General features: G+C 42.6%; 1 protein-coding gene across 3 annotated transcripts; it reads left to right on the top strand.

Moving 5' to 3' along the window:
- Positions 1–5,074: 5,074 nt before the first annotated feature.
- On the top strand, positions 5,075–57,688 carry Masp1 (mannan-binding lectin serine peptidase 1 (C4/C2 activating component of Ra-reactive factor)). 3 transcript variants are annotated; one of them, XM_013034778.1, is made up of 11 exons: positions 5,075–5,464; positions 12,950–13,181; positions 35,768–35,945; positions 37,710–37,841; positions 40,507–40,703; positions 41,613–41,760; positions 42,939–43,057; positions 43,926–44,004; positions 50,493–50,630; positions 51,999–52,073; positions 56,509–57,688. In XM_013034778.1, exons 1-11 carry the CDS (start codon positions 5,460–5,462, stop codon positions 57,390–57,392), a joined length of 2,187 nt encoding a protein of 728 aa, XP_012890232.1. In that variant the 5' UTR covers positions 5,075–5,459; the 3' UTR covers positions 57,393–57,688. The 3 variants fall into 3 exon arrangements, with proteins under 3 accessions (XP_012890232.1, XP_012890233.1, XP_012890230.1); XM_013034776.1 differs by lacking the exon at positions 5,075–5,464 and having other exon boundaries at positions 12,939–13,181; positions 56,509–57,468; XM_013034779.1 differs by lacking the exons at positions 50,493–50,630; positions 51,999–52,073; positions 56,509–57,688 and adding an exon at positions 46,457–46,768 and having other exon boundaries at positions 5,385–5,464.
- Positions 57,689–65,476: the final 7,788 nt, after the last annotated feature.

Raw genomic sequence — 65,476 nt, 5'->3', positions numbered from 1 at the left:
GTGGGGCCTGAACTCTGGGCCTGGGCGCTGTCCCTCAGCTCTTCAGCTCAAGGCTAGCACTCTACCACTTGAGCCACAGTGCCACTTCTGGCGTTATTTCTTTTTGCTTATGTGGTGCTGAGGAATCGAACCCAGGGCCTCAGGCATGCAAGGCAAGTGCTCTACCACTGAGCCACCTTCCCAGCCCTGCCTCTGTTAAATTTTAAGGGTTTTTTTGTTCCCATGATTTGCTGAACTGTTAGCACAAGAAGTCCAGGTGCAGCATCTCCACTGTGTCCCACTTGGGGCCTTAGTAGATCCTTTCAGTCTGAGATTTTAGGGTTGTTTTAATTTTTGGAAAAGCAAAACCAATATTTCTTCATCAATGAGGTACTGAGAGCCCCAAGCCATCCAGAGCATCAGGAGGAACAAAGGAGAGACAGACAAACATTGGTTACAGGTACCTGCATTGGTGCCTCTTATTGGAGGAGAGAAGTAGGTGACCATGACAGAAGGGAGGAGAAGCGAAGGAATAGCCCAAGTGAGAAAAGGGCAGGGAGCTTGGAAAGAGGGGGTGGTAGTTAAGAAACAGTCGTGGGTCATTAGTGAAGCATGGGCCCCAGCTTCTACCTGACCAGAATTCTGTCTCCCACACAATATGACCTGGTCTGAATGCCTGCTTCCTGCAGCCTCCTTCCTCCTGCCCTGGGGAAAACCCTCTTGGCCAAGTGGCTTAGCATCTGAGAACTTCTGGGAGGCAGCACTATCAGTAGGCATTACTGTAATTGGTATGATTGGTATAGAATGGACATAGATGTACAAAGGTAAGGAAAGTGTAAACATATGTTATTTGTTCAGGATGTTGTAATATCACAGACTTTGACTGGGGCAAGTGTGTGTTTAAACCACAGAAATCTGTTCTCATGTAGTTCTAGGTAGTGGAAGTCCAAGATCAAAGTTCTGGTAAGTTTTGTTTCTTTAGAAGAGTCCATCCGGGATCTGCAGATGTCTGTTTTTTCCCTGTGTCTCCATGTGATCTCCCCTTCATGTCTGTGTCTTCACTTGCTTTTATAAAGATGCTCATCATATTAAACTGGAGCCCATGCCAAACACCACATTTTAACTGAGTCACCTCTTCAAAAGACAAATATATGGCCAGAGAATAAACGGAACTAGAGCTTGTTATGTGAGGTGAAATATGCCAAATGGAGTAAGACCACTATCTATTCCAGGTTCTCTCTCAGATGTAGAATTTAGTCGTTAAAAATGAATGACAAGAATGTAAAACTAGGACAGCAGGAGGGATGATAAAAGGAAGAGGGCAAAAGTAAAAGGGTGGAGGGTGAATATGGTCCAAGTACTTTACATACATGTATGAAAATAGAATAATGAAGCCTGTTTAAATTATATTTAAAAGGGGACAGAGTGAAAAAGAGTACTAGAAGCAGAGAACTTGATCAAAAGATGAGGTATGCACATATGGAAATACAATGAAACCTCTTTGTGCAACTAGTATATGCTAATAAAAATATAAAAAGAATTAAAAAGCCCAATATTTATATGCTGAGATACTAGGAGCTAAAAGTTCGGTATTTGATTGGAGGAGAGCATAAAAAATTCAACCTGCATTGTTGCCAAATAGCTTACTTCTTTAATATAAGTGGCTTTTTCCTTTGTGTGTGTGTGGGGAGGGGGAATCTTGTAGTCACATGATGCCATGGCTCATGAATATTCAAAGTCTACTGGAAGAATCAGAAGTTTGCTGATGAGAGCAATGAGAAGGATTTGAGCTTTAGTTCACATAATCATGCCAGGGAGATTTCAAAATTATAAGTTCAAGTGCCCTACCTGGATTCATTGAGTTGAATTTTCTGGGATGAAGCTCAGGGAATTATTATTTTTTAATATCATACATTATTCTGAAAATCTGATAAACTCAGCAACTGTAGCTTCCAAGATCCTAGTTATTAGTAAATGGAGCTCTTTATCAGTTTCTTAAATATTCATTAGCAAGCCTGGATTTGAGGTCTTGCTAAAATAAAATAAAGAAAAATACCACTGATGGAATTCTTGGCATTTTCTGACACATTCACAGAGTTCCAGACACTCTCACTCAGGAGTTGTAAACTAAATGCTGTGAGAGAACATGTAAACCAAAGTGCTCCAGTGACAGAAAAGCTGTAGCATCTCTCCACTTGATAGCTAGAGTTACTGTGGCTTTTGTAACTATTATCCGGGAATGAGGAGCCCACCTGGGTCTTTCCACACTTTGATGATTCTAAATAACCTATTACTCCCTCCTATGAATTTCCAGCCATTTTTGCTGAACTTGTGAGTCCTTTTCTTCTAAATATTACTTTTGTGTATATCTACGACTGAATTATGAACAAGGATGACACTAAGGACAAAAAAGCAAGTGTCGAGATTTTAAGGGACTCTCTCACCTCCTTGGCTCTTCACAGATCTGGCAAGGCAACCCATCTGCCTGTCTTCTCTGTATTTCCCCTCATTCTTCTCATCCCGCTTAATATGCTTAGGGAACTCAAAAGAGCCCATCTTCATATTTTACAAAATAATCAACCGATTCCTGCCCCCCAGAAAAGCCTGGCTTGCTGGGGAGGGGGAGGGGGGTGTCTTGTACACTCTGGAGCCCAGTGACCCTCTTTCCAGATCAGCACCCTCTCCCCATCCTTCCCAGACCCTGGGCTATATTAACAAAGCACAGGATAATGTCACCAATGTCTGCCTTTGTGAATCAACCCAAAGGGAAACTGTCCCTGAGCGCAGATTGTTCGGGAAGGGAGCAGGAGCTGCAACTGTTACTGTTTTCATGCATATTTGTCTGAGCTTTGGCTGAGGCCCAGGGAAACCGCACATCCCAGATCTGCTGTATATTGGCAGAACTTTGGCTTAAAACATATTTCACATGCCTCCCATCGAACATTGGCAGCCTTGAGAAAACATGGCTAGGAAATTATTCCAGGAGGTCTAATTGCTCTGTGACACTTTACAAGAGAAGCTGATGGCTGTCTCTCTCCCAAGCTCTTCCCCACTGCTCCCAGAGCCAGGACAAAGGACGCACTTCCTAGTGTGAGCCCAAAATCTAGGGAGAACTCAGAGGCTGTGGGAATCTAGGGGACATCTCCACCAGGCAGGGCTGTGTGTGCACAGTGCTGTGTGCATTTTGCCAAGTTCTTTTCTCCTTTGGTTTTAAAACCCTTGAGTATTGCAGGAGAAATGTAGTCCATGTGTTTCTGATTCGTTTACACTTAAATCATTAAAATGTTGTTTTGCCAGACTTATTTGATGTCTGAGGAGCCTAAGAATCTTCTTAATGGGAATTTTAAAGGCTTTTCCTCTGACCCTGCTTGAAACACAAAGCAACATTTTGCTGAAGTGATGCTTTGGTTCAAATATTAAGTTCTCATCTCAGACACTGGCACCCACATTGTTAACCAACAGTAAGGTCAACTAACAATGCAACTAACAATGCAAACTGACCTTCATAATCTTAAGCTTCCAGTCTGCAAAATGAGGATCAGAGATGTTAAGTTTTGTACCCAAAGTACATAGCCAACTTGTGTAGAAAGGAATGGTTATAGCTATGTTCTGACTGTGAATCTCAAGCTCTTTTCAAAATGATTCAAACTGAATTTCAATGGGGTGTTGTGGTGTGGTGTGAAATTCCACATGCATTAGGATATATTAGTAAGAGGCAATGTCATAAAATGCCTAAGAGCTCAAAAACAAAAGAGAAAAAAAGGTCATGGCTAAGTTGCTTAACCTCTCTGGGCAGTTTCCTCATCTAGAGACCAAATAGAGATGATGTTACTACCACTTAGACAAGCTAGAAAGGTGTTGAAGATAATTAATATGCAAAGTGGCTGCCCAGGTAACTTAGCAGGGAGTAATAAATAAATAGCTAGTGTTTGTATGCTTCAATTTCTTCATTTATAAAAGAAAAATAGCAGTAAGTCCTTAGAAAGTGCACAAAAGTAGGACTGGGAAGGTGGTCCAGTGGTAGAGTGCTTGCCTTGTATGCATGAGGCCCTGGGTTCGATTCCTCAGCACCACATAAGCGGAACAAACAAGAAGTGGCACGTTGGCTCAAGCTGTAGAGCTTTAGCCTTAGGCTGAAGAGCTAAGGGACAGTGCCCAGGCCCAGAGTTCAGGCCCCATGAATGACAAAAAAAAAAAAAGTATAGTATTATTTAACCATAAAGAATGAAATAATGTCATTGAAAATGGGAAGCATGTTGAGTGAAATATGCCAAGCTCAAAAAGCCAAATATGATATGGGTGGTGTGGGGGGGGTGATAATGAAACCCACCAAATACTGTTTGAAAAACAGAAGAGAGGAGGAGCCTAAGGAAATATAGTGGAGGAGGTGAACTTGTTTAAAGTACATTGCATGCCTCTGTGGAATTAGCACAATGAAGCCCCATTATACTATTAATTCAAAAAAGTTTGGGAAAACTATTTAGATGGCATTTATACCTAGTACGGTGTCTAACTCTGCAAGAACAAAGTGCTCAGTAAAACACATTTCTAAACTCAGATGGGTTTCTCCCTATTCTGTGTGGGCCACCCAGGGGAGAAGGGATTAGGGTTCAGCCTGATCCAATGTTGATTCTCCATAAACCATGTGCATTGACACAGGCACAAAGCTCATGTCTTATGAGACCAGGTGGCTCCTGGTCTTCTGGCTGCAACAGCCCCTTTCTAGGCTGGCTTGGATCTCTATGTACTGAACTGATAAACAGAGTCACAAGTCTTGGTTCTAAGTAGAAACAAAAATCTACAGATCTCAAGGTTCCCTCACTGTGGGGGCCAGCAGCATTGTTCGCAGGAAAATATGTAGCTGTCTACAGTTAGAATGAGGTCTTAAAATTTCCATCTTTTCCCCCTCCAAGGATAGTTGTTAGAATTGCCTTCTTACTTAGTTGTTTCTGTTTAAAGGGTGTTCTTTTTCTGGTGCTCTGAAGGAGAGCAAAAATTATAACCCATCAGGCAAAATAGACTTTGCCTGCCTTCTTTCCCCCCATCCCACTTTCCTCTCTCTCCCCCTACAACACACACACACACACACACACACACACACACAGATACAAATACCTATATGCTATGGAGCCTCTCTGGTATTTTCTCTCAGGACTGTATTCTCTCCCAGAGAGGGAACTGGTGAGCAGAGCAGATCTTCCAAGGAAGGAGACAGATTTTGTTCTGTCAGGTCCCTCTGAGCTTGTGGAAGAGCAGTCAGAGAGGAGAGAGGAAAAGCCAGAGGCTGAGAGGGGGAGAGGGGATCCGTTGCAGGCAGGGGAAGGCGTGACCTGAATGGAGAATGCCAGCCAATTCCAGAGACACACAGGGACCTCAGAACAAAGATAAGGCTTTGCCGACACACCGAGGGACCAGCTCCCAGACAAGTCAGACAGAGGGGATCAGAGGCCAGGCACCCAGGCACAAGCAGAGGCAGGAAAATGAGGTGAGTGTCAGGGCAGGAGAGGGCACTGTGCCCTTTTTTTGGGGGGGTGGGGTGGGGTGGGAATCAAGTGTCAACCAGTCCGGAGAGTCTGACCTTGTGTCTGGGTAGACTCACCTGCTTGTCCTGGAAGAGGCTGTGGGTTCAGGGGCTTTGGGGGGGGTCTCATGGACCTTTGGAATCTGCAAAGGGAGCCCTGGACATTGGTGGGTGGACGTCTTTCCTGCGGAGACTTGCAACTTAAAACGGGAGTTTGTGCCAACCTTCCTCCAGGCTGCCAGGCGCTGTGGGAGCTCAGATTTCTCCCTCTGCCAGGGCAGGGTGCTGCCCACTGGCCAATGTGACTCTTCCTCTTGCCCACAAAGCTGATTTTTTTTCCCTTTTTCTCTTCATCCATGAGCAGTGATTTCTTTCCCTCCCGCCCTCTCTCTCTCCCCCCCTCTCTCAGCACTTTTGAGAGTTAGATATGTGTTTGTGTGTTTATTTGTTCTAACTGGAAAAGAAACCAGTTTTCCCCCCTCTCCCCCCACCCCCAGCCCCATAGCTCTGCATTGTGGTTTTTGACATCTTTAGAAGTTTGCCAGTTAAACCTCAATTTAGAAAACTAAAAACCTGTCCCCATTTTACAGTTCCCTATAAATTCTGTGTCGCTCACTGAAATCAGAGGCAGCTGGTGACATGAGTCAGGCTATGAATTGCATCAAATGGCTCTTAAAGAGATAGCACATTTTTTAAGGGGCGTTTGGAATTCTAGGGAGTTTAAATTCTGCTTGGACTGATGCTCATCAATCTTTCCTATTTCTCATCCTGCTTCAATGTTCTGACTAGAAATTCCTTACCAGGTTTATTTTGGCAGTTCTGAAAACTCAACCACTCTGATTATTTTTGTTACTTGTAAGTGTGAACACTGCTAAAAACTCTCTCACATACACAAAAGGTGAAAAACACGTGCTACAGATGTGTTAAGTTCTGCATACCTTTTCCCCCATTGTTTTTCCTTAAAATCAGGAATGTTTCTATTTGTGTCTTTTCTACAAAGTCACTAAGAACTTTGCTTTGTGAAGCCAGCTAGGGGCTTTTAGCCAAGTGACTCATTGATTTTCTATTACCTATGGCTCCAAAGGGATACCAAAGGGATAACCAAGTCCTTAAAGTGTTAATTCAATCAATCTTTTCCTTTAAATTCATTGCTTTTTAAAAATTGTTGTTTTGTTTCGTTTGTTGAGACAGCCTGTCAGCTATGTAGTCCAGGCTATCCTCCAACTCAAGATCCTCCTTCCTCAGCCTGGGTGGGGAAGGTGGGGGAGGTGGGTAGAAATTACGATGTGTGTGTGTGTGAGAGAGAGAGAGAGAGAGAAAGAGAGAGAGAGAGAGAATATGTGTCTGTGTGTATGTGTTTGTCACCACTCCAGGCTTTGTTGTCATTTTGAGCCTGTCATCAAACTTCATTTTCCTTCCTCCTAAGAAAGCAGAATGATATCTCACCCAATACCTCACTCAATACCTCAACTGTGTAACTGAGTGATGGTCATGTGTCTTTACCTAGGCTTATCTTCAATGTGGAACAGCCCTTCCACTTATTTTCCACTTAGATGACCAGATTATTTGAGCAGGATCAAATGTCACTTCCTCTTCCCCAGTGGGAGATTGCATCTCCTCCTTTGTGCTTCAGAGGGACACCTCTTTCTTTAGACTAACTCCTTCATTAAAGGTCCACCTGTTTTTACAAGGTATGTGATCGAAGTCCTCTTCTTTGTATAATGACTTCATCGTTGATCCACCAGTAGCTAATATAATGCCTGTTTTCTGCTGGGTATTGATCAACACTTGTTCCATTGAATTGAATTCCTGAATAGCAAAGTGACTACAAGACAAAAATTTCACTAGAAATGTTACCAGTGGGTCTGGCTTCATCTATACAGGGCACTTAAGAGTTACAAAGCCCTTTCCTTGGCATTGTCTTGTCTAATTTTCATGTTTGGGATGAAGTAAGGATTAATGGATACATGAGGATAAAAGCAGTTGAGAACTTGTTCAATGTTTGAAAAAGCCCAAACCTAAAAGTTGGGTGTTTGGATTCCAATACCAGCATACACACACACACACACACACACACACACACACACACACACTATAATCTGCTAGACTCAATCTGAGCTGCACATTAGAATGGCTTCTGGTACTCAAAAAAAAAAAAAAATGACAATGCCCAGGCCTCACCCCAGACCAATTAAGCCAGAATCTCATGGGGACCAGCTCAGGCATTAGTGAGGGTTGTTTTTTGTTTTTTGTTTTTGGGGTTTTTTTTGATGTCCACATGAAGCCATGGGTTTTTAAATTATTTTTCACAGGATTAATTACTTTGGCCATATGCCTGGGCATGATATGGGCATAGTCCCAATTTTTTTTTCTGTGAGCTTTTGTTATTTCCTTCTTCTGTTGAAGTTAATTCAACATATGGTCTCAGACATGATGTGACATCTCTTGGGGGTCTCCTTTTTATCATCTGTTAAATGACTGTGGTGTGTAAAAGACCTTTACAGTCGATTCCAACTCTTAAACCAAACATGGAGTCTTGGCATTGTGTAGGTTGAAATGAGGAGAGTGAATGGAGAGGCTCAAAAGTGCTATTCATTCCAGAACCAAAGATACAGCAGAATCCTTCATGCATCTCCCACAGACTGCTTCACTGAAGCCTGGAAGATCCCAGCTTTCCTTATAACTTTTGACAGTTTAAACAAAAGAAGTTCAACTTTTTTGATTAATGGGTGTCAGGAATTGTACAGCCGGTGCCTGGGTAGATAAGAAGCCAAAAAGAATCAGAGAGTGTGACAGGGAATGAAAGCTGCCACTTAGATTCTTTGCTTCATAGCCTTTAAGGCAAACCAGTAAGCATATGCTCAGGCCCATTTCGTGAGCAGAGATATTTGCTTCATATGTTTCCAGCTGCCTCAAGATGCGCAAGAGAACAGATCACGTCACAGGCTTTCCTCCCACGCTCATCAGTTGCCTTCCACACATGGCCCTGGGTCCCGGGGCGACCTGGGTTGATGAGCTGCCAGCCCTTGACAGAACTGAACTGAGGAGACTCAGTTTCCTCCATGTGATCTGGATAAAGCAGACATGGGAAAAAGTCGACCTTTCAGCCTTACAAAATCTGGTTGTCACTATTGCTGGAATGCTGAGTGTGGGAGTCAAAGCTCATGGCTGATACCTGTTTTTCGGGAAGCGGTGTGATGGAGTCATCACTGATAATGTTTGCACAGGGCTGGACACTTAACAAAGTACTTTCCAATCTTCCCGTGGATAGCAGGAGTGTGATCGTGTAAGAGATGAAGAAGTGAATGAAAAACTTCCATCACTTTCCTAAAATGAGGGAGGCAGACAAAGTCAAGGCCTGGGAGTTGAGTGTGCTCTCCTCCTCAGTAAAACTGAACCTAAGCAGGGAGCCAGTGGCTCCTCTCTGTAACCCTAGCTACTCAGCAGATACATTTGAGGATCATGGTTGAAAGCCAGCTCAGGCAGGAAAGTCCAATGAGACTCTTATTCCTAAATTAACCATCAAAAAGCCAGAAGTGGAGCTGTGACTCAAGTTGTAGAACACTAGCTTTGAGGGGGGAAAAATGCTCAGGCATAGCACAAGCAACTGGTAGCAAGCCCAGAATCAGAAAGGAAAAAAAATTGAACCCCAGCCTTGGTAATAACAATTCATTTCCTCCCTTTGACATGGGGGTACCTGGACCCTTTAAATTTGAGTTTCTGAACTCCATTTTCCTCCTCATTGACTGGACATCTTGAATCCAAGCCTTCCTTCCCTTTGTCCTTTGTCTTCATAAATTTTTAATTATTAAGGAGTTGTACAAAAGGGTTCCAATTCCATGAGTCAGGGTATGAGTACAATGCTCCTTGGGCATTTCCATCCCTTCCTTTGCTTTCCCCATTTTCCCCCTTCCCATCCCTACCCACAGTTACATAGTTAGTTTTTTACATAGGGTATATTGAGTACAATGACTACAATGATTGCTCACCCTTCTGCCCTCCATTCCTGTGCCCCTTTTGCCCACCTCCAAGAAAAGAAAAGCAAAATAAATTAAAACAAAAAACAATCCCTCCCACGTTTCCATTGCCTGAAATTCATTTTGATGAATAGTACTTTAGATGGTCAGAGGAGTTACACCTTTGGGTTCCTCCCCTTCATAGGCCCTCCTTTAGTCAGTTTGTTGTGTGTAAATGCATAAAGCCCCAGGTAAGTGACCATATTTAGTTTTATTTTAGATCTCGCTTCCACATATAAGAGAAAACATGTGTCCTTTATTTCTCTGAGCTTGGCTTACTTCACTTAACGTGATTTGTTCTCTTTGCCCTTTCTTGACAGATTGATTTAGAAAAATATTGACATTACCAATTGGATTAAAACATTTTTGTTTTTCTTAATATCATCCCACAACTTACTATTGTAGAACCCTTGGAAAAAACAAATAACCATGTTTTCCTTTTAATTGAAAAACTGTATGTGTCTTTTTAGACCAATTTTAGCTTTTTTAAAATTTTTGGTCAGTTATAGGGCTTGAATTTAGGTGCTGTCCCTGAGATTTTTCACTCAAGGCTAGCATTTTTTATCACTTTGAACCACAGCTCCACTTCTGGTTTTCTGGTGGTTAATTGAAATAAGAGTCTCACAGACTTTCTTACCTGGGCTGGCTTCAAACCTTAATCCTCAGACCTCAGACTCCTGAGTAGGGGTTACAGGTATAAGCTACCAGCACCCAGCTAAATATGTGTGTGTGTGTGTTTAAACTAAATACAATCATGGTCCCATTTCACAGACAACCTCTGTTAATGCCTTTGTGTCTAGCCTTCAAGATTTTTTAGATTGCTTTATTCACCTTTTTTGTAAAGATTATATAAAACAGCCAAAGTATGTATGCATGTAGCTCTCTGGCTGTATTTACACACCCCAAAACTCATGTATATGCACATATAGACCTGAATACATGAGAAGAAGAATTTTCAGAGAAACAACTTCCTGATTGGTGAAGACATGGATGTTAATCCCAAAGTCTGGTATCATTTTCCAGCTTTGACTTTGTAGGCTAAGACTCTGGCCTCAACTTCTTTCTTTCTTTTATTTATTCATTCATAATGTATTATATACCATGATCTGTACTTGGTCCTTGACATATATTTTCTCTAATGCTCATATGATCCCCATAAATTAGGGTTTATAGTCCTATTTTTTTTTTTTTTGGTTGGTCGTGTGGCCTGAACTCTGGGCCTGGGTGCTGTCCCTCAGCTCTTCAGCTCAAGGCTAGCACTGTACCACTTGAGCCATAGCGCCACTTCTGGCTTTTTCTGCTTATGTGGTACTGAGGAATCAAACCCAGGGCCTCATGCTTGCAAGGCAAGCGCTCTACCACTGAGCCACCTTCCCAGCCCTATAGTCCTAATTTTATATAAAAGCTATATGGAGAAGGAGACTGTTGCCAGGAAAACTAGTTTCCTAAGTTTATATATACGTATATATAATATATATATGCATGTATGTGTATATATATATATGTATATGTATATATACGTATATATGTATACGTATATATATATATATATATATATATAGAATATGAAGAACAGGGATATGAACTTAGGTACCTTGCACTTCAAAGGCTAGTCCTGAAGCAGGGATAGAGGCATACACCAGGAGCTGTGGAATTTGGAGAAAAGAAGAAATAGTTTGTAGTCTGGGAATAAACTGGATAGCAGAGATCTACATGTCAATAGTCAGCAGTGGGTGGGGCAGCTACAATGGGGCTGAACCATGGGAAGGAATGGCCTGCATAGCACTGACAGGGAGGTAGACAGGATGAAACAAAAAGGGCCTTATGGGACATCCTAAGGCCAGGGGTGTGTTTTGCTGCTGGTATAGTGGAGAAACAAGGTCCTACTTGTGCTTAGAAATCAAGAAGATTGCTATAATGGTATAAAATGGAGCATGGGACAGGAAGGTCCATTAGTATGCTATAACAATAGTCCAGGTAAGAGGGCTGTGAAATTAAGTAATTGGCTAGAAAGGAAGATAGATGAATTCCCCAAACATAAAAAGCCAAATCAGTAAACTGGTGACTATTTCGTGTTGTATAAAGGGAAAGAGAAATGGTAACATTTCAGATTTGGGGACTATTAAAGGAAATCAGCAATACGAACAAGTGTTTTGGGGAGACTGCGACCTGAATGCAGCGCCTTAGACCGCTCGGCCATCCTGACGGCGCTAGAGCAAGTGTTTTGGAAGAGAGAAGCTGGTAGGCAGAGTTTGGGACATTTGAGTTCCAGGACCCTGGAGTTCGCACAAGAAAAGTGATCTGCTCCACAGGTACCTGGCCTGGTGTGTGTACTGACCAGTAGGGCTTTGTCAACATTGGTTATTCTGCACATTCTTGCATCATCCCCAGTTGGTGTGCTCTGGACATTTTAGCAGGCTTTCCTTGCCCATGCTTGCAGCACTGTTTAACAGTTTGTTAGCTCTTATTCCTACAGAAACCATTTATAGACCTCTGTGTGTATGTGCACGTGTGTGTATGTGTGTGTGTGTGTGTGTGTATGCCGGTATTGGGGCTTGAACCCAGGGCCTTGAACTCTCACTTGGCTATTCTCCTCAAGGCTGGTATTCTACACCCACTTATGCCACACCTCTACTTCTAGCTTTGTGCTGATTAATTGAAGATAAGAGCCTCACAGACTTTGCTGCTCAGATTGGCTTTGAATCAGATCCTCAGATTCAGACTCTTGAGTAGCTAGAATTAGAGACATGAGCCACTCTATAGGCATTTGACCTTTGTATTAGAACACTTACCAAGAGGAAGAAGAAACACCTTTATTCTGTCTTAATTCAAAACACAGCATACCTTATTTGATTTTTGTGGTTGAAATGTTTCTATCAACTTGTTTGAAGTCTGCAGATTTCTTCTCTGAATAATACTCTCATCCTAATATTGCCATGTTCTTATTACTTATGTCATAGAAAAATGCACACAATTATGATTCTTAACTGAAGCTGAAGTGAGGAAATAATACCAGTGATAGTTATGTCCTTTTTTTTTTTTTCGGTTGGTTGTGGGACTTGAACTCTGGGCTTGGGCGCTCCCTCAGCTCTTCAGCGCAAGGCGAGCACTCTACTGCTTGAGCCACAGTGCCACTTCCTACCAATGATAGTTATGAAAGCAATTTTTGAGAGTAAAAGAATGTATCTACGAGGCCCAAATATAATACTTTCTGGAAAAGTTAATGCTCATAGCTAATTCTACAATGTGCAAAACTCAAACAAATCCTTAGAAGACATCCAGCTATTTCCTTCCCTATTGCAGACTGGATGGCATGGCCAAATGGGTACAGCGTTACAGCACGAATCCTGACTCTAATTATATGACTGCCAATTCAGTTCAGTATTAAGCACCTGTGTCCATTAATGTAAACAGAATCATTCATGTCTTTCAGGTGGCTTCTTTTCTACCATGCCCTGTGCCTCTCCCTGTTGAAGGCTTCTACCCACGTCGTAGAGCTAAATGATATGTTTGGCCAGATCCAATCACCTGGCTATCCAGACTCCTATCCAAGTGACTCAGAAGTGACTTGGAATATCACTGTCCCAGAGGGGTTTCGGATCAAGCTTTACTTCATGCACTTCAACTTGGAATCTTCCTACCTTTGTGAATACGACTACGTGAAGGTGAGGACTCCCCCACAACCCAAAGTTTCCTAACAGGGATGTGTGTTCTCTGCTAGTAGTGCAAGATAGTTCCATGAATATATACCAGCTGATGAGTTAAATACTGCTTTACCCTCCCTCCTAGAGTTACTTTCACCTCAAGAGGGAAATACACAAGGTGACAATGCAACGAATGAAAGCCAGGGGGCGCTATGCCAAGGTTAAACCGAAGTAGGATGATGAGCGTACAGGCTGATGGGATGTGTCTTAGCCAAACACATTGTTATTATTATTATTATTATTTTCACTTATTAAAGGCTATAATGTGTCCACTAACCTTTGCTCCAAGATTTCCAAGCAGAGTAAGCAGTAATCATCCAGAAACAAAGCAGTAATTATGTCCAAAGTTGAGGTATAAGAAAGTATTGCCTAACTCCCCCAAATAATGATCATGCACTTGCAAGCATTGTAAGATGTGAGGTTGGAAGGGAGATGAGGGTGCAATGCTGAATGGAGTGGAATGACATGCTAAGAAGTTTGCACTTTGTCAGCAACGGGAATAGGGCCCAAAGGGGAGTCACTGTTAGCAGGGTATATAAAAACACATGAGAGGGGCAGAGAGAAGAAAAGAACCATAATATATGAACTTATTTACTGTAATTGCTATGGATGAGAATTTATCATTTTAAGGTAGGATCAAGAAAGGGGATCAGGATGTGATTTTGGTTTTTCTGCTTTGTTTTTGTTTGCTTTGTGCTAATACTGGGGCTTGAACTCAGAGCCTTGTGCTGTTGCTTAGCTTTTTTACCTAAGAATGATGCTCTACCGCCTGAGCCACACCTCCATTTCTGTTTTTTGCTGGTTAATCAGATATAAGAATCTCATGATCTGTCCTGCCTGGGCTGGCTTCAAACCATGTTCCTCAGTGGGATTGAGGTTATTAAGATGGTACCTATCAAAACATATAGAGACCTAAGAACCTATTTTCTATGCTCTCTCTAGATGCCTGGAAATGGTTTTTATCGAATAATTCTAGTGCTGGCTTTGTGATTACTGTAATCTTATTTTCCCAAAGCTAGTAATTCAGCAAGAGTTAACCTTGTATTAACCAGAATACTTGATCAATAACAAAGTAGTGAGTTTATACATGCTCGTACACTTAAAATATTCAATCCTTACAATTCTCTATGAAACAAGAACTACTATTCCATTTCACAGCTAAGAACCCAGCCTAAAAGTTACTGGCTCTGAGCACCCAGTTGGCAGCAAGTCAAGGTTCCAATCCCACACCTTGTGGCCTCTCCATGTTTTTTTTTTTTTTTTTTTTTGCCAACATCAAACTACTCACAAGCTATGTCCCCACTGAGCTAGGGAACATTGCAGTGCTTTTAAGAGCCATAGGAGAGGGAGAAAGGCTGCTAAGAGGGGCTGTGGCCCCCTCCTGCTTCCAGCTCTTTTTATTTGTAGGGTACTGCCATTTAATCTGTGGGGTCCATGTGAAGTAGCCAGGGTGCCCTGTCAGAGTTCTAAATCTTTGCACTACTGACAGTTCTTTCTGAGGGAGAGGTTAACGCTTTAGCGTAATCTTTAGTGTAACCTTCAGCCTTGTAGGAATCCTAGCAACATTCATAACTTCTCCTTGTTAAATGTCAGTGAATGGCAGCTCACTTCCCATTACGACACCAAAAAACGTCTCCAGATGTTGACAGTATCCCAGAATGACTGCTTTAGAGGAAGCTGCCCCCAGAGTCTCCTAAGGACTATGGGATTGTTAAGAGAAAAAGACCTGGTCTCCTGTAGAGAAATAGGCTTAGAAAACATAACCTCTGGGCACTGCAAAGACACAGTCTACTTGAGGCATCTCACTGACTGATCCATCTACTTGAAATGCCCTAGAGTCCTTGAATCTCTGAATCAGTCACATTTTTCTAATTCCTTTGGGGGGCAAAAAGGATTTCTACAAAGGAGGTAGCTTGTACTACCAGAACACCTTCCTCGTATTCTCATTCGCTTCCCTGCAGAGGTTCTGGCAGCCATGAGACATGATCAAGCCTCTCCTTACAAAGATGCTGTACCCACATCCGTCAACAACTGGGGCTCACATGGAGACAGGGCCCTTGTGCACACATGTCCCACAGAGTTTCACTCCAGGAGTCAAGACTTTCTGAATGGCAGGATACAGGCCCTCTGGAGACTCGTCTAATCCTCATTTATAGGATTGTCCTAAATGTTGTTATTATTGTTTTTTTTTAAAGTGATTTCTCCTGAATGAACACATTCATTTAACAATCCTTCAGTTAGGTCCAATAGAGAAAAGAAAGCAAAGTGGAATTATTCAGATTGATGTGACGCTAGCGCTCACTGCTTGCCCAGCCTTGGCTTTGCAGCACCCGCCTCATGGCTTGAATTTTGCCACTCTAATCAACTTCCCACAGGAAAGAAGAAGGGACTAAAGGTCAGAGTGTAAAAAGAGGGCTGGAACTGCTGAACTCTCAAACAGAGAAGCCTTACCCACATAGTTAAAACCTTTTTATTGCCTTCCCAACTCAGAATATGAGCTTCTCCTGGCTTTGAATGAGAAAGGAGCTCTTTTTTTCCATATATAAATAAAAGCAGAGCATGCCATGTGCTTCCAGGGTAAGACAACAGCTCTCTCCAGAATCCTGTTTGTTCATCTGTTCAAGGAAAAGGTGGGATAAGATGATTGATTCCTAAGGTACCTTAAATTCCAGAATTCTCATCGGAATCTTCCTTACCAGAATTTCCCAGATGACTCTATTGCACCTTCATTATCTTAGTTAGGATAACCCCAGAAAACCATGTAGTATGTTTATAATAGCCAATAGAGCTTGTAGTCTTGGAATCCCAATGAAAGGTTATGGTCTGCTGAAGATGCCTTGGTGGCAAGTTATTTGAGTAGAGATGATGAACATATCACATACCACCACTGTCGTTCACCAGGGCACTTTAAACATCATAGACTTGCCTTTGACAGAATAACTTCTCCAGTTTTAAGCCTATATTATTTTATTGTTTTGTTGGTGGTGGGGCTTGAACTCTGGGTTTGGGCACTATCCCTGCACTCTTCAGCTCAAGGCGAGTGCTCTACCACTTGAGCCACAGCACCACTTCTGGTTTTCTAGTGGTTAATTGGAGATAAGAGTCTCATGGACTTTTCTGCCAGGGCTGGCTTTGAACCGTGATCCTCAGATTTCAGCCTCCTCAGTAGCTAGGATTATAGACGTGAGCCACTGATGCCCAGTTTAAGCCTATTTTAATCCATGAGTGAGTTCCTATAGGATCCAAGGAGTGTGTTTGAGGGACTTCCTGGTCCACAAGAACCCTTTCCAGCCCTACCCAAGCCCCAGACTGCCCTTCCGGCCCATTAGGGAGCCTTCTCAGGAACTACTGACACTGTGCATCAGTAAGAGGAGAAAGAAGCAGGGGTGCAAGGCTGTGGACCGGATGCTCACATTTATGAGAATTCCTCTCCAGCCTGACTTCTCTCAGTCCTTGCGTTTCAAGGCATGTGCACATCTGCAGCATCTGCTTCCTTGGAATGTGGCTGCAACTGTGGATTCCTGCAGTGCACAGATGGGGCATAGGAATCTAGGCTGGTTGGTGCTACAGGCGAAGGGCAGAGCTTAGACACTGGAAAGTTCAGAGGCCTCAGTACTGGTTATCATTCTGTACTAACCTTAGACTGCTTTGACAGGGGACATTGGCTCTTCTCTATAAAATACAAAGAGTTCAACTAGATGATCTATAAGATCCACTGAATCCTTGTATTCTCATATTGAGTTCTACTTTCATCATTGTTTCCAAAGATTAATAAAGGATAATTATTTGGCCAACATCAGCCTTGGACCAGAATTTATGTATTGAGACTCTCAGTCTTTTCTTCGTTTAAATTAATTAAACTATGCTGGGTCAGAAGACTGAGATCTGAGGATATGTTTTGAAGTCTGCCTGAGCAGGAAAGTCCATGAGACTCTTATCTCCAGTTAACCACTAAAAAGCAGGAAGTGGGGTCCTGGCTCAAGTGATAGACTGCTAGCTAGCCTTGAGTAAAAAGTTCAGATAATACCAAGGCTCTGAGTTCAAGCCCAAGGACTGGCACGTGCACACGCACGTGCACACACACATGTGTGCGCGCACACACACACATACACACACACACACACAAATAACATTAATTAAACTATGGTTTATCCCCATTTTGTGAATGTTTCGGTTTTAAGTTGTGATATAAGACATATATTGCCTATAGTCAAACTTACCCTTAACCATCTCTTAAGTAAAGCCAGTCATTGTGATGTGCATCTATAATCCTAGCACTAAGGAGGCTGAAACAGGAAGATTATGAGTTCCAGGTCAGCCAGAGTTACATAGTAAGAATGCTACCTCAAAACCTCAAAAGAGGGCTGGGAAGATGGCTCAGTGGTAGAGCACTTGCCTTGCATGCATGAGGCCCTGGGTTTGATTCCTCAGCACCACATATGCAAAAAGAAAAAAGCCAGAAGTGGCACTGTGGCTCAAGTGGTAGAGCACTAGCCTTGAGCTGAAGAGCTGAGGGACATTGCCCAGGCCCAGAGTTCAGGCCCCACAACCAACAAAACACACACACACACACACACACACACACACACATTCACACATATTTAGCTGGGTGCCAGTAGCTCACACCTGTAATACCAACAAAACACACACACACACATACATATTTAGCTGGGTGCTGGTAGCTCACACCTGTAATATGAGCTACTCAGGAGGCTGAGATCTGAGAATTAAGGTTTGAAGCCAGCCCAGGTAAGAAAGTCTGTGAGAGTTCAGGTCACACGACTGACAAAAAAAAAAGTCTCTTAAATATATTAGAATATTATCTTTTGTTATGCCCAGAAAAGACATTGGTTTTTCTTTTTTCCTAGAAACACAGCAATTTATGTTTCCTTTCATAGAACACCAGCTGAAGTGGCTGGCTTAGAGGGGAGCCAGGAGGAACAGTTATGGACAGAGGTATAATTACTGAGACCTCAGAACCCTCAAGAGAAAATCAGATTTACACTTCCCATTTTCAAGTTCATTTCATGGCATCTGTTCACTTAAAAAGAAAACACAAATGGCCTACAATTATTTTCTATTGTTTATTCTCTCTCTTTTTTCTCTTATTATGTGTAAAACTTTAATTGGCAACTGTGAAAAGTTTATATGATGCAATGCTACAGTTCTTTTGTTAATCCTACTCTCTGAGACCTCCACAACTTCCTACATCCTTTCCACATTACCTCTAAGCTTTATCTAGTTTCTATTCACCTGTTAGAAGACTATTCTATTGCAATAGTCTTCTAAAGGTCTTCTAGGTAAACGGCTCCCAAAAGTTCACCCTCTCTATATAGTCAGAGAGACCTTCTTAAAACATTGCTTTGATTATATATTCTCAAAATCTTTTGGTGGCTTCCCATCTTCTTTTCGGTGAAGTCCAAGAATTCTATTAAAAAATTTTCTGAAGCTGAATACTATATCCAAACTGGGTCCTGTTAGGTTTATTAAAGAGGTAGGTTTAATTAGATAGCTGATAAAGAGAACATCACCCAGCATTCAGGCAGGAAGATAAGTTGATTGCTTTATGGAACTGCTACACACGAGTGCGTGCACGCACACACACACACACACACACACACAGCACCACTATGCATGGTGGAGACCACATGGCCAAGGAGGTGGGCTGAGGTCGGCTTGGGTTTAAGAAGGGGCGGGGAGAAGGTGGGGCCAGATGAGGGAAGATGTGGCCACACTGGATGCGGATGTCACCTCAGGGTCTGGCCCATGGGTAGGAGTTACCAGGATGTGACTTTGGAGGAGGAGGTGACTGCCTCCAAAAGTGCCATTTCCTAGGTGACACAGGTACTGGGCCAAGACTTAGCCAAGAGGAGGGAGGCGTCTGTCTTGCCTTCCCAGGGCGGACCTCGCAGGTCCCTCATGATGAACGTGGTCAATGTGGCCTCCAAGGAGCCACCATTTGAAGTCCTATAAGGAAACAATTGCATGATTAATAAGTTAAAGGCAACATAATAGTATAAGGCAATATTATGTGCTTGGGAGTAGTCGTATAGCCAGGGAAGTTCTTAGAAATGATGTTTGAATTGCTTCTTAAAGGATAATAGAGAATTCAACAATGTAGTGCATTAAGTAGGATGTGTCAGCAGAGCTCCAGGACAGGGGAGGTTGAGAGGGAGGTGCTGTAAAAGTCAATGTTAGCATGTTTGAGGAGATAGAAAACAAAAGCCTCGTGCTCGCTTCGACAGCACATCTACTAAAACAAAATCTAGAGAGAACCTGTGGGGAGGAAAAGGCAAAAACGTTGCATAAACATGGCTTACACATGTGTACCCAAAGTTACAGTCAACGGGTTGAATTAATTCCATAGACGTATTTTGTTGGCCAGCTCAGTGTTAGCTCATTCTGAGCTTTGGAGAAGAAAAAAACCCACAAAAATGAGAATGAATTAAAATCAACATAAAACTTCTGATTTCCCCCCAGAAAACCCCACAGCTCTAAATTTGCTTAGAAAATCAGGCAATCCAGCAGCTTCCTGTGTGCCAACAATAGCTGGTACCCAGTGGAGATAGTACTGTCCATGGCTGGCACCACTCCCTACTGCTCCTCCAATAAAAGCTTTCTTGTGGTTTCCAGGCACCAGTGGCTCACACCTGTAATCCTAGCTACTCAGGAGGCTGAGATCTAAGGTTAAGGTTTGAATCTACCTGGAGGGGACAAATGCAAGAGATGCTTATCTCCAATCAGCAAGTTGGAAGTGGAGGTGTGACTCAAGTGGTAGAGCACCATTCTTGAGTGGAAAGAGCTAAGCAATAGTGCAAAGCACTGAGTTCAAAGCACCAGTACACACATATACATGTATAAGTATTTATATGTATGTATGTATATGCATATATGATATATATGTATATATAATGTATATCATGAAGCTCTTCTCTCCCACACATCATTTTCTTTCAAAAGTAGTAATGATGTAAGTGCCTAAGAAGGATGTATATTTCAAGAAAAGTCATTCTCAGACAATTTTTTTGATGTGAGGAATATTTTCCTGATTTTAATGTGCAATGTGTGTTTCTGTCTAAAGAAAGCTTCATTCTTCATGCTTTCTGCCTGGCATCTTTTAGCATTTCAGTCTAGGTTACCCAGTTAGCAGCTATAAAATATTTGGAAGAAGGGAAGAGGGTGTAGGAGGTAAGATAGCCAGGGTATGTTTGACAGTTAAGCAGTGGAGCCAAAAGAAACAAGATTCATTAAATGAGGCTATGTAGAGAGCTGTACCAGGAAGACTGAATATGGCTATTGGATATAATACTTGTCTCAGGGAAACCCCACAGGCCTCTAGGGGAGCAATGGAAACCCAGGTAGAGATATGTGAAGGTTGATGCCACAGGAAGAAGGAGGAATGAGAGGACTCCATGAGATGATAATGGCATCGTGGCTACTTTCTCAGAGATTATGGATTTAGACATGTTTGGAGTGATTGAGAATGCTTAAACACACTTGTAAGCCAGGCTACTCAGGAAATGTAGATAGGAGGATCATAGTCTGAGGCCAGTCTAAACGAAAGCAGGAGAGCCTGTGTGAAAAACCAACTAAAAGAAAAATGACTAGGGATATAGAACAAGTGGTAAAGGACCCGAGTCCAATACCAAGTACCATTAAAAAACAGAAAGAGAAGAGAAACAAAAAGAAAAGAAAGGAAAGGAAGAGAAGGAAAAGAAAAAATAAATATATAGCATGTGCTGATGTGCATTGAGTTTGGAATCTAGTTGCAAATGCTAGTCCAGATGTTGGGACAGGAGGTAAAGAGCCATAGGAGCAAACTCTTAACTCTGCCACTATCTGAGTGACACTTAACTCTGCCACTATCTGAGTGACACTTAACTCTGTCACTATCCGAGTTAAGAACCATCAGTTTAAAAATTAAAGTTCACAATTGATGAAGTGTGCCACTCAGATCGCAGGAGGGCTTAAATAAACAGTGGCCTCAGGTGACTCAGTGATCTGGGCCCAGCATTCGGAAAGACAGACCCAGGACCAGGTCCTATCTCTGTCTGACTGATGCCAATGTTATCAGCTTTGCCTCTCTCCATTGTAACATGAGGATAGTTATAATTCCCTTCTCATAAGCTTATTGTGAATGCCAAATGAGGTAGATCCTGAAGTGCATCTGCTCAACACATACGTAACTCGCCTGGGAATAGTAGCAACAGTGGTGACAGTACAAGCAAGATTGCCTGTCTGGCCTCTGCAGATGCTCTATGCAAGTGGGCTCTCTCCTCTCCTGACTCTACCACTGCCAAAAAAAAGCTATAGAGGCCCTTGTTTATGTTACTCCATGTCTTCAGCTTATTAGTGTAATGACTTCAAAGAACTCTTCACACTGACAGGAGGCTGGTCATTGTTCCCTCGTGTTCATCTTATAGCATCTCACATTCTGGGAGTATCTACCTTATCATCTCATTGGATTCTCATAGAACAGGAAGAGCAGAGATTGATATATCAAACTCACAGAAAAGGTCACTGAGGCACAAATAGATTTGTCCCCGTTTCTCTAGAAAAGCCAGGTCTCAATTCCCAAGTCATAGTTCTGTTTCTCCATGGGGCTACTCTCTGGCTGGCTCTATTCTGGAAGTGTTCTGCACTGGCTTTTCCTGTGCCTTCTTTTGGACAACAACACTTTGCCTGTGGTCATAATATTTAACAAGCTTGGTAAAAAAAGGATCTTCATGATTCCCATGGGTTCCTATGTTATATGGATTGTGTTAAAGAACTTTCTCTTTTTTCCTGACTTCGAGAGAAAAATCATTTTTGGAGATTGGAATCTGGGCAACCTAGCATGGAAAGATACTCAATGGATCTGTCTGTGGTACATAAGTTCTAAGGGTGAGTTCAAGGCCCCTGTCCATAGTTTCTCAGTAGCAAACAGTCTCAGGGACAAAAAGGAAAAGGCATGCATCCTCCAACAGTGTGTGTAAAGAAAAGGATTCTGGCCTAGAAGTCAGCCTCTGACTTCCGATGAGACTTGAGCAAGTCACCAGTCATTCTGGGCCTCAGTTTTCCCCCATGAGGGAATTGGATTAGCCTCTCTACAAGCCCTTCCCATTCTGACTGTCACCCTTCCTCCTCCTGCCCCCAAGTGCAGCTCAGGGCCTTGCCCCCAGGCCACAGGGGTCAGTCTGCATCCTGCTATATAATTGAGAGATAAGGACCTCTGACCTCAGCTCCTAATTGCTGTGCAGAGCTCTGTGTTTACTTTAGAACAGGCCCTCAACCTTCAGACCACTCTGACCTCAGCTGCAACAACTGCTCTGTTCATTCTCTGGGAGCAGACAAGAGGCCTCCGCCTCAGAAGGAAATGAGAAGCGGATCAACATTTCTCATGAATTTCAATTGTAGTCCCCAGTGGGATGCTTCCCTCAGAGACACCCATTCAAACTAATGCAGAAGAATCAGCAATTGAAAATAAGCTTCAGAAAAGTGTGATCAGAGCTCATTTTATGCAGGAAACCAAACATTTCCCGTGGGGGGGGGAGGAGAAAAAGGGGATCCGATCGTGAAACATAGAAAGAAGCTTCCAGGACTAGAGCAAAGAATGCAAGTGAACTCGCATCAGTGAGGGATGGATGTCGCTGGGAGGAGGAGGGGCCAGGGTGCACATCTGTGTGTTTATGTGTACATGACTCTCTAGTATAAAGTAGATCTTGAATTTACTTTCCTTACAGAGGGCAATAGTAGGGAAGGAAAGATGCTCATTTATTCAACAAATATGCGTAGAGTCCCTATAATTTACTTATTAGAGCTTTAGGTTGAGCAGTATTGGCATACACAGAAATCTCTGCCATGTGGTGCTCACACCACAACGAGGCAAGAAGACAATAAACACAAAACCCAATCCATAGCATGTTGTGCCATAGCAAGTTCAAAGGCAAAGGAATGAAATAGAGAGGGTCAAGAGGCTCTATATGAGTTGTGGTGGGTTTTATGATTTGAATATGGTGTCCTAGGTCTCAGAGACATGGTGAAGATGAAGCAATTAGCCTTATGCTTCAAGAAGCCAAGTCTTTTAATCAGAGAACTGGAAGTGTAGTCTGGAAATGGAGAAGTACCTGCTGCACTTGAAGAATGCAAGGGAAAGGAGAGGAGTGGAGGAGAAGCTGGGAATTCAGGTGGAAAGTGGGAGGGAGGTTGAGAAAGAGTTCCTACAAATTGTTACCAGGTGATGGCAGAATTTACAAGGTATTTCCATACCCATGTCTCTTTTGATCTCATTCTTGTAGAACAATATTTATATTCACAATTTTATTTGTGTGTGTGTATGTGTGTGCAGGTGCAACAGATGGAACTCAAGGCCTGGACACTGTTCCTTAGCTTTTTGTTCAAGGCTGGTGCTTTCCCACTTGAGCCACAGCTGTACTCTCAGCTTTTTGCTGAAGATAAAAGTCTGACCGACTCTTTTGCTCAGGCTGGCTTTGAACCTTGATCCTCAGATCTCAGCCTCCTGAGTAGCTAGGATGACAGGCATAAACCATTGGTGCCCAGCAAATGTCATATTTGGGACAATCAAGCCTGGAAAACAATGGTGTGTATACTTGTAAATGATGATCAACTGGGAGTGGGGAAAAGAAATAGGAGGGAAGATATAGACTCTAGCACATCATTCACCATTGAGATACAATAGACACCAATAGCCTGAAGGACATAAGTAAGAGGACAGCATTAACATCTTGGGAAGCGATGGTTTTATATAATTTATTGGTTTCTAATGTAATTGTAAGTTTATGAAATGTAATCTTCTAAGAATGCCAGTGTTTAACAACAGAGTAGCAACCTTTCTGAAAAGTTGACAACTGGCTCTTGTAAACTAGAAAAAATCTTCTCACCCCCACCCACCAAGTTCCAACACAGAACTGGCGGGAGATTGAAGTAACTCATGAGGAACAGAGTGGTGACCAGAACCTAGGGTCCTTTGGTCTCTATTCCAGTGCTTTCAAAGGATTTATGGGCCAAGATTTGAAGGTAGATTGAGACATGGTGAAGGAACTCACATGTTTATATAATGTGGGAAGCTACCACACGGTGCTCAGTACTGGCTCATCACTGCCTTCCCACCCATCCTAAGTGTGACATACCTTGAACCAGGCAGCTCTGGCTGGCTGCAAAGGAACACAGAGGAACCTTTTGTTATTGTTGTTGTTTTATCATCCTCAAACAACCATTTGGGGCCCAGCCTCAAGAGATTTGCATGTGAATGAACAGTCCCAAAGTCCCAGAAGGGGTGGGACTTGGGAGTCTGAGCCTTTCACAGGCCCAAGAGGTTAACTCCTCCAGGGCCTTCCTCCCCTGCTAGAATTCCCAGACTTTCTCTGCCTGCTGGGCAGACCCCAGGCCTCTCTGAGATGGTGGGCACTACTGGTTTCCCACCTGCGGGATGCCATTTCCCAGGCTCTGGCCAAGACCTCTTCCCTGCCAGCTCTTTCTTCCCTCCCTGCTTACATTGCCCTTTTATGTTTGATGCCCTTCCTGAGAATGGGCCATCCCGCTTGGCACCAGTGGATTTTTGTGCTCTCAGTGGCTGGGAGCACTTTCTCAGGCCCCCTTATTCTTTCTGGTATCTGGCCTTTGCATGTACATAATACTGTCTTATGGGCTCACACGGATCGGTTAGCTGGTTTTTCCCCCCCTGTGATTAAGAAACAACAAATAAACATAGTGGGTCCTAGTCTTGGCTGTGCCACTAACTGGCCATGATTTTGAGTGAGTTTCCATTCCTCCATCTAAAAAAGAAAAGAGTATACACTTGTGAGCTTTGAATGCCTTTCCCAGCTCTGACCACCTATGTAATAGTCATCTGATAATAATTACTGAACCAGCCCATCAGTCCTATCTCAGATCTGCTACTCCTGGGTTGTGCATCTTTGAGGAATTCACATTCTATCTCTGTGGGCTCAGAATTATAATGTTGGCGTAGTTTCATGACGTGACTGCTGATAGGAGCAAATACAATAAATGATAACGCTCCCTCCACTGGAAAGAGAGAGAAGTCATTATTGTTCTTATCATCACCATCATCATCATCATTTAGTTTTCATGGCCACGATTGGAGCATCAGCCTCCAGCACTTCTTATCTAAGGTCAACTATGCTCTTAGATCTGCTGACTGTGGTGTTTTATGTATGGCTTTCAAGAACCTCTGTCTTGTGTGTGTGTATATGTGCGCGCACATGCACGTGCATATGCACATGTGCACCAATATTGGGTACTGTCCCTTACCTGTTTTGCTTAAGTCTACACTCTACCACTAGAGCCACAGCTCCATGTCTGGCTTTTGGATGGTTAAAGATAAGAGTCTCTTGTACTTTCTTACTAGGCTGGCTGTGAATCAAAGTTCCCAAATCTCAGCCTTCTGAGTAGCTAGAATTACAGGCATGAACCTCCAATGAGGTGTCTCTTTATTCTTATCTTGTGTCTGACACCTTCCACCATGCTTTAATTGAAATTTGGGGCCATTTGTAAAGATTGTATGATTGTATAATTGAACCATCAGCCACTGGCCCAGCCCTTGGAGGTGGACTATCAGTGACGGTAAAGCAAGAGACCAAAGGTCCTACTTGAGGGTAGGAGCGCTGGGCACAGAGCTATCACTAGATTAATAGGACACGCACACATACACATCACACACACACACACACACATACAACACACACATCTAGAAATATTCTTGGAAGCCTAGCAAAGTAAAAACAGTGGTTCTTCAACTTGAAACTATCTTCTTGTGGATCAAGGTCTTTAGATTCCTGACTTTAAATCCCTGATTTTCTCTTGCTTAATAAGCCTAATGGGCCTTTCTGTGGTACTCTCACTATGATGAGTGGGCAGTTTTGTGAAGTACACAGAGCCAAACAATTCTAAAAAGGCACCTGCCAAATTAGGAGGCTGGGCTGCAGAGTCTATAAGTTGTTTGCTAGTGCTGATAGCTTCAGTGAAGTTAATAATGAAGGAACAAAGTCTCGAAAATGCACACAGGAACTGCCCAGACCCCAGCTGGAAGCCCTGGAGGGCATCATCTTTGTGGCTGGGTCCAGCAGTCCTGTTTGCTTCAGCGACTTGCTGAGTGCTGGCTGTATGTTCCAGTGATTGCCTATATGAACTCACTTTCATAGGCACCAGTCCTGAGACACGAATAACATTATTCTCACTGTTTTCCATACGAGAAACACTACAGACAGAATGTATTATTCATTTCTTTGGGGCACCAACACAAACTCGATGTCTTTTAAAACAGTAAGAATTTATTGTCCAATTCTAAAGGCTACAACTCTAAAAAGGTGTAGCAGGACCATGATCCCTTTGAAGGCACTGAGGAGAATCCTTCTTTGCCTGTGCTAGTTCTGGTGGTTGAGGGGAATCCTTGGTACTCATTGTTTTAGGGTAGCCAAACCTCCAATCCCTTTCTCTGTCTTTGTTTCTTTTCTGTGATCTCTCTCTATTCCAATGTCCATCTTCTTATAAAAATATCAATTCTTGGATTAGGGGCCACCCAAACTCAGTATGATGTCATTTTAGCTGGATTACATCTCCAATGACCAATTTCCATATAAGTTCACATTCAGAGACCCCAGGGATTAGGACATATTTGGGGAGAACACAGTTAAATCGACAATACAGAGAGTTTAATTTTCCCAATGTCCAGCAGTTGGTGAAGACCATGTACAGCCCACACACAAATGAGTTCCACATGGTACAGTCCCTGTTGAATCCCAAATTGCATATTAGGAAACAGAAAACTAAAGAAACAAAGCAATTCACAATTTCACTCACTCTCACTGTTTGGAGAAACAAGACAAAAAAGATAGAGGTATTATTATTTCAAACTTCCTTATGATTCTCCCTCCCTCTCTTCTCCCTCTCTCTCTCTCCTCTTCCCCCTTTTACACCCCTGCCCCCCTTTCCCTGACCTCTAGGCTAAGAAACTCTTCTATCTTTAATCTTTGTACCTACCCACTCACTCCTCAGATTTTATATGACTCAATAGAAGACAGAGTAAAATATCTTTTGAATCAAGTTTATTTTTAAATATAAATGCTAAGGAATAAAAAAAAACCTACCTTTAATTCCAGTAATTATTGCTAACAGTTTATACTAATTCTTCCTGTTTTCTATTTTCAATGCATTCTTTCAACATAAGTTTAACTATACAATTATACAATTAAATTGTATAAATTATACAATTATAATATTGTATGAAATTTTATATAAATTGTATGTGATTATAAAATTGTACAAAATCATACAATTTTTCTGCTGTTTTACTTACTAAGAATCTTTGTCAGGTGCCAGTATCTCAACCCTGTGATCCTAGCTCCTCAGGAGAATGAGCTCTGACAATCATGGTTCAGAGCCAGCCCAAGTAAGAAAGTCCATGAGACTCCTATCTCCAATTAGCCACCAAAAAGCAGGAAGTAGAGCTGTGGCTCAAGTGGTAGAGTGTTAGCCTTGAGTAAAAATTAAAAAACCTAAAGGACAATGCCTAGGTCCTGAGTCCAAGCCCTAACACACACACACACACACACACACACACACCTCTTACTAAAAATATTTTCAGATTATTATATAATCTCCATTAATATCTGCCAAGTATTTACTATTAATTTAACAATCTTATGAAATTACATATTTACATTATTTCTAATTTCTATTATTATAGATAACTATTATAAATACCTTTGTTCGTAAAAGTTTTTTCCTGTTTGTAATATTTTTCTGTAAATTATATTTCCAGGTACAAAATCAAGACACATCGTTTTTTTATTCTCCCTCTTTTATTGTGTGCTAGTATTGGAGTTTGAACTCAAGGACTCTTGCTCTCATTTGGCCATTTCATTTAAGGCTGGTGCTCTACCACTTAAACCATACCTCTACTTCCAACATTCTGCTGGTTAATTGGAGATAAGAGTCTCACAGACTATTCTGCCTGGATTGGCTTTGAACTTCATATTCTGATCTCAGCCTCCTGAGAAGCTAGGATTACAGAAATGAGCCACGAGCACCTAGCAAAGATATGGCTTTTGGGCCAACTCTTCTTTGTCTGCAGTTCTCTGAACCTAAGGGAAGTGATTTGTGATCCATCTACACAATATCTTCTTTTCTTCTTCATGAGATAAGAGTAAGATAAACACAAAGAACTCCCTCTAATGAGTGACTTGGAAGGCCTACAATTATTTCCTCTAGAGTAATTCTAAAATTGGTCCAAGTATATGTTGTCTACTCCAGAAACTAGGGATATTCCTTGGTGAGAACCTAGTTCTGTCCCTTGGGAATGGCTCCCAATCTATTGCTTTCTATGGCTCTGGACTCTTGCTTTGGTTCTGCCTATGGCTTCTTAGCTTCATCTTGTAAGACATTCTCTTCCATGAAGCGGCTCATGTTTGTAAGTGAATGATCCTTTCATCCCTCTTGCTACACATAGGCCCAGAGGCCTCCTCTCGTTCTGAACTGTTTCAGTTTTTCCTAGTTCACACATTTCTTTAAAAAACCCTATTCGATATGTAAGAATATGATTCTTTTCTTTAGAGCAAATTATGACAGAAGAAAGACCATTCAGTTCTTTTCTAACCAGGGACTGTTTCTAGAGGGTATGTCCGGCTCTGAAAATTCTTAAATGCTTTATGGTTCCACTGACATGGAGTACTAGGCACTGTCTTGAATCTTCTGGATTTTAACAAATGTTACAGCCACACTTTTGATTTGAAATTTTCCCTGAAGCTGAGTAGCTAAGATTATAGGTGTGAGCCACTGATGCCCAGCCATTTTTTTCCTTTTAAAGTCATTTGAGAAGACCACTTTTCAACCAAACCTCTACATGTCCTTTAAGTTGTTACACACAGCTAGCAGAATATGCTATCCCCCTTGGCCTTCTGTCTAGAGGTCTCCTTATCCCTATCCACAAGTCCATTGTGGACATTTGTTTAATTTCCAAGTTGCCATAGGCCAGTTGGTGAATTGTCTCACCATTACAGAATTCCACTGGCTTTCTCCCAAGAATTTCTTCACTGATGTACTACCACCCACTTGTTGGCCCACTCAACACCAAGGCCTCAGGTTCTTGTCTTTGATTACAGCAGCATCTACTCTGGTACCAATAACTCTATCAATTCAATCAGGAAAATCAGTCTCTAAAGTGTTATTAGATAATAGATATTTATAAGATTAGGATTCAGGAAATTATAGAAAGCGCTGACGAAGCTCAAGTTAGAGGTGGGAAGTTAATGAAGCACGGAAAAGATCATCTACCAGTTCTCCTTGAACCCGAGCATGGGTGGGAACGTTGACATTTGCAAGAGAGTATGTTAAGTTTTGAAGGGGCTTGCGAGGTTCTATGAAATACTTGGAAAGAGGTCCCTGGAAGCTGTTGATTGAAACTCTACCGCCTCTGCACAGTAGTTGGAGGAAAAAACTGGATACAGAGAAGAAGAATAAGAACACAAGTTATTGCCTATATCTGCCTAAAACAACGTTCAGACAGTAATGACTATTCCCTTCCACACTTCCACAAATTCCTCTTAGATCTGTATGTGGAAAATAAATTCTGGTGAATATACTTCCCAAATTAACAAAATCATAGGTAAAATAATGCATCACTCTTCCTGAATGTCTGCCTAAGTCAAATGTAAAACATTCTTCACAGGCCCAAAGTACATTGCAAAAGGGCTCCAGGGTATAGCTTGTGAGCATACACAAGCCAAGCTGTGATATATCTCAACTACAGAAGAGCCTTTGTTTTTCCAATGTCTTAAAAGAGTTCTGGCCAGGGAGTCTGGAGCACTTGGAGAAGCTTTGGCCAGGGATTTTGGATGCTGCAAATTGTAGACCTAGATCCACCACTTATTACATTCTTATATTACTAGATTATTCATCACTTGGTTCATTTAAATTATCTGGGCTTTGCCTTCTTCATCTACTAAATGAGAACAATCACTCTTGGACTACTTTCTCCTTACATTTGTTGGAGAAACTGATTGGTAGCCTGGCAGTAGCCACAAATCTGTGCATTGAAACTCCTGCTTACAACCTTACAGTCGGTTTATTTAATGTATAGCAATAATGGTGTTTTAGAATACACTAGTATGTTTCTGGGTGCTGGTGGGTCATGCTTGTAATAGTAGTTTCTCAGGATGCTGAAATATGAAGATCAAGGTTCAAAGCCAGTCCAAGCAGAAAAATCTGAGTCTCTTATTTCCAATGAATTCCCCAAAAGCTGTAAGTAGAGCTGTGGCTCAACAAGTAGAGTGCTAACCTTGAGCAAAATGCTAAAGGACAATGCCCAGACCCTGAGTTAAAGCCCTAGTACCAGCATACCACACACACACACACACACACACACACACACACACACACACACACGAAGGGAAGGGAAGGGAAGGGAAGAAAAATGAAAGGAAGAAAAAGGAAGGGATTAGTATGTTAGGCTTGGAAGGGACTCAAGGCTCAGCAAGTTCAAATTCCTGTTTTGCTATTAATCAATGCCGTTTTGCAACTGCGTTAGTCAATCTACGCACAAATGGAGAGCAGCCTGGGCTAACTTTCCACGGAAATGTAGCCAACTTCTTGCTGCCCAGCCTTATTTGTGTTTGAAAAAACAAAACAAAACAAACAGACTCTGGACTCTCTTCCTGAGGTCCACTTCCCAAATCACTTATCCTCACAAAACTTTTTCCTACACCAGCTAGTTGAACATTGGGTGATGTGGAACTTGGTTGAACAGCCCATGCTTTCACTATCCCCTCTGCCTAGATGCTCTTTCTACTCTCCACCTTTCCGTTCTACCTACCTAGATCCTATTCAAATGCCATTCCTCAGCTCAAAGACATTCCTGAATGCTGGAAATCAAGCTCAAGGCACAAGCTAGGTGAGTGCCTAACCACTGAACTAAATTCCCAACCCCTAAATGTTTTCTGATCCCTCTTAACTGCATGAGATGCTTTCTTCCTTTAAGCCTCCAATGTTGACTATCTTTCATTGCATTTACCATATTCTGACAACACCCCAACATACACATTGGAGAACTTACCTTGTTCTCCTAGTGAACATCACATTCCCAGAGGCAAAGGACATGTGTATTAAGTTCATGCCACCAAATAAGTTATATTTGGCATCCTCTATATTGTGGTAGAGACAGAACTTGATGCATAAAGATTTGTGGAATTGAGTTACAGCATATTGATTACATGTGACCACTTGTTAGTACCTTAAATAGCAATGGTCTGCACAGAGATGTCCACAATTAGAAATAGAGGATCATATATGACCCTTCATATACTTACTCTACTGTTAAAGAATTTTTATGTTTTCGCTTGACAAGTTCACTACACCATGCTGATATGATGGCCCCAGAGATGGAACTTTCCAGACAGCAGCCAGAACTCAATCCTTCTATTCTAGGAGACAAATGATCTCTGTAGAACTTTATAACCCAACTTAGGGGATGCAAAGTATCCACCAGGGCTGGTGACCCTTCTGTTTAGGTTATGAATGGAGCTGTCACTGAGCCACATCCTCTCTGGGAGAAAATCCAGGCACTCAAGATAAGGTTTCAACAAGCTCTTGAGGCAGGAAACTTGTTTGGCCAAGTGTCTGTGTCTTTTGTCATGTACTTACTTTCTGGGCCTATAGTTTCCTTCTGCAGTTTCAGAAGAATTCCCAAAGCTGATATCCGAAAGTTATCACTCTACCCTTGTGCAAGTCACTTCCCCTTTCTGAAGCTGTTTCCTCTAGAATAAGGGAGATTGAAATAACTCTCAAAGGTCCTTCCCAGCCCTGATATTCAAAGATTCTATTCTAGGCTACATGCTGAGTTCCCAGGGCTCCAAGCGACTCTCCTCTTCTCCAGTTCTAAAAGTGTATATGACTCAGTTTTGCCATGCCTCTCACCTGGGCATGCTTTCCTGATCTCTGGAACAGTGTGTCTCTGCAGATAATGACTATATATCTGTTATCATGAGAAGGTCCATAACCTACAAGTTGTAAGGAGGGAAGAAATTACCACATAACCACAGGATGGTCTCTCTCCAGTCAAAGTGATCTCTAGTTGATTTCACTTTAAAGTCTCTCTGTTTCAGGTGCTACAAAACTCATTGCCCAGGAGAGAGGTTATAGGATGGAAGTTGCTGTGGATGGAACTGTTAATGCTCCGGGCATGAAAATTCCATCTGTCACTGTTTTGTTTTTTTTTTAATCATATAGCTATGGGTCACAAGCTGAAGTTCATCAAGCTCATCAACAGGCCAGCCAAAATCCATGTGTTGAAACTTCAGTTCACCATGTTATAGATTCGTTTATTTAGCATATGACAATCGTGGCTCATTAGACCACTAGTATGTTAGGCTTGGAAGGAAATCTGGAGCTCAGCAAGTTCAAACACCTGTTTTACAGATGGAGTAGGGATAGCTGAGAGGGGGTTGGTAATATAGCAGTTTGTGGTAGAATAAAGAATAGGACCCTGGATCTCTAACTACCAGCTCTGTACACTTTACACCAAAGCAGAGGTCAACAGGATAGAGCTCTCAGTTCATATGATTATGAACATAGGAATCTCAAGTTCTCACTCTAAATCTATTTAGCTAGCCTCTTTCCTTCTCTCTGTCTCTCTGTCTCTCTCTGTCTCTGTCTGTCTCTCTCTCACACTGGCTTGCTTCAGTGCTGAGAATTAGACTCAAGGCCTCTATCACTTGCTTTTGTGCTTTTGCTTTTAGGGTGTGTGTGTGAGTGTGTGTGTGTGTGTGTGTGTGTGTGTGTATTTGTGTTGTTTTTCAGATAAGGTCTTGTGCTTTTGCCTGGGCTGTCCTAAGACTGCTATTATCCTACTTTTTCCTCCAAACTAGCTGGGACCATTGGCATGTGCTGCCATGCTTACCTTGTTTTTGAGATAAGATCTCAAGAACTTTTGCCTGGGCTGGCCTTCAACCACAGGCCTCACAATCTCTGCCTCCTGAGTTGCTGGGACTATAGGTATGTGAAAACACACTCTTGGTTTGGTTTCCTTTTCATTAAGTTTCCAGGTTAAGTAGTTTTAAACTCATGACACACTAAAAATAAACAGAAAAGAGAAGTTATGAGACTGATGAAAGACAGAAGAAAACAGAAGTCTATCAAGGAGACTTAAGAACTGCAAAGGCATATTAGCCTGACAACACTGCATGCGGAACTAAATATCCCCCAGGGTCTCACTTGAATATGTTACTTCAAAAGTTGAAATTCATAATGAGGCCCTGGATCACAAAGAAAAGGTTGAATGAGCTTCATTTAAGAAAACAGGGATTTGCATTAAGCACTTCTTCAACAGGAGCATTATACCTAAAAGGAAAAAAAAATGTTTTAAAGATTACCGTTAGATAAACGTTCAGCGATCTGGGAAACTCAGCCAACCAAAATAACATTGCAGCTGAGATGCTGGAGAAAGTGGCATGTTAGAAAGGCACATTGTACAGTAAGGAACTGATGTGAGCTCCCTGGGATCTGCAGAGAAGAACAAATAGCAAAGCCCTGACCTCATCTTCTGTTTACACTTCAATTCCCAGCGTTAGTGATTAATTGTCCTTGTGTGTTGTTGCCAGGGCGAATTGTTTTTCTTTAAAAACGCCTTCTTATTTTAAATAAATAAACCATTAGTTTCAAAACAGAAGTGTCAAATGTCAAGATATTCTGACATACTAAGCTAATGAACTGAACAATGAATTTTAGAGGCTACAAGGGACCCAGCCTTTGAGAATTTTCCTTTAATCACTTTGAAGGGCAGTTGAAACCATTCTTGGTAAGATTTTTCCCATGTGTCTAGGGTAAAACAGCACTCCAGAGATGACAAACCGAAACACAAGCTGGAAAGAATTGAATGAGGAATAAGAAGATAGATTGAGTGGTGGGCAGATCATATTTGTAGTCAAAGGTTCTCCAACCCACTTCCTAAGCCAGACAGAACTCCAGCTGAGGTGACCAAGTCTCCTCTCTGCTTCGCACTCACAATTCACACAGGACTTGTGGCTCTTTCAAAATGGAGAATTATTTTAGCAAGTGGAAATTTTGTTTTGCATCTAGTCTCAGCACATATATAATTTTCAGATGTTCCTAATATTTTCTGTGTTGTTGTTGTTTTTTTTTTTCTTTCTGACAGTCCTGGGGCTTGAAGTCAAGGCCAGGAAACTGTCCTTAAGCTTTTTTGCTCCAGGTTAGCACTCTACCACTTGAGCCACAGCTTCACTTCTGGCCTAATTGGAGATAAGAATCTTATTCACTATCCCACAATACTGTGAAATTTGTGAAATTAAAAAAATAGTCAAAAATTAAAAAAAAAAAAGAATCTATGGACTTTCCTGCCCAGGCTGGCTTCAAACTGAAACCTCAGATCTCAGCCTCCTAAGTTGCTAGGATTATAGGCATGAGCCACCAGCCCCAGCTAATTTCTATTTTCTTATTCTTATTTTGCCAGTCCTGGGGCTTGATCCATGGGCCTGGGCTCTGTCCCTGAGCTGCTTTTGCTCAAGGCTATTGCTTCTACCACTTGAACCACGGCACCATTTCTGGATTTTTCTGAGTAGTTAAGTGAAGATATGAGTCTCTATGAGTTTCCTGCCCCAGGCTGGCCCCGAACCCCAATCCTCATATCTCAGCCTCCTGAGTAGCTAGGATTACAGGTGTGAGCCACCGCCTAATTTCTTTATTTTTAAGACTACCTATTAGAGTCACGATTATATGACTTCCTGTTCAAAAGTGTTCAATATTTTCCACTTGCAGAATTAATGACATTATCTACTTTCCACATAGCTTCCAAACATATCTCCTCCTTCAATCTTCTCAGACTTTCTGGCTTCTCCTGGCTCTGAACTGGGCCTTGTACTTTTAGTTCTCATTAACAAATATTTATAAGTAACTATTCCATGCTGGGTCCTATTCTATGTCTATGAAGAACAATCCTACTTTCCTGGACCTTTGGTTCTTGTGGAGAGCTTCACCTCAAGTGATTCTATTGAAGTACTTGTTGGCTGTATAATAGCTCTGTCTGTGTCTGCTTCTCAAGCTGAACACTACCTTCCTGCCCACAGTACTGTATTAACGTCTCCCACTGCCCCATCACATACAGTATTCAGTGGCAAGCACAACACTGGATGCTCTTTGAATGGCCTATGTTGTGTCTGCAATCTCTTTTCTTTAGAAATGTGGTAAATGGCTGTTACATATAGAATTCACCTGCAAGATTATTTTGCTCTTTTGTGATTAAACTTTGTTTTTGATGATTAAGTCACTTGGTTGGCAACAGGAATGACAGGTATCAAGCTACTTCTGATGGAACTAAACAAAATGAAACAAATCAGAGGGTCCCATTGGTGTACTTACAATGTGTCTTCCTCAATTAGGAGTCCCTAATCCCCTTTCTTTGAATTTCTCTAGCCTACTTAGTCTAATTTATGGGCATGCCTTTCCTTTTGCTTCCTGGAGATTACAAGAGAAGCTATGAAAGGAAACCACTCATCTTCTTCCCCTTCATTTTGACCTCAAAGGTAGAAGCTGAAGACCAGGTGCTGGCAACCTTCTGTGGCCGGGAGACTACAGACACAGAGCAGACCCCTGGCCAGGAAGTGGTTCTCTCCCCTGGCTTCTTCATGTCCATCACTTTCCGATCAGATTTCTCCAATGAGGAGCGATTCACTGGCTTTGATGCCCACTACATGGCTGTGGGTAAGTTGGGAAACTGGGTGGCTCTTCCCCAGGCCTCTTTCTCTCTAAAGATGAAACTGCCTTATGTCCTCTCCTTTACAGAGAACACCTGCATTCTCGCCACATTAAACTCTACTTTGTTGCCTTACTACATTTGCTCCATTGTCTATCTACCCATATATCTCTTATCTACCCATCAATCCATCTTTTTTTGAGACATTTCAATGCAATGGCAAATATTAGAATCCTTTTTAAATACTTCAGAATGTACGTAAAACATTTAGAGTTCAATATCGACTCATGGTTCTTTCTCTTTAAGTGTGAAGTTTACATACAATAAATTGTAAGTATACATTTGTTGAATTTCGAAAATTTGATGTCTGCATGTAAGCCAAAATCCTAACAAGATTTGAACTTTACCACTAGCCCATAAAAATACCCTCATACTCCTTCCTAATCAATTTCTGCTCCCAATTTCATAGAAAACAATCATTCTGATTTTCTTTTTGTTTTGTTTTTCGGTCATGGGGTTTGAACTCTGGGCTTGGGCGCTGTCCTTGCGCTCTTCAACTCAAGGTGAGCACTCTACCGCTTGAGCCACAGCACCACTTCCTTTTCTAGTGGTTTATTGGAGATAAGAGTCTCACGGACTTTCCTGCCCAGGCTGACTTTGAACCGTGATCCTCAGATCTCAGCCTCCTGAGTAGCTAGGGTTATAGGCGTGAGCCACCTGCTACCCGCTCATTCTGATTTTCTTATGCCATAGGTTTAGCTTTACCTTTTCTAAATCTTTACATGAATGAGCACAGTGGAAATATATTTGGGAAGTGAAGATTCTTTTATTTAACATGATGTTTCTGAGATGCATTTATATTGATTTATACATCAGGAATTTACTACTGTATTCATGGGGCAATGTTCCATTGTATGAATATACTATAATTTCTTTTTTTCCATTGCTCATTGAGGGAAATCTGGGCTCTCTCAATTTCTTATTCTCATTCATACTTTCAATGAACATTCTGCCACAAGTTTTTCTATGAACATATACTTCCATTTCTATTGGGAAAATACCTAGGAATCATATTTTTGTTAGTTGTATAAGGAATTTTTCAAACTTTTCTGAAGCAATTACATCATTTTATATTTTCCCACCAGTGTGTGAGAGTTTTGCATGCTCCATATCCTCACCAATGCTAGATATTGTCAATTTAAAAAAAATTAACCTCTCTGGAGGGTATGTATGGTACTACCGCAATATGGCTTAAATTGTATTCCCCTGATGAGCAGGGATGGTGAGCATCTTTTCAAGTGTTTCTTGGCTATTCGAATATATGCTTCTTTAAGAGAACTATATATTCATATGCCTAGGATAGGGCCTGAGCCATATTAGATGCATGGGAAGGAAGAAAGGCAACATGGAGTGGAAGTTAGAGCACACACTCTGGAGCCATCCCACCTAGGGCCTCTAGGTCTTAGTTTTACCATCTCCAATTAGAGGATGGTAATAACCTTGCTTTCTAAGAATATTGCCTGGCTCAGTAATTATTGCTACTGTCAAAGGATAGTGTTTCTACCAGAACCTGTTTTCTATAACCTTGGGTAAGTTACCTAACTTCTCTGAGTCCTAGTTTCTCCCCTCATAAAATGGAAATAAAGGCTGTCTTTAGGCTTTATATAAATGAAAGAATGTATGAGCCTTGCAGCCCAGTGGGTGGCTCCAACTAAGTGGGCTATGCAAACGCGCACGCATTACTTGACTAAGAGGCTCTACCTGCCCTGCAGATGTGGACGAATGCAAGGAGAGGGAGGATGAGGAGCTGTCCTGTGACCACTACTGCCACAACTACATTGGCGGCTACTACTGTTCCTGTCGCTTCGGCTACATCCTCCACACAGACAACAGGACCTGCCGAGGTGGGGCCCCAGGATAATTCTGTCAAGCACTATGATGTACCACCTCTAGCAATAAGATTAGAAGAAGGCTTGGAGGAAACACAGATACAGTGTAGAAATGAAGTCAAAGATCTGTTGCAGATAGTATATGGATAAAGATGTTAAAATGCTTGCCTTATCTAGAAGTATGGAATCCAGTTCTTAGAAGAACACAGGTGAAAAGCTCAGACTCTCAGGTCATCTTTTCCAATTGAAGATTACTACCTTGACCAAATTAAGGGAAAGCTGGGTTTCCCAGTCCTTTCTGAGCCAGAAACTATGCCTCACCCAGAGGTTCCCTTCCCTTTAGTCCCTCTTTAACAGACAGAACCTCATTCTAAAGGACAAAGTCAGGAGAGAAAAAAAGGCAAAGATAGAGACAACAAGAAAGCTTCCTATCCCTTCTATCTCACCTTGTTTCCATTTTCCACCAACTTGTTTCCTTTTTGTAGTCTCAGGCTGGGTCAGGGATGGAGAAATGGAAGGACTTAGTTTCTTTCTAGGCATAGTGCCCCCAGTTGGTGGGTTAACAGCCACACAAACAAATGATTAGATGACATCAATGCTAGTTACTACATGGATGTAAAGGAAATCTGATCACAGTACAATCAGACCTGAGCCATCTTAGAGAAGTGGACAAGTGCTTGCCAGATATGATAATCCTTGACAGAGATGAACTAAGCAGGGGAAAGAAGACACTGCACACAGGAAGAACAGCTTCTGCAAATATTCATAGGTGTTATAAAACTTGGGATATTTGGGGAACTGCTAGTAGATGAGTGTGACCCAGGGTTAGAGAGCTTGCCTACAGTCTGACTGGAAACTGGTTGAAGAAGGGTCATTTGAGGAGGGCAAGACTGGAGACAAGAGGTCTTTGTTTTCTTTCTTCAAAATCTTCTGCTTTTAATATAGGTTTCCCTATATTATCCATCAATATAAAGTAGTAGATTACTGTAATTGTGACTAAATCATACCTGACAGAAACAACTTAAGGAGGAAAGATTTGTTTTGCTCATGGTTTCAGTCCATCATGGCAAAGACAGCAGAGATGGTAGAGCCGAGCAGCTCACATCATGACAGACATGAAGCAAAGCAGAGATTTAACAGGAAGTGGCCAGCCTCCGAGGACACGCCCCCAAGTGACCTACTTCCTCCATGAGGACTCCACTTTCCACAGTTCTATCACCTCCCAACAGTCTATTCAAATTTTGATTTTATCCATGGATTAAGCAATTAATTAGATCAGAACCTTTACTAACTAATCATTTCTGGAAACCCCTTCAGGACACACTCAGAGATGTGCTTTACTAATCTCTCAAGCATTTTTCAAACCAGTCAAGTTGATCATCAAGGTTAACCATCAAGAACATTATAAAACAGAACAGACACATTAGCAATTTTCTTAGGCTGTAGCTGAGGCTCCACTGAGTAAGAGTGACTGCATGACAAGTGTGAGGCCCTGAGTTCAAACTCCAGTGCTGAAGAAAAAAAAAGGAATTGGCTTGAAGAAGGTTATTTACATTCAGTATGTAGGTATTAGTATTGACTATCTCTTGTGTACTAAATGCAGTGAGAACAAAGAAATCTCAGGCAGGTTAAACAAGAATCCTTGCTTGATCTTTGGCTTCATACCCATCCCTCAGGAGCTTTTTTAATCTTTTCTTTTTAGATACCATAGACATATGTGTTTATGGATTATATATCTATCTGTGCATTGTGCAAGAACCAATTTTAGTCCTTTGGGGTGAGAGTAACCCCATGAGAATGCTTGGGGTAGAAAATGAAAACAGATGGGGATTTAAGAGACCTTGATCTAAACCTCTTTCTGCAGTCCATTGCTGTGGGACTTTAAGTTAGTCACAGCTGCCTTTCTGGACTACAGTTTTCTCATTTGCAAATGAGCAAGAGGAACAAAAGGCTTAGGAAGTATGGACTTGCCAGCACTAGAATGGGTCAGCCCAAGGCCAAAAGTTCAACAGCAAATAAAGGCTCAGTAGGGCTAAGTAATAGACAAGCTCCCATGACACTGGGTATTTGGTGATGGTAAACACAGTGGGGAACACAGCACAATTTCATATATCATAGAACTTATTTAGTGGGGACAGAAAAAATCAACAAATGAGTATGTGACTTAGTGTCAGGTGGTGGATAACATTATGAAGCACAGAAGGTCAACAACCTGAGAATGCATTACATTTGAATCAACAAAAACTTTGAAGCAGAGCACAGGGCGCTCTTACCTATATCTCTAGCCACTCAGGAGACTAAGATCTCAGCTAGAAGCCAGCCAGAGCAGAAAAGTGTAAGATTCTTATCTCCAATTAACCAGCAAAAAGTGGCTCAAGTGGTTGAGCAACAGCCTTAAGTGAAAAAGCCAAGCAGGAGGCCCTCATGATTATACCATCTCAAAACCCTCTCTTCTCAGAGTCCCTGCCCAGTCCCCCAGTGCCAGAAAAAAAGGAAAGAAAGGTAAACAGCTCTGGACAGAGACATAGACTTAGTTGGAGTCTTGAAAGAAAAATTTCACCTGTGAAATGGGGATGATTCCTTCCCTGCCTACCTGGTGGGGACACAGGTAGAGATGATGAGCAAGGGATTGCTGTGGCTGTGATGGTGGCACGCCATTTTCTCTGCTGTTTCCCCACAGTGGAGTGCAGCGATAACCTCTTTACCCAGATGACCGGCATGATCACCAGCCCTGACTATCCCAACCCTTACCCCAAGAGCTCTGAATGTCTTTACACCATCGGGCTAGAGGAAGGTTTCGTAATCAGCCTACAATTCGAGGACACTTTTGACATTGAGGACCATCCTGAGGTGCCCTGCCCCTATGACTACATCAAGGTGAGCTTGCAATGAACATTTGTCCTAGGGATGCTAGAAGATCCTGGCTGAACTAGGAATGTTGATATCCTGGCTTTTTCAACTTCTCATAGGACAGAGAACTAAACCAATAGCTTTCTAACAACTCATTATTTAAATTAACATCTTGATCAGATCTACTACAAGGATCTTCCCCAGGTTAGTTCCCTGGCTACCTCCCTGCTTGTTGGGAAGGTGCTTGGGGTGGGGTGTCAGACTCACCTTCGTGGATCTTTACCCCATGTAGCCAGGTGGGGCTCTGTTCTCTAACCTATATTTGGTTTATTTGCTGCTGTTACCTTCTTGAACTTCTTAATATGTTTTGACCAAGGAGCCCACATTTTCATGACAAACTGGACCTCACAAATTATGCAGCTAATTCTTCTCGGAGGAAGAAATTGTTCAACAGACAAATAAAGAGGAGGAAGGATGATGCAACCAATCACCACTGAATTTGAAATTATTTCAACAGTATAGGTGTGATGCAAAGGCAATGTGAATTTCAGCCATGACTAGAACAGTGGAGGAAATAGTTCTTTGATGTATAAGAAGGAAAATCAGCAATCCTTAGTGACTGGCTGAAGCACCTAAGTGGAATTGCCTATTGGGGCCTGATCTCAGGAGAAATGCTGAGCTGGTGAGGAAACGGGGTGCCATCAAGTGTACAAGCCACGTAGACAGTGAGCTCTTCTAGAGAGAGAAAAAAAAGCAGAAGCTAGATCACAGTAAATTCTGAGAACTATACAAAGGAAGAAGAACTATGAATGAGATCAGAAAGAGCCATAAACTGAGCTGCCCACAAAGGGAGCTAACATTAGTAGGAAAAACAGGGAAATCAAAATCTCTAGAAAGAGATGTGACTCTTCTCTGTATCTATATTGCTTTTCTTAGATTAAAGCTGGTCCAAACATTTGGGGGCCCTTCTGTGGAGAGAAAGCCCCAGAACTCATCAATACCCAGAGCCATAAGGTTCAGATCATGTTCCACAGTGACAACTCTGGAGAGAACCAGGGCTGGAGGCTCTCGTACACAGCTTCAGGTAACATCTCCCCCTCTGGTCTCAGCTACTGTGGTGCTCTGCTCACCAGGAGGGTGGCTGAGGAAGGAGAAAGTGTGTGCCTAGGACTTTTCTGGTGACTACTGGGATTTGGGGCTGAGGAAAACTTAAAATTGAGGTACATGTTCCCTTGTGACTCAGTTTCCCAGGAGCAAGAGTGGTGGTGAGGTTGGCTTGAACTGGTTGGTCTCAAACTGCCTTGTTGGAGATGGAAAAATGAAATCTTGTTTTCTGAGCCCCACTCTTCACACAGCTATTCATTAGACCTCAATAGGGCCCTTTCTGCTTTCTCTAAGTCAGGGACTGAAATTTGGGTGTGTCCGAAGCTTTAAATGCTTCATTATGGTGTCTTGCATCCATGTGAGCTCCCAGATTGGCAAAGTCCACAGGTCCCATTTTTTTGATGCCCAAGACAGCCAACTCTGGCCCAAAACCTGACAAAGCTACTTGGCTTAAGAAGTCTGTAATCACTCAAGGAAGAAAAATGTGGACATCACAAAGGAGTGACTAATCCACTTCCTAGCCCTTGAAGCCCTGGCTTCCAGTGCCCAGTCTGGGAAGAAGCATGGACCGGAAATTTACAAGAGTTTGCTCTGGAAAAAGTGTCAGGGCTTGAGGAGCTCATCAGAATTAACCTTTAGAAGAGTGGACTCAGAAGCATATGATTGCAGTTGCTTACTTTGAAACAGGATCTTAGGAAGAAAAAGGAAACTAGGGCCATCCTGGGTGGCCCAGTGAGTCAAATTCCCAAGGACATCAATTTTAGCTAAATGAGAAAACATTGTTCACTTCATCAGAGACATCTCTGTGTGGAAGGCATCGACTTGAGAGGAATTGAGAGCCTTGTCCCTACAGGAGTGCAAACATGTTGGGAACACTGTAAAGCAAGGCTTAGACAGGGTTGAATTCATTAAAACTCAGAGTTTTAATGAAATCATCTGGCCAACTACCTCAACTTACAAATGAGGACATGGAGAGCTGAGTTAGAAAGTGACTGTTTTCTGGCTGCAGAGTCATTTTCCTGAAAGAGCCTACTAGAAGGTTCAGATCTCTGATAGTCAGTCCTGTTGTTTGATCCTCCTTCAGGCCTCACTTCCTAGGGTCCTTTAGGCACACACTTCATTTTCTCACATGCTGCTGTTTCATTTGCTTCCCACTAGGAAACGAATGCCCAGAACTACATCCTCCTGTCCACGGGAACATTGAACCTTTGCAAGCCACATATTCCTTCAAAGACCAAGTAATCGTCACCTGTGACACAGGCTACAAAGTGCTAAAGGTAGAGGCTCCTGCCTGCAAGGAGGAGGGAGTGATCAAGAGAAAATTTCTAGAGCCTTCCAGAACAGATGGGCTGCTGCAACTTGCCACAGTGCCAGAACAGTCTCTCACCTGCCCCAAAGCCTCCCTCCCAAAAGCTCCAGAAATTCTATACCACGTATCCAAGACTCTCTCATGCCTTACCAGTGGCACTTTCATTAGAGCATGGATCCTAATAAAAATCTAGGTCCAAACGGCTCTATAATCAGGACTAATAATCTTAACAAAAGGTGGTAGACGGGTACCCCTTTGTCTCCCATCTCCCGAAACAATGGTTTTCAATTTAAGGCTGAAATCAGTGTTTTATTTCTTTAAATGTTCTCCAGGTAAGCCAAATGTTCAGTAAAGCTAGAGGGCTGTTGCTGTCAACGAATTGTTCTTAAGGAAGGGTCTCTGGTCCGGCAGTATCAGCATCATCTGGAAATTTGTTTGCTATTTTAATTCTTGGGTGGATCCAGCCCAAGAATCAGAAATTCTGGGAGGAGGGCCCAACAGTCTGGCATGACAAGCCCTCCAGATGAGGCTGACCGCCTGCCCAATGTTGAGAGCCACTTCTCTGAAAAAGAAGTCAAGGCTAAGTTTCTCCCTTCAGAGACTAAGATTTAAGCCCCCCTTGTACACAGCCCTAGCCAGTCTCTAGAGTACAAACCAGGGACTATGAATTCAGCATCTGTCTTTCCCCTATCTGCACACTTGCCCTCAGAATCCATGTGGGTGGAAAATGCCAGTCCAAATGAGCCAGGTTTGGAATTCAAATTAGTTTTGCAGGTCAACCACCACTGACCCCACTCTCTTCTTCTTTTTCTCATTCCTTTCTGGTTTCTGCTCAGGATTATATGGTGCTAGACATATTACAGATGGAGTGTCTGAAGGATGGGACCTGGAGTCATGCGATGCCCACCTGTGAAAGTAAGAAAACCAAATAGATTAATTATAACTTTAATTAATTGTAACTTTAACTCATTAAAGTTATCCCATGCTGGTGAGATAGGAGCAGAGACTACGTAAGTGGGAAAACTCAGCCAGAGGTGATATGCATGCATGGAACAGGAAGTCAATAGACATAGGAGAGCTGGACAGAAAAAGAGTTAAAGTCTCTTTTAACAAACAGACTATCAGATCCAGAGAGAAACATTTTGTGGGCCTCAGTTTACTTTCTAAATACTAATTTTTTGAAGTTAAATTGTCAAGCTTCGTAAAGAAATAGAATGTCTCCAGAGTTGAAAGGAGCTTTGGCATTTGCTAATGCAGGAATGTAGCTTGGCACTGGTGTCCAGGGCTGGATGATATCTTACATACAGCCATTATCCACACCCACTATGTCTTCCAGGTTAGTTCACAATTCCAGAAAGGCTGCTGTGTCAGCACAGCAAGCACATATGAAAGAAGGGACCCAGCTCTTCATAAGCTCTTGGGATCCAGAGATCTTACCCTGTGTGCCCTTAATCCACTCAGTACCTGGGGCCATGATCCTTGGCCTCAGCTATCAACTGAAGAGCCTACATTCATTTTAGTATTCTACAATTTATGCCAGTGATTCTAAAATAATATAATTCATAAGAATCATCTGTTATGCCTAGAAAATTACAGATTTCTAGCAACTAACCTTCTTCCCTCTCATACTCAGATAATTCCAAAGTGGGTTTGCAAAGATCATAATTGTACATACTTAAATATAACAACAGTGATGAGAAGAGGCATATATAATCACAGAGTCAGGGAAGGAAAGAGAGTAGAGGGAAGGAAGGAAGGAGGGAAGGAAGGAAGGAAGGAAGGAAGGAAGGAAGGAAGGAAGGAAGGAAGGAAGGAAGGAAGGGAGGGAGGGGAGAGAAGCAAAAGGAAATGAAGGGAAGGGAAGGGAAGGAAGGGGAGGGGATGAGAGGGGAGAGGAAAGATTTGCTATAAAACCAAGGTTTGAGAACTCAAGAATGAGGACTGGTCCCACCAATCTCATTGCATACTTTTCCCATGAGCTTTTGAAGCTCTCTTTCCCTCCCTTTCTACTGAATGGCTCCCATCTTGCAGGCAGACAAATCCCCTCTGCCGTCCCTTGGGGCACTCTCAGACGGGAGGGGGCTCTGAGGCAAACACCAGGACACCTTTGGCAGCATAACGTGCTTGTTTACATTTTTAATATGATGATATAAACCTTATATGACGAAGAGTATTGTATAGGTTTAGCAGAAAATCTCAGTACCTATTGATGCCTATGAAGAACACACAGAGAATTCGGATTCCAGACAGGAGGAGCTCAACTGTTCCTCTAGTACGTGGCCTAGTGGGTAGTATGGTAACTGGATCCTAAGCCAGACCCTTTGCAGGATGAAGCACGGGTCACCTTGAAGAAGGGAAAGGAGGGTTTCAGGCACTCAGGACAAACCTGGCTCTAGATGGGGGAAGCTCCACATTCAAATGCAGTTTCTAGCAATTGAGTTCCTCTAAGCAATTTACTTCTGTTCAATTTGGATTTAGTCTCCTATCCTCAAGATTATTGTCAGGACTGGGTTAGTCTATATATCATACCTATAGAGTGCCAGGAAACAGTGAACATTTAATAAAAGCTTCATTCCTCACAGTCTAACCCCTTCACTAGAAGATTTGATACTTCTCATTCACACTTTTGGAAAGTAAGAAACATTATGAATTATTTTCTCCTGATTATACACACACACTTTTATTATAGTGGACACATTGACAGAGCAAAGCAGTTCTGTAGTACTGGCTTATGTGATTTATGTTATTTGCAACAGAACATATTATCATTTTGTACAAAGACAATACAGTCCGATTTTGGATTATGACTATTATAACCCCCATGTAGACACACCCACATCTCCCAATTGTATGTGTTATTCTAAGACCTAGGGAAGGTACATAGACCAAACTGAGGAGTTGAGAGTCCTGGGGATTGTGGAGAAGAGGCTGATAATAGAAATGTGCACCAGAATAGGAAGTGGGAGTCATTGGTTGTTATTTAGCCTCTGCCTTCAAACTATTGTGGTAAGAGAACCTGTTGTATTCTGAATTCTATGTGTCAAATGAGGGTCCAAACCAGATGAATGTAAATCTCCTTGCAAAGAAAAAAAAAATCTTACAGTCTCAGGAGCCAGGATGTAAGGTAGTGCAAACTTTCCTAATGGTACAAATTCGACCATTCCAAACTGTCCTTCGCACTGGCTTTACCTAAACTGTGCATTCTTAATCAATTCTGATGGAGTATTTCTGTATTTCCTGCAGGAACTATTTCTGCCTTGCTTGCTAATTTTTCTTTCTCTCCTTTCTCTCTTTTTCTATCTCTCCCTTCCTGTCTCTGCTTCCTTTCTCTTTGTCTCCCAATCCCAATTTGACTTTATAGTGACAGAAAGCGAGATCGATTTGGAGAGCGAATTGGAGTCAGAGCAAGTGACAGAGTGAAGGATGGGAACCCCACACAATTCAGACATCCAGGAATGGATCACGCACAAAGATCCCCAAGTCCCAGCTACTCTGCCCCTCCCCACCTACCAACACTCCCATTGTCCATTTCAGTGTGGATTAGAATGAAGGCCAAAGAAGCCACACAGCCTCTTCAGTTAAAGCTGCTGTGTGTGCGTGAGAACAAAGTCATGCCTTTGAGGATTCGATCATCATTCAACATTAATCCAAAAAGCCATGAAAAGACAACGGGGGATTTTTTTTTTAGGACCTCTAAGTGGACAGTACTCTTCTCAAAGTAAAAATGCCTTTGGTTCTGGAACCATAAGATTTGATATACAATCATACTACCTTAGGCTGAATAGACCAACACTGGCTCTGGTTCCTGGTCCGAACAACCCATACTCCCAAGTTTAACTGTGCCAGAATGCCAGTGACTTTATGACTATAAAAATTTTTTTATTGGTCACTAATTTCTTAAGAACCATAAGTAGGTAATGTGAACAATAATTTATAGTGTGGATTTTTGAGAATCTGGATATTTTCTCATTCACAAAATGTCCCTTCTATCATTATTTAACACAGAGCTGAAATTCTATCATTAGAAATTTCTTTCTTCTGAATTTACAAGTTTTGTGTTTCTTCAGCTTTACTGATTAAAAGGATAGGCATCACATGAACACTGTGGTCCTCCATTCCAGGGCTGTGGACACCACTGAGTCATAAGGAGTGGCGAAGAAGGGGCTGAAGAACAACTGCCTATGTTGCAGAATCTTGGCTTCTGCCTAAACAAGGCCTTGACACATATCAGGGAACCCAGTGACTGTGACTAAACCTGTTTCAGGACTCCATGTCCACTTGATGAGGGCAGACCCCTGCACATGCAGACACTGATCAATCTAGAGGCTGAGGTAACAGATGTGCCACCAAGAAAGGAGACAGACAAACAGATGATTGCAAGTCGACAAGATAGGCACAGACTTATACCCAGTATAACTGATAATATAATTTCAAATGAAGATTTCATGGACATCCAAATAATTGCAGGACCAGGCAACATAAGATGGTATTTACCATCAGAAAGACATGAATAAAAAGTTCCAGAATAAGGAAACTACCCTGTCCAGGTAGAAGGAATAGATAAAGCTTTTAAGAAGGACTAGTGTTTGATCAAGATCTCAGAGGAGGCCACGTGGACATAGTGTCCCAGGCACAAGAAGGCACAAAACCAGGAAAGGAGGCAGAAGAAGAGATCCTGGTGATGTTAGAGTCTATGATCTACTAAGGGGAGGAAAGAAGATGAGTCTTGGAAGGGCTGTCTGGCCCATTTCTTGGTCTTCCATTCTAGGAAGAGCTGCTTACCTGTGGTTTCTCAGAAGCCACTGGATTATAGTATGCTCAGTATTGCATGCCAAAGAAAGATGGGTCTGAAGTAAACATAAATTGCAGGAAGAGATAAATAGGAGATAGGGTGGGGATGGTGCAGTCAACACTAAAGAGTGGTAAGCAAGGGAGGCCAAGGGAGGCCAAGGGAAGGGGAAAGGTGTGTGTGTGTGTGTGTGTGTCTGTCTGTCTGTCTGTCTGTCTGTCTGTCTGTCTGTCTGTCCTGGGGCTTGAATTTTGCTCAAGGATGGTGCTCTACTGCTTGAGACACAACTCCACTTTCAATTTTTAATCTGCTAGTTAATGGGAAAATAAGAGACTCACAGACTTTCCTGCCCTGGCTGGCTTTGAACAACAATCTTCAGAACCCAAGCCTCCTGAGTAGCTATGATTAAAGGCTTAAGCCACTGGTGCCCAATGAAAAAGGCCTTTGGATACTAGGGCGTAGATGGCACATCTCCTAAAGTAACAATGGACTAAATAAGGACCCAAGATCTAACACACAGTGATTGTACAGCAGGGCCAGCTTGAGAGGAAGTAGTTGCCACCGATTTGTCTTCAGTTGTCTCCCAATGCTTTTTGATTAATATGGATGGAGGTTCACCCATTCCTTACTCACTGTAACTGAGACACAATGGCCTTCTATTTTCCAATATTTTCATCTCTCTGGTTGTGAGACCCACTGTGTTCATGGACAGAATTACTTTTCAGGAGCAATGCAAAAGCAAGCTTTATATCTAGATAATGTCTCTTAAGTCTAAGTCCAACCCTGAAATTCTTCTAGGAAAGAGCAAAAGGTAGTTAAGGAACCAGCTATCTGTATCTCAAGGATATTTTAAATCAAAGCAACTGCTAACTGTTAATGGAAGCAAGTAATATCAATATCTAAGACCAGTCAAGTACATTTCCCAGAGGGAAGGAAAAATCTGCTGAGTCTCAGCAAAAAAATAAGTTGAATATTATTTACAACTTCAAAAAAACAATATTATTTCCTCTTACTATCTCGTATTATCCCGGGATTAACCTTTACACATTTATCTCCCAAACTGGAAGAGTGTTTATACTTTGACATGATCAAAACAAATGGAAACAATTTGTCTAGGGATATCAGAGGCCAAAACAAAACAAGCCCTTCTGATTTTTGCCTTCTTTGTTGACAAGTACTTCATATTCACTCCCTTCTTTCATCCATCTGCTTCAACCTGAAGAGCCTTGGAATTACACATATTTTAACTTACATAACCCTCTAGCAATCAAAAGGATGGATGTGAAGCCCTCAATTGAAAATCACAGTGTCTGGCTAGCATTCAAAGATAAGTTTTTCCTCTCTGTTTCTCAAAGTACTCAAGTAAAATTCTGAAGGAAGTAGAACTTTGAAAATTCTTCTGGACCTCTGGAAAGATTGACTACTAAGGTCCACTATAAGCCAGCTAATACCTACTATAAGTCATTTAACTGAGGAGAAATAAAAAGATCCTTAGGAACTACTGGTACTATTCACTGAAAGACCACGGAGTTCAAGGTCACATTCAGTTCTCACTCTGACAATAACTTTGGATTAGTCAAATCTCCTATCTGAGTAGATTATATAGAAGACATTCTTGATGTCCTAGGTCAGGTTTCTAACTAGAAAATTCTGCATTTCCTCTGTGATTCTCCAGCTCTGTCACAAACTGTTACATCTAATGTTAGGATTTTCTTAGAAATAAGTGTCATCATCTCCTAAAGGAGACCCATGAAAAGACATTGATAAGTTGAGTCATCAGCTTCTGATTTGGTCATGAAAAGTTGACCTAAGTCGGATCCCTGTCCATACCAGCAACACCCCTAAGACCTGTATAGCCTACCAGGCTCCCCACAGACCGTCTCTGGGGTGCAGCATCTTTGGTCATGTCTGTGACTACACTCATCCGCAGTGTCTAGCCACCAGTGAATGGAGAAAATGAGCAGGTGAACAGTGAAAGTTGGCCCACTCCTGACCCTCTACTGCCTCTATGACCAAATGAGCTCTGAGTAGAAAGCCAACAGGGTGGAACTGTGTACTTTTGGAGGAGCCTGGTTTTTGTTTGGGGGAATTTTTTTAAAATTTTGTTTGGTTTGGGGGATTTTTCTGTGCCAAACTCCAATATGGACATATTCACTGTTGTTATTCATCCTGTGGTTGGAACTGGAAAAAAATGGAACCTTCTTTGGTTCAGGTCAGCCAGAATTTTCTCACAGCCATTTGCTTCGTGATTTGGCAGAAGGAGCAGAGAAGATTGCATAATAGAACTAAAAAAAAAAAATCAAAGAAAGAGGCTATGGTGATAATATGACTGGGGCTTCTTAAATCTCAATAGATCTGCCCCTGCCATAAACTTGGCACTAGGCCAGGTGAGTTGACCATACAGTATTAATATCATAGTGGAGAAACCTCCAAAGCAGGGACACTATCAGCTGCACAGGTTGGACACTATGCAATTCTTTGGTGGAAACTATAACATGGTTCTCTGCAGTTGTATGCAGTGTGTAAGCTGCACATCTGCAGAAGATGGACTCATCCTATTTCCTCACAAGGAAGAATATAAGACAGCTAAAGGGTCTCACTTCTTCTCTCTCAGTTATAGACTGTGGAGTCCCAGCAGGGCTGGAACATGGGCTGATCACCTTCTCCACAAGGAACAACCTTACCACATACAATTCTGAGATCAGATATTCCTGCCAGCAACCCTTTTACAAGATACTTCAAAATACCACAGGTAAGCCCTCCATGCTAAACTCTCTCATTCTCAAAGTGCACACTCTGGGCCTCAGGGTTCAATTTGAGGCTGCAAGAGCTCTGTAAGGAGTAGCTGCCTGCAAGTGTGTGGAATTCATAATGCATAAAGCACCCACACATTGTATCATCTGGGTCTCACATTCTATGAGTTTGTGTTATCGTGTCCATTTAGAGATGCAGAGATTGAGTGTCAGAACCAAATCCCAGGGTTGTTCTTTTAGCTTTTAAATTCAGCACTGATTCTACTAATGAATGTAGACCTTGATGCCTGGAGTCTTTCATGACAAAATTAAGGAAGGAATAGAGACCTCAAAGAAGTCCAAAATCTCCCCAAATATATTTCCTTAAGTTGTCTGACAACTAGGATTTCCAGAATGTAGCAAGTGTTGCTACTTTAGCCAACTTTTGCCTTGGCTTCTGGCTAACCAGATCAGTCATTCAACAGGCCTGCGAACTAGGAGCTCTTCCTTCAAAGTCATGCTCTTAGTGTGTGGCAGTGGAGTTCAAATGGAATGGAAAAGTAAAGAGCAGACAAAAGAAAATTCTGTCTATTTTGCTAAATAGCTTATCCCCAGACAAAGATTCAAATCCAGCTGCAGCTGATCATTACTTTCTATCCCTCTGATAGGAAGACCCTGGGTTCATCCCAGGATTGGGTATAGGCACCCAGGCCTGAGAGGTAAAGGACCAGCATTAGCCTTGTTTGAGAGGACTTAGGAGGAGAAATACTTGAAGATATGTGCTGCCTCTCACCAGAATGAGTCACTCTGATACCCTTACATAAACACTCAAAATGCCTGGCCAGAAAAAGAGCTCTAAGGAAGATGTAAAGGCCCATCTCTGTGTCAAGTGAATCTAAGCAAACTCCTCTAGTTTCTTAAAGACTCCACGTCCTCATTTTTCAATAAGGCAATGGGATATCATTGCCAGAACTATTATGAGACTCAAATGAAGCAGGTCACACATGCATGGCTTATTAAAGAGAGTGGTATTAACCAAGGTCATTACAACCAATGGAAGGACACCTGCCAGAGAATGGTAACACGAGGCCGGGAGCGGCTCTCAGACAAGCAGGAATCCGATTCCACAGAGCTGTGGGCACTGGACTGGAGAGTATCGTATTTATTTTCGGAGGGTGAGGGTCCATCGATCATTCTAAGCTGATGAGGCACATGGTTAGATTTCATCTTAGAAAGTTCCCTTGTATTAAGAGAGGACTGACTCAGACTATTTGGAGGACCTTTTCCATGGTCGGTACTGGAGGAATTAAGAAGTCAAACCTATGTTCTCTGTGCTCCACAGCATTCATTTTCTTCTTTTCCTCCCACTTTTCTTTTCACTCACCCAGGTATATATACCTGTTCTGCCCTTGGGACCTGGGTGAATGAAGCACTGGGGACAAGCCTGCCCACCTGCCATCCAGGTACCTCACACACCAAATCTTCTGCTTGAAACTCTTTCATCCAAGACCTTGGGGCCTCAGGTGCTCTGACTATAAATAGGGAGTTAAGAGGAAAGAGGCTGTGGTTGTTTTTTTAAGAGATATAAGAAATGTCTTTTGAAGGTCAAAGATTAGAGAAGCCTACCCTCACACTTTCTCAAACTAACTGGACTCTATCCTCTATTCTCCATTGTATAAGGACCACTCTAGCCTCCTCTCTCTCCAGTTCCAGTCACTTCCCTCCAGGTTTTTCTTTCAACCCAGTGAGTGTAGACACCTGTTGTTGCTCAGGAAAATCAAGAAAGTGGGCCTTCCTTGTCTTTGAGCACTTTGAGCTATAAAGAAGATGACAACAGAAGACAAATAACAAATACTCTGAAGGATGGAGTAAGAACTTCAAGAGCAATATGTACAAGTCTTTCTGATTATGGCCTCCTCCATGTTTTATCTACTGATTCCAACTTAAAATGGTTGTATCTGTGCATCTAGACTTAGGGGGTATTTGCTTTAGCATTAAAACTATAGATGATTCACTTTGAAATCACAACATACACACACACATATTCAAATCAGGTTAGAAAAGTATAGCCCCAACACACATACACATTGTAAAGTTAAAGAACCCACAAAACCTTATTCTCTTAAGAAAAATATCCAGAATAGTGACAATGAAAGGAAACAACCATTCAAGATAGCATGGAGGAAGACTGAAAAATACTATCCTTCTTGGTTTCATATGCACTTTTGCTTGAATAACAAAAGCTTTACAATATGGCTATGCATTGGGTGGCTTTGTATTTTACTGAACTACAAGGTATTACATGAAGGGCATTTTACTAATTCTCACTATTCACTCAGTAAACATTAGGCTAAATGTTAGAATGAAAAACCTAAGGAGTTTTCTACCATTAAACCTTACCAGGTGAAGAACAGAATAACATTTGAGAGTCAGTTCACAACCATCACATGTGTGATAGGACCCCAGAGGAGGCTGTAACTGCACATGTGTGTTCCAGAGTGGAAGATGTATACCAGGAAGGAAAACTTGACATAGAAGATATTTATCCCCAAGAAAGCATGAAGATAAAGGGAATTAAAAATATAAAGGTCTTCTCATCTACATTCTGCTCATCTACTCACCTCAAATTGGCTTGACCATAACCACCCCCATGAAATGTGGGTGGTAAAGTCTCAAAGAAGAGGAGACTGGTGATGCTGAAGGTCTATATGGGACAAAGAAAACTATGGGTGATTCTATTCTGGGAAGCCACATTGCCACCTCTGAGAGAGGAAGATGCACTTGGCTATGAACCTGAGCCTGGTGCAACTGCCTCCAAACTGGAATGTTTACTGGGTAATCTCAGTTCTCCGGCAGCTGGGAGTTCATGCCACAGAGAAAAAGGAAGCAAGATCAGGAAATCCATAGCATCCTATGATTCTGAATGTTGATTATCTTAGACAATGTACAAAGCATCTTGGATATTGTGAACCATGAAATTCTTATAACACCCAGGGTTAGACAGAACCCAGATTTCTGAATTCTTCCTTTTTGAAAGGCTGACCTGGAACCAGGATGTAAACTGAATGGAAAATCTGCTTCATCTATTATCATAGAGGTCTGTTAAGAGTATTATTTTCCCAGTAAAAACTTGTATAGTGATTGGTGCAAATCTACTTCCAGAAAGAGGCAGAGTCAGAAAATGAACCCAAGACTTCTGATGCCAACACAGTAGTGTTGAGCCTTCTCTGACTGGGGTTATGTTTTATATCATTCTCATGAACTCAGAATCCTGGAGTATGGATGGTTTGTTTTAAGGACCTTCCTTCTATATCCACCATCTACTAGAGCCCAAATCTGACTTTAGCACAGACCACATTGTAACATTTCAAGAATAATCCTTTCTGACGAGACACTGGGAGTTGAATATCAGCAACCAAGAAGGATGATCTCAAATCTGGATGTGTGATCATCTTGAACAGCTGCTTTATTTTAGCTAAGTATTGTGTTTAATGCCTATTGTCATAACTACTTATGAGTCTGAAGCAGAAGGATCTTTTGAGCCTAAGAGTTTGAGGCCTTTCTACGCAACATCGTTCAAGACTTCAACCTCCCTACCTCCCGCAAAAAAAAAAAAAAAAAAAAAAGGAGCTGGAAACCCGTGGTGCACACCTATAATCCTAGCTAGTCAGCAGGCTGAGATCTGAGGAGCACAGTTCAAAGCCAGTCTAGGCAGACACATCCAAAGAGATTCTTATATCCAACAAACTGGCAAAAATTCAGAAGTGGAGGTGTGGCTTTTAAATGTAGTATGCCAGCCTTGAGCAAAAAAGTTAAAAAAGAAAGTAAGGCCCTGAGTTCAAGCCCCAGTACCAGCACACACACACACACACACACACACACACACACACACACACACACACCAATTACCCCATTTCAATGATCTCTCACAACAAAGAATTGTTACTGTTTTTAACTTCTTCAAAAGACAAGAACACATCAAAGTGGAAATCAAATGTTAGCAGAGAAATTAAGCTGGCATCAGGGAAAATGGGTTTCACTTCATCAGGCACTGACATTGAGTGAGTCACTGGTCTTTTCCATCTGTAAATTAGCTATTCCCTGAGCTTCCTTTGGCACTGACCTTCTGTGATCTGAAGTAGGTCACTGGCATCTTGTGCTGGCATGGGCTTTGTTGTGACCATGAACTGAATCATAAATATGTCCCTCACCTCTGTATAAATTCATATGCACAGACCTGCCTTGAGGTTCCCTCTTGTAGACTGCTGATAATAACTGGAGGCTGGCCCTCAACTTTGATAAAACAGGCTACCAACAATTACAAAGGCCCCTTTCACATCCTCCCTGCGGTGAATGGCATTGTGCCCCAGAATCATGGAAGAAGCACCTGGCATCATGAAGAAGAACATCCAAAGCCATCATGTGGTAGAAACCCGTCCTCCCACAATTACCAAGAAAATACAAAGGTTCCTTGGTCTCTAAAGGGCTGATGAGAGCATCCAAGGACAAGGATGGCTGTCTTCCCATTGCAACCTGAAGGAGAGTCACAACACCTCAGGCTAACCTACCAGGCTCACATAGCCTGCATGGGAAGGGCCCATGTGAGCTTGTGTTTTAGCCAGGGGGCCCAGTATGGAAGACCTGGTTCATGAGTCAGAGGCATTTGGCTACAGGAGGCTGGTGGTGCATGTGCATGCTCGGGGTGCAACTCAGTGGAATGAAGTTTCCTCAGACCTTTCTCCTTCCCTTGAAGGTACTACAGGGCTCCAGGGTGCAATGATGAGTGGCCCTGAGGAAGGCCCATACATCATTGCGTGTGGATTATGCCACCTTTCCCCTACTTTGTCTGTCCTGGGCTTAATCCACAAGTCAGAGAAGAAAGGGTTAGAAGGCCTATGACCATCATCTTAATATATCCCAAGGCAGAGTGGAATACAGAATTAGACAACAATCTTAGAATCTAGAATCTTCTAAACAACTTGATAGCTGATCTTGTAACCTCTAAAAAATATTTTTTGTCTATAAAGAGAGGGTGGCAAATGAAGTAATAAAGAAAATTGAAATTTTGAGATTATCTTGTCCAAAATTGAAGTGAAACAAATTGAAATCAGCCAGGCACCAATAGCTAATGCTTCTAATCCTAATGACCCAGGAGGCTCATCTGAAGATCACAGTTCAAAGCCAGCCTAGGCAGACAAGTCCATGAAATTCTTACCTCCAGTTGGTAGAGCATCAGCCTTGAATGACAAAGCCAAGCAAAAGAGCACAAGGCCCTAAATTTAAGCCCTAGTACCACACACACACACACACACACACACACACAGAGTTTTGAAATCCACAGAGGAAAAGTACTGCCTTAGAGTCTCATAGGAAATGAAAAACTCAGACCCCAGGCCCCAGGTGCATTGGTTCCCAGTTTAGTATAGACTAGAAACTGATGGTGATGGATAGTCTTTTAGGCTCCTTCCATTTCTCTGTGCCTGTAGACATGGAGAGAAAATTTTGAATTCTCTGAGTGCCCATAGTATGGATGACTTCTGAGATATTAGAGTCATTTCTAGGAGAAACAAAAGAAATGAGGTGACCACTGTTAGTGATAGGCCTGGCTGAAGATGGTTGAGGCAAAAAGTAGTCTATGACTGATTGATTCAGCTTGGACAAGGTCCAAGCATGAATTAACTGGTTCCGTAGATTAGCTCAGCTACAGTGGAACCAGTCACAGAAATTTAGACCCAGAGAGTCCCAGGAAAACGTTCTTCATAGTTTTTGCAGATTAGAAATTCCAGGGTGGCATAATCTACACTGGGGTAAGAGATAAATTGCTCTTAGTAGCTCTTTTAATATAGCTGACCTAACTGAGCTCTGTTTCTTGTCCCTACTCCATTCATCTCCTCACAGAGTGCGGCCAGCCTTCCCGCTCCCTGCCAAACCTAGTCAAGCGGATTATTGGAGGCCGGATTGCTGAGCCTGGGCTCTTCCCATGGCAGGCCTTGATAGTGGTGGAGGACACTTCAAGAATACCAAGTGACAAATGGTTTGGGAGTGGGGCCCTGCTCTCAGAGTCCTGGATCCTCACAGCGGCGCATGTGCTACGCTCTCAGCGCAGAGACAACACCGTGATACCCGTCTCCAAGGAGCACATCACCGTCTACTTGGGCTTGTATGATGTACGTGACAAATCAGGAGCTGTCAACAGGTCGGCTGCTCGTGTGGTACTCTACCCTGACTTCAACATCCAGAACTACAACCATGACATAGCTCTGGTACAGCTGCAGGAGCCTGTGCCCCTAGGACCCCATGTCAGGCCTGTCTGCCTTCCAAAGTCTGAGCCCGAAGGCCTGATCCCACACATGCTGGGCCTGGTGGCTGGCTGGGGCATCTCCAATCCCAATGTATCCGTGGATGATGTGCTTGGGAGTGGCATGCGAACGTCCACAGATATCCTGCAGTATGTCAAGTTACCCGTGGTGCCTCACACGGAGTGCAAAGCCAGCTATGAATCCCGCTCTGGCAACTACAGTGTCACAGAGAACATGTTCTGTGCTGGCTACTATGAAGGTGGCAAGGACACATGCCTTGGAGATAGTGGTGGGGCCTTTGTCATCCTTGACGAAGTGAGCCAGCACTGGGTGGCCCAAGGCCTGGTATCCTGGGGAGGGCCCGAAGAATGTGGCAGCAAGCAGGTATATGGAGTATACACAAAGGTCTCCAACTATGTGGACTGGCTGTGGGAGGAGATGAACTCCCCACAAGACGTCAGGGAGCTCCAGGTAGAGCGGTGAGCTGACTAACTTCCTTGGGGCCTGCCTGTGCTGACCCATATCGAGTGAAACTGCACCACACACTTCCAGCTACACACTCCATGTTACTTACCAGACCAAATAGACTGAATTTACTGACTGACCTAGCAGGGCATTCATCCTCCTGAGACAGCCCTAGGACCCAGGGAGGCAGCATTGTGGTACAGGGGCAAGATATGAGGCAGGAGGCCTGGTCCATGACTTGGACCAAGTCCTTTCCCCTTCCTGAGCCACATCTTCCCGACAACATAATGAAGGAACTGAGCTAGAGGGCCTCTAACTCTCCTCTCCAGGGCAAGCTTTAGCCTGTTGGCCTTTATTCACTCCTAACCATTTTTTAAACCCATTGGAGCCACTATTGGTGTAAAGGATCTTAGACCTGATAGGAAATGATTCCTTACATTGAACTGAAGTCTATATCCAGATATTTTCCCAGTTTTGCTCTCTGGTCTTACACCAAGTTAAGTCCCTCCTCTTAACCATTCAGTTTAAAGAAAGGAGATCAGAGGCCCTCTCTCATGGTGTAACAGATAGGCCTTTCCACAAAGCTCCCTGTAGTACAAGTATTATTCTTTATATTCCCCGCTAAAGGAATTTCAAAGGAAGATAGAAAAGGTTTGTGGTAACTGTGGAAGGAGAACAGCAGTGGGCAGCTCTCCAAGCCCCTTACATTCACATCGTCCACTGAAAACACATCACTGGTGCCACTCTCAAATACCAGCTGACCCCACAATGTTTCAACACTTGCCACTCCAAACACAAAGCAACACTCCAGCTCTGGGATGCATCATCTAAAAAGACTGCATGTCCAACCCCACGTATGGAGACTTAGCTGTTACTTAGGAAACAGTGGGATCTACACTGAATCCCACCAGGATGGAAGAAAAATAGAAGAAAGAGTTGACTCAGCATCTAAGAAGTCAATCAAATCCCACCAGGCTACCCCATAACCCTGGGACCTGAGCTCAGTGGAGAATACACCCAGCACGATGGTGAGAAGCCTCTACTCCTCTGCTTTTCAGTGCTCAAGGTCAAGGCAGTGAAAAGAGATGGAGCATCTTAGGTCATAAACCTAACTGGCTATATAACCATTGACAAATCATGTTCTTCTCTGGGCCTTAGGGTCTCCATAAAAGGAAGTCCTGAAACCCACTTCACCATCTCTCCAGCTCTTGTTGTCAGCACCCAGTGATGGCCATCAGCCTCTCCTGGGCTCTCATAGGTGGATTGTATTCCTAACTCTCTCCTGGGAATCCCCATCCTATAAAGGTACCTGGTAGAGCTTCCTGAACGGTATTCCAAGAGAATAATTAGGAAATGTCTGATTCTTTTTTCAAGTGGTTCATCAAAACACACTCCTGTATCTATGAATTGTACATGTAGAGGATGCTATATTTTGTATATTTAAATATCACATGCTTTGCTACTCTGTAGGGGGCCTTTGCATTTTGTTTCTCCTGGTGGGGGTCTAATGTGGAAATAAACCCTCTGAGGATAATCAGTGGCCTTGTTTTGGGAGTTTGGTTATTGTGGATGAAGTATGTTCATTATTTTGACATTTTACTGGGAAATTAGCCCTTTGTGAAGCCAAAATCTTTTCCTGTCTAGAAACAGCTTTTGGCAGCTGGATGTCATCTCAAAAAGAAGTACTAATGCCAGGCACTGGTGGCTCACACTCTTACCCTGACTACTCAGGAAGCAAAAGCCAGACCAGGCAGGAAAATCCATTAGATTTATATCTCCAATTAACCAGCAAAAGATCAGAAGCGGAGGTGTGTCAGGAGTGGTAGAGCACCAGCCTGGCATGAAAAAGCTAAGCAAGAGTGTGAGGTCTTGAGTTCAAACTCTAGTCTTGACACAGAAGAAGAGGGATGAGGAAGAAGAGGAGAAAAAGAAGAAGAAATGGGTCGGTTATTGATATATTTCCTTATCAAAAGCTTTGTTTCCTCATTTAAATTCCTGTCATTTAATTCCTTTGCTTCAAAAAGCTCACCCTAGCAAGCAAGATAAGGTTAAGTGCATGTAGGTCTTACATAGGCAAAAGGAGTTGAATGTTATTGAAAGAAGATTTAAGTATTATTGGAACTTAATTAAATGAAGGCATGATTTCATACAGCTGAAAGGGATCAAAATGACTCGGAAGAAGTAAGGGATACTGGGAAACCAAAATTAAGAGATGCTTTTAGCAGAGTGATGATGAGCTAGTAATTCAGGGAATAGACAAGACAGAGCCCAGAGTGTGATCTGTTCCTTCCTCCTTGGCTGCAGTGTGTGGTGTCCCCAAGTTCTCCCGGAAGGTGACGGCTAAGATCTTCAATGGACACCAAAGCCAGAGGGGCACCACTCCCTGGATGGCCATGATGGTAGAGCAGAATGGACAGCCCTTCTGTGGGGGCTCCCTTCTAGGTAAGAAGAAGGTGAGAAATGGAAGGTCCCCCAGTGGGGAAGAATACAAGCTGAAAAACCAAAACCCTATTGTCATCCTGGAGACTGACCAGAGTTTCTTTTTTTCTTTTCTTTTCTTTTCTTTATTTTTTGAGAATCATTGACCACTCAGTGGGGAAGAAAGGGCCTTAACTGGAACCAGATGTACTAGTTGTGGTATTCCTCCTAAAACCGGTCAGTGTCCAACCTTGTGAAGAACTAATTCATGAGTGATAATAAATATGGTGTGTACCTGTGTGTACATGCACAGGTGTGTACATGTGACAAAGGCAGTGTCACCTGAGCTCTGGGATCAGGTAGATTGTCACCTTTGGGAACCAGGCCTTTGAAAACCAGGCCTAAGAACTTAGATCTTTATCCTATACTCCGCTGCAGAAGATAAGCATATCCTGAGAAGTTCTTTCCACATGGAGCAGGAGACACAAGGAAGAGAATCTAGAGGCCACTTCAGTAGATAGCTATTGCAATAATGAAAAGTCATTAGCCACCCCCCCTAAAAAAGAAAAGGGACATAAGAGATGAAAATAAAGTATGCAGGTTCATAAATACTAGAAAATGAAATTATTAACTTTGTAAGTAGAAGGGAATGGGAAGAAGAATAGGAAAGAACAGATTTATATGAACTAAGTTTCATTTAAAGTCTGAGATCTTTAGAAGAAATGGGTCTAGAGTTCTGAGCCCATTCCAGGTGAAGAAAACTCTGACTGTTCCACTTCTATGTGGGTAGCTTCCAGGCTGTAGGCCATGTTTCTCCCTTAGCCTCATCTACTGCCTGACTATAGTCAGGATTGGACAACTGTAGGCCAGGGATCCGTTGAGGCTTGGGCTAGGGCTATATTTAAGAATATAGGGAGGGTGGGAGAGAGATGGGAGGGCAGGGATGGTAAGGGGAAACAAAGGAGGAAGCAACAATGCTTGATAAAAAATGTACTCTTTACCTTGCTCATGTAATTGTAACCCCTCTGTACGGTATTTTCACAATAAAAAACCTATTAAAAAAAAGAATATAGGGAGGTGGGAAATGGCAATAGCAACTGTAAAACTTCCCTTCAAGGAACTAATCCTTATGTTCCTATGAGAGCAAAGATGAACTGTCTGCCTCAGTCAACGAGCCTTTGTAAGAGGTAAGGAGAGTGAGTAAAGGCATAAAAGGGAAGGTGCCAGGCACTGGTGGTTCACACCTGTAATCCTAGCTACTCAGGAGACTGAGATCTGGGTATCTTTGTTAAAACCAGCCCAGACAGAAAGGTTGTGAGATTCTTATCTCTAATTAACCAAAAAGCCAAAAGTGGATCTGTGGCTTAAGTGATGGAGCACTAGCCTTGAATGAAAAAGCTCAGGGACACACTCAGGCCCTGAGTTCAAGCCTCAGTACTAATATGCACACTCAAAAGAAAAATGTTTGAGAGGAAGGTAAGGCTGGAGCTGAAAGCAATCCAGTGGGGAGAAGGGCAGGGGAGAGAACCAAGAAAGAAAGAGAAGGAAGGGAAATACATAGAGGTTGAGAATCAATGGCAGAATGAAAGACAAAACAATGAGACCTAAAAAAAGGCAGAGGGAACTGAAGGGAGAATGACAGGGAAATGAAAGAGGTAACAGAAGAGAAAATAGAGCCTAAGATGCCAAAGGGAGAGAAGAAATCAGGAAACAAGAAAGGAACTCTATGCAAAGACAGAAAGGATGGAAGAAGAAAAGAGTGGGAAAGAGCCAAAGGGTGGGCAAAAGGAAGGGAAGGCTTCTTCAGCAGACTTTTCCAATGTTGCTGGAAGCCAAGTTGAAGATGGGTTACATGCCGTTGTTTTAAGACTTAAATTCACTTGAGTTCATAATTTTGAATCTGTATTGGTATGCATTGCATGCTTATTCCCTATGATCTGTGCTTTAAAGTTGCTTGAAGTTCACTTCTCTATACCCCGTCCAGCTGAAAGATCCTTCACACTTGATCCTCCTCAAAGCTCTGCCAGATCTATAATCCTTTCCCTGCTGTGCTTCGGCCTTGTGGAGGGAGGTAAGGAAAGAAGCGGGCAGAGGGAACTAGAAAGCAGATAAAGGAAAAAGGAAGGGGTAAAGTGTTTTCTACTTGGCCACATGAGGCCTGGGTAGAGGAATTGGCAGAGCTTAGGGTCTGGACTGACCAGTGCCCTCTCTGGGGCTCCTCTAGATATCCCAGATCCCTGCTCTGAGGCAGATCTCTTCACCTGGGTACCTCAGCCCACTTTACCCACCCAAGAAATCAACCCAGTAAACCCTGGTCATGGCCAAAATAAAAAATACCTCAGGGGAAAGATGGTGCCTTGTGTGAAACTCCATCCACAATGAGAAGCTGGAGCCCCTAGTTGCTTATGAGAAGCCAAGTGGAGCCTGGAACCTGCTTGAGAAAGCGTCTGTGCCCTTGATGCCAAACTATATCATCTGTACCCCTGAATCTTACCCCTACTCCCTTACCCTACAGCTTTTTTGTCTGCTTGGCTCCTCCTAGGTCTCTGCCACCTCTGCTCCATTGAAAAGCTAGCCAGAAGCCCACCTTACACAAGGTGCAGGTATATATCCATCCAAGGGAAGAAGACAAGACCCAAGAAATACACTAGGCTACATCAGGAGACTCAGGGCCAACCTCCCCTTCATGAGAGGTCTGGATCAGAGCAATGGTGCTCAGCCTTGGTGGCAACCAATTTCCTCCAGGAACATTGAACCCGTGCTGGTGCTGAGCCCCACCCTTATAACTTCTCTGATCTAATGTGGGCCTTCGTACTGACTTTTCTAGTTCCCCAGGCAATTTCACATGCAGCCACATCACTCCCTCTGTACTTGTCAAACTAGAACATGCATGGGAGCTATTTGGGCATGTTTCAGGCTCTAATTGTATAACCTGAGGTGGGCCCTGATATTTTTTATCTCTAAGTTATTCTCGGGTGATGTTGCTGCTGGTGGTCCTACTATCATATCAGAGAGGCAGTGAGTATTTTTTCTTTTTTGGTGGTGGTGGTGGTGGTAGATCTTGAACTCTGGGCCTGAGTGCTGTCCCTCAGATCTTCAGCTCAAGGCTAGCACTCTACCACTGAGCCACCTTCCCAGCCCTGAGCATGGGGTTTTTATGGATCTGGTTTGGATTGTCTGGTACTCATCCATACTTTAAGGGTTTCTAGGCACAAGAGAGCCCAGAAACCCTCTATAAAATATTTAGGCCAGGTACAGGTGGCTGACACCTTTAATCCTAGCTATTCAGGAAGCTGATTTCTGAAGATTGCTAGTCAAAACCGGCTTCGGCAGAACATTCCATAAGACTATCTCTAATGAACCAGCAAAAAATTTCAACTGGAGGCATGACTCAAGTGATAGAACACCAGTAGTTGAGCAGAAAAAACTGAGCAAGTGTATGAGGCCCTGAATTCAAGCCTAGTATGCCCCCCACTCCTAAATTAGTCTTATCCTTGCTTAAAATAGGCAGTTGGGCTGGTGGTTCTCACCCATAATGCTAGCTATACAAGAAGCTGAGATATAAGGACCATGGTTCAAAGCCAGCCTGGGCAGGAAAGTCTATGAGACTCTTTTTTTGTTGTTGTTGTTGGCTGTGGGGCTTGAACTCTGGGCCTAGATGCTGTCCCTCAGCTCTTCAGCTCAAGGCTAGTGCTCTACCATTTGAGCCACAGTGATGCTTCTGGCTTTTTCTGCTTATATGGTGCTGAGGAATCGAACCCAGGGCCTCATGCATACGAGGCAAGCACTCTACCACTGAGCCACCTTCCCAGCCCTCTATGAGACTCTTATCTCCAATTAAGCTACCAAAAATCCAGACATGGAGCTATGGCTCAAGTGCTAGAGTACTAAGCTTGATTGAAAAAGCTTAGGGACAGCACCCATGCCCTGAGTTCAGCCCTAGGACTGGCGTGCACACACACACACACAAACACACACACACAAATAGGCAGTGTTGATGAGCACTCATGCCTAAAATTCTAGCTAGTCAGGATGCTGAGTTGTTTGAATCCAGTCCAAACAGGAAAGTCTCTGAAATCCTTACCTTCAATTAACCACTAAAGAACCAGAAGTGAAACCATATTCAATTGACAGAACCCAGGCCCTGAATTCAAGCTCTAGAAGTAGCATGGAAAAATAATAAGCAGCTGAAATCACAGGCATAATATCTCATCTTCAAATGATACGATGTTACTATCTGACTTAGGGCATGAAATTCAGGGGAGGGGCTTGAGAGGTGGCCTGGAATAGGTTTAAGGCCCTCAGTTCAAGACAGTTGGAGCCAGGACAGGACAGTGAAGGAACAGCACATGAATGTTCTCTTCTCCAGGCTCCAAATGGATTGTGACTGCTGCTCACTGCCTCCATCGGCCACTCGATCCTGAGGACTCAACCCTAGATGCCTCATACTTGTTCAATGCTTCTGAATTCAAAATCATCATGGGTGAGTGAAAATCGCACCGGACCTCTGACCTCCTGAAGTCAGCTGTGAGCTTTGGAACAGGTTCAATGACTGCCATTTTCCAAGGCCTTCCTTTAAAAAATCAGGACATTAGTTGATTGAATCAACACACTGAATGTCAATTGATCAACATGCACTTACCTGTCAATGCTCTGCCAGAATCTAAGAATACAATATAACCAAGAATGAGTTTCTTCCCACAAGGAGCTTACAGTCTAAGGAAAGAATAAGGTATAAGTCTGGAGCCCTGAAATAGAAGGTGAGAAGATGAAGGTTCTGAATGAGAGGACAGATAGAGTGTGCGATGGGAGTTCACAGGGGAAAGATGTCTACCTTAGGTGTCTAGAACTTCCCAGTTACTGAATCAGTACATGGATTGGACTGTACCAACAGCTATAAAAACAAACATTCTAACACAATGATCACCTCATGAGGAACGACAGAAGTGAGAAGACATAACACTCTATGGGAGATTTCAGGTTGGCCTAGAGGGCTAGGCTGGGGAGAAGGCAGGTGAGCATTGCTTAAAGGGTTGAGTCTAGAAGCACCTGTGATGTAGGACCATGGCTGACCAGGAAGGAGCAAGGTGTGGCTTTATCCTCCACTGTTCTCATGCCTCACCCACCTTCTTCTTGTCCAGGCAAGCATCGAAGGCTCCAGTCAGATGAAAATGAACAGCATCTCCAGGTCAACCGTAGCTACCTCCATCCCCAGTATAACCCTACCACATATGAGAATGATGTGGGTCTGGTGGAGTTAATGGAGGGTCCAACGTTGAATAACTTTGTGATGCCCATCTGTCTGCCAGAAGACCCCACACAGGAAGGTACCTTCTTCTTACCTCTGACTCCAGCTCTGCAGGGCCGCTGAGTCAGCTGACGGTCTCTGCATGATTCCCTGGCTGCCTCCCCACAAACAACGAAGCCAGAACTGGTTCTGAGGTAGTGGAAATCCTGTTAGGCATGAAGTAAAGAGGAAGGACTATGGGCCCAGACAGGAAAATAAAACCAAACTAGTGATTTTTAAGAGAGAATTTACCAGAGCAGATTGGTAATCTAAATAAGTAAAGGGAAAAGCTGAGAATAATAAAAGAGAGTACTGTAAGATGAAATGAACCCCTTTAGGTCTTAGAGAACCAAGGTAAGCAGCTGAAGTTACAGAGCCTAGGAATTTGGGTAAGGGG

This window comes from Dipodomys ordii, unplaced genomic scaffold (genome assembly GCF_000151885.1).
Source record: "Dipodomys ordii isolate 6190 unplaced genomic scaffold, Dord_2.0 Scaffold196, whole genome shotgun sequence".
Lineage (NCBI taxonomy): Eukaryota > Metazoa > Chordata > Mammalia > Rodentia > Heteromyidae > Dipodomys > Dipodomys ordii.
Note: the sequence above shows the minus strand (reverse complement) of the source record. Positions and strands in the feature narration are given on the sequence as shown.

Bases quoted from the DNA above. Each gene is read 5' to 3' on its own strand.
- Masp1 (XM_013034776.1), top strand. From the start codon at position 12,939: ATGTCTTTCAGGTGGCTTCTTTTCTACCATGCCCTGTGCCTCTCCCTG. The intron at 35,946-37,709 runs GTAAGTTGGGAA...CCTGCCCTGCAG, and splicing joins TGCCCACTACATGGCTGTGG to ATGTGGACGAATGCAAGGAG. The intron at 52,074-56,508 runs GTACCTCACACA...ATCTCCTCACAG, and splicing joins CCTGCCCACCTGCCATCCAG to AGTGCGGCCAGCCTTCCCGC.